Source organism: Argentina anserina, chromosome 5, assembly GCF_933775445.1.
Source record: "Argentina anserina chromosome 5, drPotAnse1.1, whole genome shotgun sequence".
NCBI classification, from domain to species: Eukaryota; Viridiplantae; Streptophyta; class Magnoliopsida; order Rosales; family Rosaceae; genus Argentina; species Argentina anserina.
Window position 1 is genome coordinate 16,183,399 of NC_065876.1, and position 71,255 is coordinate 16,254,653.

The 71,255-nt window shown below is 37.8% G+C and overlaps 7 protein-coding genes, 1 long non-coding RNA gene and 1 pseudogene across 13 annotated transcripts; 5 read left to right on the top strand and 4 right to left on the bottom strand.

Moving 5' to 3' along the window:
- The first annotated feature begins 6,876 nt into the window (after positions 1-6,876).
- LOC126794109 (uncharacterized) lies at positions 6,877-10,101 on the top strand. Of its 5 annotated transcripts, none has more exons than XM_050520758.1 (6): positions 6,877-8,747; positions 8,845-8,916; positions 9,001-9,111; positions 9,192-9,332; positions 9,419-9,598; positions 9,695-10,101. In XM_050520758.1, the coding sequence occupies exons 1-6, from the start codon at positions 8,694-8,696 to the stop codon at positions 9,875-9,877; spliced, it is 741 nt and encodes a 246-aa protein (XP_050376715.1). In that variant the 5' UTR covers positions 6,877-8,693; the 3' UTR covers positions 9,878-10,101. The 5 variants fall into 5 exon arrangements, 3 of the variants coding, with proteins under 3 accessions (XP_050376715.1, XP_050376717.1, XP_050376716.1); XM_050520760.1 differs by having other exon boundaries at positions 9,799-10,101; XM_050520759.1 differs by lacking the exon at positions 8,845-8,916.
- Positions 10,102-10,550: 449 nt separating this feature from the next.
- On the bottom strand, positions 10,551-11,774 carry LOC126795974 (uncharacterized). Its single transcript, XM_050522708.1, has 4 exons — positions 11,626-11,774; positions 11,415-11,528; positions 11,198-11,266; positions 10,551-11,006 (listed from the first exon to the last, which is right to left on the bottom strand). The coding sequence occupies exons 1-4, from the start codon at positions 11,740-11,742 to the stop codon at positions 10,653-10,655; spliced, it is 654 nt and encodes a 217-aa protein (XP_050378665.1). The 5' UTR covers positions 11,743-11,774; the 3' UTR covers positions 10,551-10,652.
- A 2,087-nt stretch (positions 11,775-13,861) lies between these two features.
- On the bottom strand, positions 13,862-16,576 carry LOC126795608 (protein FAR1-RELATED SEQUENCE 5-like). The gene is made up of 6 exons (XM_050522416.1): positions 16,284-16,576; positions 16,083-16,226; positions 15,760-15,939; positions 15,163-15,642; positions 14,242-15,083; positions 13,862-14,157 (listed from the first exon to the last, which is right to left on the bottom strand). Exons 1-6 carry the CDS (start codon positions 16,574-16,576, stop codon positions 13,862-13,864), a joined length of 2,235 nt encoding a protein of 744 aa, XP_050378373.1.
- A 2,517-nt stretch (positions 16,577-19,093) lies between these two features.
- Positions 19,094-23,614, top strand: LOC126794173 (protein PIN-LIKES 3-like). The gene is given in 11 exon segments (XM_050520831.1): positions 19,094-19,325; positions 19,444-19,491; positions 19,494-19,537; positions 19,631-19,755; positions 19,899-20,020; positions 20,100-20,216; positions 22,381-22,479; positions 22,586-22,686; positions 23,013-23,065; positions 23,178-23,363; positions 23,460-23,614. Coding segments are annotated over 11 exon segments (1,161 nt in total). The 5' UTR covers positions 19,094-19,184; the 3' UTR covers positions 23,585-23,614.
- Positions 20,762-21,756, bottom strand: LOC126794174 (uncharacterized). The gene is made up of 2 exons (XR_007672126.1): positions 21,652-21,756; positions 20,762-21,000 (listed from the first exon to the last, which is right to left on the bottom strand). It is a non-coding gene; the product is annotated as an uncharacterized LOC126794174 (long non-coding RNA).
- Positions 23,615-43,064: 19,450 nt separating the features above from the next.
- On the top strand, positions 43,065-44,634 carry LOC126794816 (uncharacterized). The gene is made up of 3 exons (XM_050521596.1): positions 43,065-43,461; positions 43,608-43,654; positions 43,987-44,634. The coding sequence occupies exons 1-3, from the start codon at positions 43,324-43,326 to the stop codon at positions 44,453-44,455; spliced, it is 654 nt and encodes a 217-aa protein (XP_050377553.1). The 5' UTR covers positions 43,065-43,323; the 3' UTR covers positions 44,456-44,634.
- Positions 44,635-49,324: 4,690 nt separating this feature from the next.
- LOC126796443 (protein PIN-LIKES 3-like) lies at positions 49,325-53,276 on the top strand. The gene is made up of 10 exons (XM_050523270.1): positions 49,325-49,783; positions 49,895-49,974; positions 51,140-51,264; positions 51,348-51,469; positions 51,558-51,773; positions 52,028-52,120; positions 52,237-52,337; positions 52,540-52,592; positions 52,667-52,852; positions 52,970-53,276. Exons 1-10 carry the CDS (start codon positions 49,649-49,651, stop codon positions 53,101-53,103), a joined length of 1,245 nt encoding a protein of 414 aa, XP_050379227.1. The 5' UTR covers positions 49,325-49,648; the 3' UTR covers positions 53,104-53,276.
- A 1,384-nt stretch (positions 53,277-54,660) lies between these two features.
- On the top strand, positions 54,661-56,766 carry LOC126796444 (protein PIN-LIKES 3-like; annotated as a pseudogene).
- A 76-nt stretch (positions 56,767-56,842) lies between these two features.
- On the bottom strand, positions 56,843-58,667 carry LOC126793763 (cyclin-dependent kinase B2-2-like). 2 transcript variants are annotated; one of them, XM_050520381.1, is made up of 9 exons: positions 58,391-58,667; positions 58,259-58,308; positions 58,167-58,198; positions 58,017-58,078; positions 57,806-57,917; positions 57,599-57,692; positions 57,430-57,499; positions 57,208-57,346; positions 56,843-57,126 (listed from the first exon to the last, which is right to left on the bottom strand). In XM_050520381.1, exons 1-9 carry the CDS (start codon positions 58,618-58,620, stop codon positions 57,034-57,036), a joined length of 882 nt encoding a protein of 293 aa, XP_050376338.1. In that variant the 5' UTR covers positions 58,621-58,667; the 3' UTR covers positions 56,843-57,033. The 2 variants fall into 2 exon arrangements, with proteins under 2 accessions (XP_050376338.1, XP_050376337.1); XM_050520380.1 differs by having other exon boundaries at positions 58,167-58,308.
- Between the last annotated feature and the right edge of the window lie 12,588 nt (positions 58,668-71,255).

The following is a 71,255-nucleotide window of genomic DNA, read 5'->3' on the forward strand; positions in this document are numbered from 1 at the left end:
ATATGAATTGCTGACACGACCTTGCTGCCTTTAAATTGCAACTGAGAATGATGTAGACCTCTAAATCCAGTTATATAAAACGATACAGAAAGTAGACTCGGAAACCGTTTTTTTCATATAAAGAACACATTCCAACTCCCTGTGAGCTGGGAGATACAGCTTGCCCAAATCGATAGACTGCTTCTGCTAGATTATGTTGAACGAAAATGTTTGGCTCCTCTTCATTTTTTTTCTCGAAAACTAACCTACACACGTACAAAAAAAAATCAAAGAGAACAAAAATAATAACCAAATAAAGAGTAAAGAGTAAAGAATCAAAATTAGGTCCCAACAATCACTTAAGTTTAAAGTCAAATAGCTTAGACCGAGTTTTCTTTTCAATCATTTTGTAGGTGACACATTATGGGTTTCTCCTCCGCCATTTTGTTGTCCAACCTTGTAGTATATTCTCGAGCTCATTACTGGTTACTTCATTATAAATTTGTAGAATCTCAATTATAATCATTAGTGATAATTAAGTGTAGGAAATCTTCTCTAGCCCACCTATTCCAAATATGCAAATACCATCAAACTAAGTAGATCCACAAACTAGAGGATTCCTGCATGGACAAAAATTGCAGAAAACTGAAAAGATTTAGACATGAGGTCAGAATCAGGAAAATTTCAGGTGTGAAGTCACTGAATTGTGATCGTGGTCTTTTGCAGCTAATTATCTAGGTTGATCTAAAAGCGGGACATAATATTATCTAGGTTGATCAAAATCAAGCAGCAGGCTGCACACATGAGTTTTGCACGAAAGGTTGTGCCTTACCTACAGAAGTTTGCACATGGAATGATGGAAGCAATTAAGGACAATTATTCAAATTTTGAAATCGCATATTCCGTAACAGTCTTATCCAAGCAAAATGCAAAGTAATTTTATTGAATCCAAAAAACACACGCATCCAAATAAATACAACGAAAATAAGGTACGTGAAAACTTCTCAGAAATTATATATTATGGTAACAGTTTCATCAATGTAAAATACAAATAAAATAATTATTTTATTGATTCCGAATAACTCTCTTATCTAAATAAATACAACTTTTGAAAAAATCCGAGTCGATATTAAAACAAAATTTTGGTAACAGTATGCATGCATTTTATCTTGGAGATAATAAAACAATTTGGCCAAAATTAAGTTGGGCCGGAAGCATTATCATAGATATGAATGAAAAAAACTCCAAAACCTTAACATATGGCCAGGAACTTGATGAGACAGTGGCATATGCATATTAAACTAATCTTATTGCCATTGCCCGGAAGAAACTGACCACTATACATGTACTATCTTCTTTCCTCTTGCGGAAACGTACTCGCTCAACTTTAATTTCGTGGTGTTTTTCTCATGTCACAAAAACCAAACACATGTATGTGTGTTTCTTTTGCCAAACTAAATCTTCCTTTTGCCCACCCCACATCATTCAATTCAAGTCGATAAAGTTGATCAGTTTTGGTTTATCATGGTCGCAGAGTGCATGTAAGTCGGGGTTGGGTGATGAGCACATGAACCACAAATAGGCCTCATCATTTAGCCTGCGGATCCGAAAAATCCGCAGAGGCCCGCAAGCCTGATGGGCTTTTATTTGGCCCAGCTCGCGAGAAAACCCGTTAAACCCCACATCCGTAGGTAAAAGGCCGGGCTTAATTTAGAGGTGTGAAACCCGGCCCGGCCCTCCAAAGCCTGTCAAATTGTGGTCGTGAGGTTTCGCTGTCCTCGAGGACGTTTCTGGTCTTGTGGAGAGTAATGAGTTACTCTATTGAGTTGGGCTCATCAATACGAGCGTTTACGTGTATAAATTGCATGTGTTGGGTTATTTCAACCATGTTAGTTGTTTTATTGTTGTATGTATGACTATGCTATACTTATGGGTTCGGTTGATGTCTTGGTGAAGTGGTTTTGAGATATTGATAGTGTTGTCACATAGTTGGTTTTAGTCGATAGTTAACGCATCTAGATTCTACGGTTTAGATGGACTTGTTATGATCGACTTACTTGCGGGGGTAGTGGAGACTCATTAGTCTCAAATGAAGTTACGTTTGTGACATAACTTTAGTTTTATTTAAATGGGAGAAGTAGGATTTTAATGGTTATTTTAGTATCTCAAGTTTTATTGTGTTGTGACATTGCTATGGGCTATGGCTAGGATGTGATGCTTGGTTTGGAGTGGATGCAGGATTAGTAAAATCCATATTGTGTGTAGAAGACGCAACGGGATATCAAGGTGAGTAAATCTCATAATGATCATCATGATCGAAGTAGTGTTAGAATTATTGATTTTAGTTGGAGTTGTCAACATAGTCCTTGCATCACTAGCTTATAAAAAAATTATTTTAAAAATATGTTTTGGTTTAAATTACGTGAACTTGATCATCTATGATTCATGGGTAAGTAAAACGGTATTTTAATAAAATGATTTTAAAAGGTTTTAGTGATTATGGACTATAATGAATGTGAGAATGAAATTAGATTATGCATGTGGATATTGATATGATATAGTCATTTATATATGGATATTAAATGGTAATAAAATATACATATATACGTTGCTATATTATATTTTTATATCCTTGAATGTGATTATATCTTAATGTGGAGGAATTGACCGGAAGAGAAGAAAATGTATCTTCCGGTAATTTAGTTTATTGAGTGATATTTGATATTGTTGGCGGATGAGACCGGAATAAAAGAAAATTTATTTTCCGGTATATTGGTTTATTATATGACTTGTTTATGTTGTGATGTTGTGAGAGTCGTTTGGTTTTGTACAATATTATCATGTGTGGATTGATTATATTGTACGTGTTGTTTTAATATTTGAGTCTTATTAAAACGTTTTCTGGTCTTCGGACCTGGTGATAGCAAATAAATCGGAACCAAACCTTTGACCGGGTGATTGGTTAAGATCAGTTAGAGCTCTAGTCTGTCTGCTCTGTCTGCTTATGCACGACATGAGGGGTAACCTAGTGGAGTTATCTGGGTCTCATGAGTGCATGTTTTTAAAAGGGAATTTAACTGTGTTATGTTTGTATTGGTTGTTAAGTTGTTAAATTTCCGAAAAATTAATTTTGGTCATGTGTTTCTTTTTTGAGAAAGGGATATTATTTTAAAATAAAAACAAAGTAAGAATTATTCTATTGGTTTTCAGGTGAATGTTCTATAGATCTAGTTGAGTTGTTAGTTTTGCTTAATTCCTTTATTTTATTACATTTTTCTGTGATTTCCTTAACTATATTTTTATGCAGGAAACATCACTATTTTATTATGCATTTTGCAAGTGTTTTGTATGGATTTTAAATGTCGTTGCTTATATCTTATAAGCATGTTTATCTTGAGTTAAGTTTACTTGTACGAGCTTTAAAAACTTACTCGGTTTGTTGTTTACAACCCGGTGCACCAATCCATGGTGCAGGGTATTCGTGCAGGTTGATTTTTTTTGTTTGTGTGAGTGTTTGAGGATCCAATGACAAGGGTAGAATGTTGTAATTTGAGAATTTTTCTTGTAACTAGTTCTTCGTAACTGCTGCAGTTACCTTATAGATCAAGTTTTGTGTAACTTGTAAATATAATTATGTTAGTTGGATTCGAGTTGTCACGTTTTTTTATATGAATTTTATTATTCAAAATTTGGGGCGTGACAACCAATAAAATTACCCATCATCGATCGAGGTCATCCTCTTCAAGTTAATTTATAGCTCGCACCAATTGCAAATCACTCTCGCATCATAACAAGGGAAACAAATCAATTAAAATAGCAAAAACAATATTAAAAAAATTGGAAACTACATTTTTAGAGTTAAAAGGTCCAGAAGCAGCTTAGGGACAATCGATAAAAGGTTTGTATGTGTTTAAGCTTAATGCAGTCGAATGGTTTGAAGCCGTTACGTTAACGAGCCAAACCCATGTAGAGTGAATCGAGTTTCAGAAGAAGTAGTGTAACACCCCATACCTATAAAATATTTTCCTTAATTTAAGGACTTTGGGCATTAATATTTTAATTCGACGTATCGTTAAATTAGTAGTTGACTTTGACTTCTCACCTTATCATTGAAAAATATTGACTTTTTAGTCATCAACGTTCCCAAAACCTTTCTTTCATTAAAGATAAAGAGGAATTTAAAGTGAGATCGCAGACACGTGACACACATAGTTTGAATATCATATGTGAAAGTTATGGTCTACGAAAGTTTAAGCGTCAAAATTGGATTACGGCTTTCGCAAGGCCAAGAACGTAATTTCACAATGGACACCCTAATTTTTCTAGTTTCTTCTCTTCCTCTCTCAGCCGCACACTTATTTTTTTTCCTTCTTTTCTTTTCTTCTTCTTCCTTATTCCTTCTTTCCCCTGAGCTCACTCGTTCCTCCTCCCCTACGAGTGTCGGAAGTCCCTGCTCCGGCCACCGATCATGCTTACCATAACCATCATTGTATTCTCCATCCAAAACCATGTCTAACCAACCCAAAATCTAAGGCTCATCGCAGATTCTATCACCTCTAACTCATCCAAAAAACCGTCCTCAATTATGGCGAGTCCTTCTCTTGCCATCACCGTCGCAAAATCCTAGGGAAGAAAGGGCTAGAACCCAGATGTTTGGGTGTCGATTGAACTCCGAGGACCCCAGTCTCGACACTGACACAGTCCGAGTCAGTGCCTCTTCGATCTCCCTCTTCAGACGGCAATCCGGCCTTGTAGATGTCCCTAATTAATCAAACCTCAATCCTTGACCTTCGATTTGTCTAGTTCCACTCGTAGCTCCGCCACCCACAATGGTATGGGTTTTCATAAACGATTTTTGATAGGTAACTCGTGCTTTCTCTTTTATTTTAGAGCCTCTGTTTTGTATTGGATTGAGTTGTAATACAATTTGTTAACACCTCCCCTGGACGAGGTAATTTCCGGAAGGATTCCGCCTTATACCGGTTGCCAGACCGACCGGAGTTAGCCCAGCACGACAGGATGTTGAGCTGGCAGGACAGGTCACACCACTTCTAACTCAGGCGCCATCACTGACATTGCCAAAGTAGCTCACCAGAGCAGTACAAACATACTGTATGAACACTCCCACATCAGGAAATGGAAGCAACACTTCCCCTACTGCGCTTATAAAAGCAGCCATAACCCTCCTAAAAAGGGTAACATATTTCTATTTTGCCCAGGTTTGCATTGCTTAGGTCGGTGCAATACTCATGTCAAGGGCATATCCACTCAGTCATCAAACACTCTTGTATATTGCTTAGTTGAGTTATAGATATATTGATGTTACATTGAATAATTGGAGAAGAGATACTTGATATATTTATTATATCATTGATGGATGTTGGAGTGGGGTTCTGGTAGAGGACAAATGGTCCTCTAGTTGGGGAAAATGATTAAGTTGTGTTGTTTTATAAGTGTATTATGTAATTTACAGATTTGGGGTAGTCAAATTTTAGGGGAAGTTATGCCGAATGTTCGACATAAATCATTCTATAATTTTGGCTACACAGGTCCATCTCAGATTTCCCTTTGAAATTTGAGAGCGGGTATGTTATATTGCACCGGAACCACCACCGTTGTACCACCCATATCTTTCCGCAGCCGCCACACTTTTCCCTGGATCGTCAACGGGAATAAAGGACCTGTAGAAAACCAGCAGCCATCTCCCTCATCCACCGCACCCATGAAACATGAGCGCTTAAATCCTAGAGAACAAGATCCACCCAAAATCCGAGAGGCAAATTCCCTCCCCCAAATCTACCATCAAACTCTCTTCCCGCCACCACAAAACAAGAAACACAGCCACTGTCACAAGTCCGATCCACCCCTGCCACCACCGACCTCCCTCCTGTACACACACCGACACAACCTTCGGACCAACCATAGCCCAATTCAGCCCCGATCTCCGATTACAAACCCAAGGCACACCATCTGCGTCCCATCCGACTACACAGGCTGCACCCCAGCGAGGCCTATACGTCGTCGCCACCGCGTAGCTGTACGAGAGACAACCCCGATCGCAACAAGCCTCTCTCTAAGAACAAGCGTGTGTAGCGCGTACCAAGAGAGAGCGAGAGATAAGATCCCCAATTCTTTGGGTTGATCTTAAAATGCATCGTTATGATTAATTTCTCACTTTTATTTAATGGCCAGCCACAAGGTAATGTTTCAGTACTACTTAGAGGTATTCGATCGAACGTTTAGGTGACTCTCTTCTCTTACTAATCTATATTATGTATATATGAAAGCTTTAATTCGCCGTTTTAATCACTTAGCTTATAATTATGAAAGTGGTTTGTTGTCTTCTCCTTTTGGTTTCCTGTATTTCTAAAATTCTAATCTTGTTTTTGCTGAAAATCATATCAATCTTCATTTTGCAACAGCTACTAGCTAGAACTGCGGCTAAATACATTAATGATCGATATTCTAGTTTATATATCAACTCCAAAATTATGTACTGGTGGGTGCACGTCTTATAGGCTTATAGCTAGGTACTGTTGTAGGGCACTACCGAGAGCTTATTGGACGCACGGGCCGTATATATGCACGGGGAAAAAAAGCTGACGTGGCCGTTGACAAGTGAGCGGAGGGCTAAATGCGACACCGTTAGTGTCACATTTATGGAAAGGGGTAAATGAGTTTTTTGGTATGGTAATTGGTATTCAATAAATAGGTCGATCTCTCATCCTTGAATCCCAAAACACTAATTTCTAGAATCAGCATCATTCAGATCCACCCTTGGATGATGGAACAATAATCTAGCGTAGCCGGGTCGATCCATAATCGAATCACAATCAAACAAATCACTGTGGTTCGATTCCTGGGAGTCGGTTGTGGTGATTAGAATACTGGGAACTTAAACTAACATGCGAAAGATTTTCAATTAGTCAGAAAAAAGCGGTGGAGGAAATGGGTTTTGGTTCATTACTGAAAATAGGATGTTTACATCTCAACCGGGACTTATGTCAAACGATTATTGATAACCTTGAAGCTGAAGGCGAAATGTTGGTTTTTAAGTTTGAAGGGAGAAGTATCCTGATAAATTGTAGTGATTTTGCCCGTGTTATGGGGCTGAAGAATGGTGGAGAATCTATTGTTAACCATACATCTGACGTGGTAGATGACCCTGAATTGGGAGGATTGAAAAAATGTCTTCAGAATGATGAGGTAGTTGGTGAGAGCTTGAAGAATGCATTATGTAAGAACCAGGTTGCAGACGATGGTTTTCGTAAATTATTTCTCTTATACTGTCTCTTTATATTGTTGTGTCCTAGTAGGCCGGACAAGGTTGAGAAGAAAATTGTAGCTGCAGTGAGCGATACCACTACAATTGGTGAAAAGAATTGGGCATGGTTTTGCTTTCAACACCTATTACAGGGCGTTGTCGATTACAAAAAGAAAAGGTGCGGTTTCATTAAGGGCTGCATGGTTTTCTTACAATTATTTATATTTGATTTAATTGTAGATGCCACTGTCATAAGAATCGTGAAAACAGTTGATCCGATTGTGTCCTGGACATCCAGAAATTGCAAGAAAATGATTAAATGGATGAGGGGAGACGTCGGAATGTGTAGTATATTGAATCCTGGAAGCAGCAATCGGGTAATGTTAAAAGGTTGTTGTAAATCGAAAGAAATTGATTTATCTGAACAAGTACGGAGGGCGATGGAGGGGGTGGAATGTATTGAAAATGAAGTATGTGCGATGAAATGTTTGGTGGATAATTTGGAGGATAAGTTCGATGAGGCGACAAAGGTTTTGTGTGAAGTGGAAAAGATAGCAGTGAATATGAGTGAAGTAGTAGTAAGGCGTGTCATACTTGAGGCAGCCGGAGTTGTTTTCGGTAAGGCGGGAAACACTGGATTGTTGTCATCCCAAATTGACAGGGAAGGGAAGGGTGAGTACCATACATCCAAAACTGACGGGGAATGGAAGGTTGAGTACCATACGGACACTGGTATGGACCACACCTTGTCCAATTATGGGGGGTGCCATTCACCCATAATTGAGGAAGTAACTGACAAAAGCTCAACAGATGCGACTGAGGAGGTGAGCACAATTATAGACCCAAGATTTATTTATTGTGAATGGGAAAAATCTTAAATGCAATATTAGAAAGTTAATTGTCGACTTAGTGTATATCTATTTTGCCGTAATTTCACGTCCAGAACCTGAAATGGTTGATGTTAAGTTTCGTATTGCATAAAATTTGAGTTAATTTGATGGCAGGGTATGCAAGATCACGATTGGGACAATCTGATTGGCAGTGAAACCCTTGATTACCCCTGTTTGACTTCCCAGACTGGGGCCGTAAATGATAACCTTGTTTTCCCATTCTCGGGGGAAATGTCTGAGACCAATTTGCAATTGATGAGATTTTTGTTTGGTCAGTGTGAAGGACGAGCCGAAGATATGAGGTTATTTGATAGTGTTTCTTTATTTTATTTGTCGTAGTCAATAAATAACACAAAAGAACACATGTCTAAATAATAATTTTCTATAGATATACGAGAATTATTGTGAGAAATGAAATTTATACACTTCATGGTCAAATGGTAGTTGGTGAAAGTGGTTTTAATTTAGCGTATATGTTCACCATTTAGGTGTTTGGTTTGGATAACCCTTTGAAATTCAGACTTTGCAGGGACATTATCATTTGGTGTGGTGAATTAGTTATGACGAAAGGTGATTTAAGCTGCTTACGACCTGGAAACCCAATAACAAGAAAGGTATTGTGCATTTGACTAGTTAGTTATAAAAATGTTGATAGGTTGAATCACTATTGATTGCATCGGCAATTGTCCCGATCTTGGTGAATAATTTCAGCTTATTGATTTATGTGCCGCATACTTGTACGAAGAAAATTCCAGCTCGTGGTTCCTCCCTACTAATTTCAGTGTACGGGTGATTTATAAGTGTTCTTGTCATGTATTAACTTAACCATCTAGGTGGGTATTTTTGAATGTATTATTCATATGTTAGGTACTAAGCAATGATGGACCAAACCAATTAGGAGGTGGCCGGACCCTGAGTCAGATCATTAGTGAGTGCAGCCTCCACCGCTTTAACAGGCGCTTGAAACTTTGTTGTAAGGTATATTTTATTGTCCACTGTATGTAATTGTCCTTTATGGCTTACACTGCATTTTAACTGACACGAGAACTGGAATCCAGATTTTTATTCCTGTACAAGACGACGTCCCGGGTCAATGGTTTTTTATTGTAATTAAATTGAAGGATAAAGTTGTTGAAATTTGGGACACCATCTCAGATCCGTTTCCAATGAGACGGAGACATGAGTTAGCCACTTCCGTGGTAAGTTACCGATTAGTTGCTTCAACTTTAGATAATAACCCGATTTTCTGTTTATCTAGTGTCACAGTATACGTTTGAATACGCAGGTCCAGTTGGTCCAGAAGGTGTTTGCTAGTGACATGAAAAAACCTGGTGACATATATTATAATATAGAAAACTTTGATTTCTGTGCTCGATCTTATGAAACAGTATTTTGTGGTGAACATGATTCAGGCGTTTGTTTGATAAGGAACATGCAGAGTTACGGTGAACCTTGGTTTGAAGGGGTATGAGCCGCTAACTGTATTTTTTTCTTATTTATATTATTGCCTTTGTTAATATGCGTTTCTCTAAACTGTGACCAATTTCAACTCTATTTACAGTTTCAGTCTAATAAGCAAAGGACTGAAATTGCACTAGGAATTGTGAGTAACCAGAAGAATGAGCAATTGAAGTCAGTTGATGTAGCTGCTGTTTTGACCCTCAGGGCTCTTGTGGCAGAGCAAGAGGGTGTTCCAGAAAATTATAATGATACAACACGTAATGAACGAAAGGGTCCTACCTGAAGGAAGTTACAGTCGCACCGCAAAAGAAAGGATCGCGCCTGATGAGGAATATTCCACATGCTTACATTGCATTCCGCGGTTATAAACTGGTTTTTGTTTGGCTGATTATTAATTTTAGGTACTCTCGATTTTCTTATGTTTGACATTCGGATTAAGTTATCGATAGAGACATCAAGTTTAAATGTGTTATGCGGAGGTTTTCGAAATTCCTGATGACAATGAAACCATTATTGGACCCAATGTTGTAAGTCATTACACTTTCATCTCTTTAACAATTACAATCTAGCACCAGCCCTTTGTTGTGGTTGGATAGGAGTGATGAATGTCTAATTTGGTGTTTCCATACCATATGCAAAATTACCAAGCTTTATCTCAAAGATATTACAAAAAGTATAATTGGTAACAAATGAGCAATTTTCTACATGAAAGTTTTAATTATATTTGACAGTTTCACTCTCCTTAAGTATAAACCAATCAACATTACCCACCATTTAGATAGTGAATTGAGGGAGCCTGGCAGATTCGATCATTATTCAGACAGTTAAATATGAATACTGAAACAATAGAATCAGATATAAATAACTAAAACCGAAACAATGTAAAAAATTGAAATTAATGAATAACATTCGGTAGGCCCAAAAATACAGAGAAGGCCTATGGCCCAAAACACAGGAAGCATCCAACCAGTTCCATCATCTAAGCGTGGTATCTTTTTTTCGTTTTTCCAGCAACCAGGCCCGAGTGCGCTAAATTGTCGTTAAAATTTAGGGGTGTTTTAACATGAACGGGTTCGATTATCCATACCATATATGATATCATCCCCTTTCTCCGAAAATGTTTTGTATCTTGTACCATGTTCCAGGACATCTGTAGAGATATATGGGAAGGGTGATCTTGTGGTAGTTTCCTCGTCAGCCTGTCCAGCGACATGCGAACTGTATCTCACATCGTCTAAGAAACTGGTGCCGCCATCAATGGAATCCTTAGAATCTGACGTGAATCCAGTCCTATTATAGGATACACTATCAGTTGAATTGTCCCACGAAATCTGATGCTGCTTGAAACCCCAACAACCCCCCATGCCAGTATTGGTTTCGGCCACCCGCCCCACTTTCGTGGTCATCGATTCCTTCATTATGAACATTAGCATCCATGTTTGGTTAAAAAAAAACTGTAAATATACTACCATTGCAGCACTAATAGTGGCGTTTCTTCCAGAAATAAACACTTATTTTATAGGAATTTACATACAACCCTTAACTTCCATTTAGTCAAGTACCAAATTATCAACCAAACATTCGTTAATTCACTTTATGATACCTTCATTTGAGATGTTAGCAGGTGTTGTAGGCGTTCTATTTCCATTTCCTTATCCAGGATATTGATTTCCTGGTCAATAAAATAAATTCAATTAACCACCTTTATCTAAGTTATGCCATGAAGCCCTTCTGCGGTTTTGAAAGCAACTAACATAATGCCATAAATGTACTGTTACCGCATCACCAATGTAACCTCATAGGATGTTGTTAAGGCTTACGTGAATCCGGGTCATGTTTAGAAGGATATCTCTAGCCTCGAGGGACCGAGTCTCCAGCAACGAGGTCAATCCAGCAATTTGGTTTAACAGAGCGCTTGTTGTCTCTCCCGACACCTGCGACATATAGAGTTTACATTATAAATAAGCCGATAATATTATGTTTAGGTTAATTGGAGACTGAAATGCCGCTTACAGGAACACCACGACTTACCGTTCTGAATGTCTTGTTTACCTCAACATATTTGCACACAACATTTTGGGGGACATCAACATTCTCAAATGTTGCCCCTTCCTTGAGGGAAACTAGTCTTATTGTATTTGGAGGCATCTAGTATGTTTGTGGCCTTGCTAACATTCCCATTCTAAGAATGTCCTCTTCTTTCTCCCTTTTTTTCACGGACAATTCCCGAGCCTTGGAACTGGTCCTCTTAACCCCCTTTAAATTTATTGTGATATTGTTTGATACCACCCTACTATGGTGCCCCAGATTTTTGTTCCAATCAATGAGCCTAAAGAGAATGGGGATCCTGGCCACTGGTACTTGCTTATTATTCATGTTAAGCAACGATATATGGAATTACTTGATAGTGCCTCGTCAGACAGTACGTTGCTTCCAAGACACCGTGCCGCAAAAGCCGTGGTAAAAATTTCAAATATATAGATACATAACTGTAAATAATAAGTGTTACTAATAACTTAAACATATGTGATCTGCATACTTCCCCACTGCTTATAATTTGTTGATGTGTTGAAGGTGGATCTTCTGGACAACATACTACTAAATGACATTGTAAACTTCATGGTGACTCTGTCGATGATGTCTGAATTTCCTTGGACATATGATCCAAAGGCAATGCTTCAGTCGAATGGTGCAGACTGTGGTGTGTTTACCATGAACAATATGGAGGATCCACAAGGACCATGGGGTGAACAGGTAATGGGTGAAGTCAAATTGATAGAATTTATACAATGTTCAATTTTCAAAGAGAAATATTGTTGTACATTTTTGAATATAAAACAATGAATGTGCATGGCAGTATAATTCAGACACGGAGCGAGCAAAGTTGATCATTAAACTGCTAATGCATCCGAAAAATGAGGTTGTTGATCTGCATGACAAGGTGGAAAGGTCACTTCTCCGATAGAAAGGAGGAAGGGACGGTGCGGTCAAAATGGCTGAAGAGAAAAAACCATAGCAAAAAAAACAAAATCTAAACCGCGAGGGAACATAACCAAGGAAAGGCGCAACATTGAAAGAGCCAATTAATATCCAGGATACATCACTTGTTAAAATTTTGTCGGACGATACGAGTTGCCTCCACACCAAAAAGAGGGGGAGGAAGAAATGATCGAATTAGTTCAATTGAAAGGTTTATGGGGAGGAGTTATACAGTTAGATGAATTACTTTTTGTTACCAGGTGAATCCAGATCAAAAAAGATGGTGCAAGTATGCGGCGCCCCCCCCCCCCCCTTTCCCCAAACAATGATAGTGTTAAATATCCTTACTTTGCAGGGATTATTATTCGATTTTGGAGATAATTTTGTTTGGGTAATCACTCTAGGCCGCCTACTGGCTATGTTCGGTAGTCAAGTTGTTGCAATGCAAAAACATTATGGTAGAGGTTTTTACAATGCAACAGGTTTGTATGCAAACTATATGCTTACTGCAAACAAGTTGTTATTTTAATATCAACCAATATTAGGCTTAATTACTATTATACCTACATTGACTTGATTCGTTACATGATAGACTACCACTGCGGGTGGAAGGGGAGCAATCCTGATATCATTAGGAAAGAAATTAAGTGTGCGTCCTCAGATAAAAATTTAAAGAAGTGAAGTTTACATCCTGATTTAAAATGGAAAGAAATGAAGCAACAATTGTAACTCATCAGCTAAGTACTCCAGATTGTCAACCAATATCATAAGTATTGGGAATTAAATGTCACACAAATAATACAGGAACCTTCAACAAAATATTCACCACCTATCACCCCCTGAGTGTCAACATATTTCAACAACATAGTTTTACAATAATAAGATTAAATAAGTTAGATCAAGATATGAGAACTTAACATGGAACATTAATCAGTACATGTCAATTTCTATGACTTTGAACGGGGGCATTCTTTCGTTACCACCAGGACCCTGCAACCATTCATCTGTCAAAATCAAAACTGTCAAAACACATAGCCTACTGAAGTAGATTAATGTACAAACTTCGTGTTGTTTTATAATAGCAAATAACAATGACGTCAAGGAAGTGGGTTATACGAGCTCGGCTAAAAATACAGAATTGGGAAAAACTTACAACAAATTCAATTATCATGACCCTGTTGGAGAGATATAAGCCATGCCAGCAACTAATCAGTTCTACAAATTTTTCACACCAACTTTCTAATATAAATGATTGAATTACCTTTTTAGTGAGTGGTACGTGCTCGTATCACGGCAGGATGTTAGGAAACGATCGGTAGAACCTCCAATAATCTCCCCCTACATCTCTGATTTCACAGCTGCTGGATCTCGAGGGTGAATTGTTGTTAACCACACCGGTTATAAAGTCAAAAGACATGGCTTCCTCTTCGTTATGAATCAGGGAATATGTATCACTGTTCAACCTGTCAGCTTCTTCAACCAACTCATCAGCCTCAGTATCAGAGCAATCTGATGAACAACTACCATCAGCCACGCTACTACAGCGCTGAGGACTATTATTCACTATAGCACCAACACTGATATCTGGTTCAGCAGTTGACAAATTCACATGGGAACCAACTCCAACACAAGTGCGACGGTCATGCCTAACCACTGCACATTTTTAACAGGTCCTTCTTTTCTTCACGTTCCCCTGCCCTTTAGTTGGTTTAGACTTTTTCCCCTTACTGCGGCAGGTCACGGGGTCCCTTATTACATTAGGATGAAGGCCGGTTGATCTGGTTGCTTCATCAACATAGACAGGAGAATCTGTCTCTCTCGGTTGAGGTAGGTCGCGCGCGTCTATGGTTAGGTCATTCAGGGCTTCCTTAATAGTGTCATAGCCTTCATCACTGTGTGAGGCAATGTGGCATATCTTGGCACATGCAGACATTAGTTCACCGTACCTGGCCAGCTGCATAACCTTCCTATCAACATTGTGGTCATTTTCCACACAATCAACGCTTTCTTTTGTCCACCTCTTCTTAACTAAGGAATGGGGAAATGTAGTCACATTCTCAGATTTCATCGCCAGGAACATGTGGCAGCATGGAATGCCATCAGACTCAAACAACTTGCACGAACATGATAAAATTGGGTTCTCTCGGCCACCCTGGAACCTGACCTCCCATGTCTTCTCCACTTTACCATATTGTGAGATGCAGATAACTGTGGTACCTGTAGCCGGTTCCGGAACCTTGCCGGTTAGTATGAACTTCGGCTCAAAATAAATCTGATCTCTTATCAGTAGGAATACATCGTGAGTAAACAAACTTCCAATCTCTTGTTCCATACCACGGAGGTGGGATTTAAAAACAGGAGAAAACTGGTGGGACAAGTAATCGTCATAGAGACTACGATTTCTTATTCGTGCAATAGTTTTATCAAGCCGGGGAAGCAACTCATACAGCCTCATACAACTGCCCAGATCAGTCTTCAGATTTCTGTGCATCCCCTCACACCTCTGTGTACTACAAATCCCCCCAAAAAAAGAGGTTCAAAAAAAAGCTTATGCCATACATTCTATTTACCCAACTATTGTCTTCTAACTTGTTCATCGCCACAAAGTACTCCCATAAAGCCTCCCACTCTGGAATACTAAGCCCTGCAAATATAAGGTGGAAGAAGTCTTTTTGCGTATCTTCTTCCTTCAAGTGAGATTTAACATTCCTCCCGACATGCCATGCGCATAGACGGTGTGTGGCCTCCGGCATGACAGTTAGAACATCGTTTCTCATTGCTTCGTCGCTGTCGGTCACAACAGATATTGGTTTCTTATCATTCATAGACTTTAAAAAAGAGGTCAGTACCCAGTTGTATGTCTCCTCAGTTTCATCAGCCAAAAGTGCACACTCGAAAATAATAGTACCCCTATGATTGTTGGTTCCCACAAAAACGGCCAGAGGCTTATCATAAATATTTGTTTTGTAAGTACTGTCAAATATCAAAATGTCCCCATAAGAACAATAATCCTCATAGGATTGTCCATCTCGCCAGAACATGTTTGCTAGCCTTCCACTTTCATCTACGCTGAAATTGCAAAAGAAATTGGGGTCCCTAATGGCTTTAGAGTTCATCCAACTAATTGAGGCTTGAGCATCACCGTCCATCATCAGCTTTGTGTGCTCCTGTTGAACCCTATTTTACAGGTCTCTTTCTGTAAACCCAACAAATTCCTGACCCCCGGCTTGATGGACAAGAAACTCATAAGCACGGGCAGTCCCAACAGATACTTGTCGTAGGGACATGACCTGAGCAATGTCATGCTCCTTAACAACACGATTGGACCTAACAAAATGCTTCTGGTTCCACCTTGTCAGTGGATGGCTGTGTTCAGTTACAAATTCGGAAACATAGAATGAAGTCCCCAATCTCTCCTTTTGAAAGGTTATCTGGGCAAGACAGTGGCACCTTGAAAGGCGTCAGGTCTTTGTTGGCCGATTTCTTCGCGGGTTCCCGGAACATAAGACCCTGTCATTTTCATCCAGGTTGGAAAGCCGCGGCCGTTTTCATTATTCCTCATCCTCTTATCAACGTAAGGGTCTTCCTCCGACTCATATTCAATATCAGGATCACTACCAAAACCATCACTGCTAACATTGCGCTCCCCTTGTCTGGAACAAACCATTACTCTTCAGATAACTGCTGACTTATTACGGTTCCACTCCAACCTGTGCTTCCTCATACTAAACCCTTTTGCCAATGAATAGTGGGCATAGAACGACTCGATTTCCTCTTGACTGGCAAACTTAACGTTCTTCATGTCATCTAGAGTCAGGTCTTCGTAAGGTTTACCGTTGAACATCAGGCATTCATAATCATAACCCAATTCCCTATCGTCGCCCTCTTGCATAAAAGGCAGTGAATCTCCATTCACACTGTCATTAACTGAAAATGTTGTGTTTGCATTATCGATAGATGGGATGTTGTTCAACTCAAATGAACTCAGTTCAGTGGACTCCATAACTATAATTCAATGCTCTGCATACACAACAGAACAAATCACCATTACAAAATCTAAATTTATGCTTCCCCTCACCGCCTAGTTCTTCCACAACAATAAAACTTCCTCACACAGCTAGACTTGGGTGATACCATATCATCAATATCTTAGACAACCAACTAACATTGCTTTGAGATATCAAAATCTCCAAAATAATGCAGAGAAAACTAACCATGTTCATATTTAAGCCTCACATTAAGACTACGATTAACCTTAAACAGGTGAGGTCACTAAATAAACCTAAAATGCGAAAAATTTCAATCCACACAGTAAGATCCTAACAAAACAACCGGATCTCTATATAATACATACACTTGCTGCAACCCATAAATTAAAATTTACATCATAACTTACGTTTCAAAGATTGCCTTCCATGATTATAACTATCCGCTGCAAGGTTGCGTTCAGTGGCGGAAAATGGTGGACACCAAATTCCTACCGCACCATTATCCAATCTCCTACAACTATATAAATATCTTCTCTAAACCTTATTCATTCTACTTTCAACTGAAGACGATTTGTCTGATGATGTATGATAAATATCTCGTCTCTCATCCTTATCCTTTTTTTATCAGATCTACCCTTTATTTGACTGATTTTACCACCACCGACACTAACTCCGTTCAATTCCATCCATAATTACTTGATATTACAGGGAAATGTTTTTTTCCACGCGGCTGATTCGACGGCTAAGATGACCCGTGTATAAGTACGGGCCGTGCACTGAATAATTCTCGGGCACTAATATTGCTTCTTCTTTTTTTATACTAAGGGGTTCTAATATTGTTATTTTCAAGTTGATGTTCATTTCAAGTACGTGTATCCCACTCTTTAATTCTATGGCAAACACACACTTGATGAAAGAGCGGAAAACTTTTAGGCTTACTTGAGGTTATGAAACCCGTGTTATATGCGCCTAAGCTTGAAAATATTCACTAAAAATCAAAAGCCATCGATGTAGTGCGTTTTACTTCGCATATAAATTTCACTTTCCAGTTCATTAGTCCATAAGTGAGCTTAGGAGAGAACATTGTTGTTTTTGTTTTTGTAAAGAATCATTAATGGAACACTCAATTAACTGAATTAAGCAACATATGGATGTATTGGTAAACTTTTTATGTTCTTACCATCATATCGAAAAATGTAAGGGTTGGTATATATATATATATATATATATATATAATTTTCTTTTAAGCTTTACACTGTCGAATACAAGAGGGAATATGAAGCTTAAATTCCTGATTACGAAGACCTGATATTATATCAAAGATCTCTACAAACAAGTATTCAATAAAGCACCAATCAACAAAGAGCACTACACAAATGACGACTCTATTTGCTTTCGATCAGCAGTGGCATGGTGGAGAGATAAGTAGATATGTAACTCTATCAACGATGATGCATCAATTACATATCCTAATGTCTAAGAAAACAGGTCCCTAACAATGTTGCCGCCGGAGTAACCCGGCAACACTTAGTATCATCTTTCCGCTAGGAGGAAGCGTCCATTTAACAAATCTACGACACCTACCTAGAGGAAGAAACGCACACAAGGTGCATTAGGGCTTGTTAATGGGTCGGGCCTTAGTAAATTTAAATAAGTGACGGGCCGAGTATTTTCACAAATATGAAGATCCAAACCCGCCCACCTAATGCGGGCCATTCCGGGTTTTTAGGGGCCGAGTCTTGATGCCTTGTATTAGAAAAAAATAACACTCTTATTTAAGGGTTTGGAACAATAAAAGAATTATTAGAAAACATTCTAAAAAAAAGTTATAAATAAATTCGAGTTTCGAAATATTGTCGATCGACACCAATATATGTGATCGATATATTTATTTAGAGACCATGTAAAAATTTCGTCCGTTTTGAACTTGGTTTGACCGTCCGTACCTATGGCCAACCAAAAAGGAGGCGTTTTGACATATAAAACCTCATTAACCGGGGCTTTAGCAAATGAGTTTCCTCGTTGCGACCGCTAACGATTGGTGAAAAAAATTAGGTGGTTTCAAATATGTAAACGGATATTGGCATTCGCATCTTGGTAATGGGTCATCCCTTAGCGTATATTAGTGGTGGTTTTGGTTAACCGGAAATTCCGACGGTCAAACGAGGTCCAAGTTAGATAAAAATTTTATACGATCACTAAATATATATATCGATTACATCGGATGATGTCGATTGATCCCGAGAAGTTTCCTTCATATAGTCGCTTCATAATGCGATAGTTTTATTATAAATCTAATATAAAGGTTATGATACATTAACTGACATTTATAGAATTGATGCAAAAATATTGCATCCACCGCAGCCAAGGATCAAGTAAGTTCGAGAACCGTGACGCCATGCAGCAGACTAGCAGTGTCCTCCATATTAAAACCATGTACGTCTCTGCGTGCGTATATATATTATATGCTCTATCGACCAAAAAAACAAAATATGCGGAACTACAAAGTAGTGGTAGTACGTAGTGTTCACTCTTTGGGTTAACAAAGTGCTCATTCTTGAATTCATATGCCTTCGGCTTTTATAATTTGCTTGGCAAGCTTACTGTTTTAGCTAGAACAAGATGAAGATGAAGCTTTTACAGCTCTTCATCACTGCATCGATTCCTGTCTTGAAAACCCTATTGATCACTGCCCTTGGTTCATATCTTGCTACTGAACGCGTCAATATTCTAGGGGAAGATACTAGGAAGCATTTAAACAGTGTACGTATACTTCTCTAGCTTTCCTCCGATCTCTCTCAACTGAATGAAGTAGTCAGATTAATGTCTTAACTAATGGTATTATAGATTGATATATATAGTGTTGATGATGAACATGCAGGTTGTATTTTTCGTGTTCAATCCAGCGCTGGTTGGTTCCAGCCTTGCCCAGACCATAACATACAGACCATAACATATGACAGTATGATTAAGTTGTGAGTCCAAAGTCTCCTTAGTTTAGCGCGCAACAAGCTAGACTACTGATGAATATATATGACTAATATATGTGCCTGGCGACTTGTATATAGGTGGTTCATGCCTTTGAACATCCTCCTGACCTTTGTTGTTGGTTCAATATTTGGATGGATACTCAACTTATTAACAAGAACTCCTCCACATCTTCGAGGCCTTATTATCGGTTTCTGTGCTGCTGGTAAATTTGAGATATTCAAATATGTTAAAAAGTGAAAGTTCCAGAGAATCGAAGATGAAGGACATAATTGTTATAATCCAAAATCAGTCGATTAGTATATATCTGCAATTTTTTCTGTAATATCTGCTTATAAATTGAAACAGGAAATTTGGGGAACTTGCTCCTCATAATAATCCCAGCTGTTTGTAAAGAAAAAGGCAGTCCATTTGGAGCTCCTGATGTTTGTTATAATTCTGGATTGGCATATGCTTCACTTTCAATGGCGGTACTTCTCAACTTTGCTTAATTTGTTTGTTTAGCTAGTCTTTTTCTTTATCAGATTTCTAATTTGTATTGTTCACCAGATATCTGCTGTTTATCTGTGGTCATATGTTTATAATATTATGAGAATATCTTCAAAGAAATGCACTCTTGATCAAGACACGATCCAATCTTTGGAGGGGATCTCCATATCAAACCAAGTAAGTTTGCACTGATCAGCCTCTGCTTAATTTCTTCCCGTAACTACTGCAATAGTGGTACTTTCGGGTATTGTTTGCATGAACCAGTGGCATCAGTCGCATGCATAGAGCATACTGTATGATCGATCTATATCACAGAAGTTCATTAAATGATATATACATATATATCTCTTTTACCCATGTCTTTCACGAGGTCAACTTTGTCGCAAACGCCTTAGCTTGCCAAGATCAAGATCACAATTCTTGTTCGTGCTCTCTAGTAGGGGTGGAATTTGGCTCAAACGGTTCTGTTTTGAACACAAACCGAAATTAAACTGAAAATAAAATTCAGTTCGGTTCAATTCTCGGTTCGCGGAGAAATTAAGCTAAAAACTGAACCGAACGGTTCGATTTTTTCATTTTTTTTTGTTCCTGAAAAAAAAAACTGAACTGAATAAAATGACCAGATTGAAGGGATTTGAGGTTTTATACCTCTTTTTGACCCTAAAAAAATTATATTACTTCTAACAATGCCAAATAACATAATTTCAAAGTCCCAAAGTGAAATCACAACACAATTCATAGTTTCATACATCATAAAACACACAAATGCAAAGTCTAAAGTAAATTAAGTTCACATAGACATGAAATTTTTCATAAAACATGAGTCATTCCCATAAACCCTCATTCATCAATCCTCAAGCTACCGATTCACCCATACTTGCACTTCCACTTGTGCTTCCCCCGTTTTTTGTCTTAGGGGTTGTAGTTGCTTTCCTCTTCATTATAGAAAATTAAGGTTCTCCTGCAGCAATAACCATACTTCATAAAAAAGGCACCACTGATTTTTTAATCAACTTTTATATACCAATTTAGCTACTAGCTAGTTCAGTTTTAAACTAAATTAGATCAATCTGTAATACTTTCATAACATGTAAATGATGTAATACGACAAAATCTCATATATAAATGAAATACAGAAAAATCATCTTTATCACATATTGATCGGATATGCAATTATGCATTTCGTTTTCACACACTGAAACCAGTGGTCAATACAATCCAATTGAATCCAATGCACACTGCACAACACCCTCAAAACCAAACAGATAAATCTAACATGAACCATAGATACAACAATTCTTTTCTATCCTCACTGTTCATACAAAATAGATTTCTTGCACTCATCAATTAACTCATCTCTGCGCATTTCCCCAATCCAATTTACATGCAGCTTTGTAAACATCAGACAAACATAAACATTCTTTCATCCAAATCAAAGAAAGAAACGAACTTTCTCGATTATTTGTATATGGGTCTTTACCAAAAATGGGAAAGCAAAAGAACCCAGTTCCCAGAAAGCTTTAGAACACAAGAACTCAAGAAGTACCCATAAAGCTAGAACAAGAAACAAGTCAAAATCAGCAGAGAAAGAGAAAAAGAGAGAGTGACTGACCTCATGAAAAAGAGAATTGCTGCTATTGTTTTTGTTGTTGGGTGAGACTGTGACGCTGAGAAGAAAGATGAAAGCAACTACAAATAGCAGATATCCAGAAGTGAGTTTTTCGGTTCGAAAGTGCTACCCCTACTCTCTGTTGTCACCCTAATGTCACTGCTGCTGTTGATTTCAACCTTTTCGGCATCGGGTGTCCTATAGAGGATCGGATGCTCGATTTGTTTAGTTTGTACTAGTCTTTTTCTTATAACAAAAAGTTTAGTGAGTGACGTGACTGTCCACATGATTGATGCCGCATAAGATTGAGATGTATGTGATACTCGATATAGTTCATATAGCATTATGGTCTGGTTGATGATCTGATATGCTCTTTTTTTTTCTCTTTAAAGTAGTTTAGACTTTAGACTACTTTTTTTTTAAGTATATGAACTGTGGTACATCTAGTTTTTGGCTTATTTATAGTGTGCATTACTATAATATCAACTTTTTGCCGGCAATCATTTTCCTTCCAGCTACAAAATAAAAGTAATTAGAGCTTATTCCAAAAAAAAAAGTAATTAAAGTTTTGAGTCCTTTTCAATCAATAGATACTAATTAATACATACATGTGTAAAAAAAAAAGATACTATAGCATATGTATATCACATGCATGGCACATATCGTTTGCTAATACTTATAAAGTCTTATATGAGTTATATCTATGAGCTTTCTACTGTCATATTTCTACAGCAGATTATGGCCCCTCCAGGGAAACTAAAGAAGCGTATAATGAAGGTGGTTAAAAAGCTCAACCTGGAAACGGTCTTTTCCCCCTCAATAGTTGCAGCGGTATAACCTTTCGACAGTGTGCAATCTACGTTCTTCTTTTACCTCCTAATCTCTCTACGTTTATTGACACATTGATAGAATTTGTACCTTTGTTTTGTTAATATAGATCATTGGCTTTGTAATCGGAGTCGTCCCACCAGTGCGAAATGTATTCATAGAAGATGGCGCTCCTCTACGGGTGATTGATGACACTGTTTCCTTGTTGGGGTACAAATAATTTCTACGCAAAATCTGAGTCCAAACTCCAAACTACATGGTTTTGCTCTTTGAGAAATATGACACTGTTTCCTTGATGTTTTATGGTAAACTAAAAACATGGCTCAACTACCAGCTAGCTCCAACTGTAAGATTGTAGAGAAAATGTTTCTTGCATTAACATCTAAATGGAAATAATCTGACTCAAATTTTAGCATATATTGTGAATATTGATGTGTATATATAGTTCATTCTCTGGTGTTAAATCTAATTGTGTTCATTTTGTAATTTTCACTGACATTTTAGTCTTTAACCTAGTGCTCTCTTAATTATTGCAGGGGCGGAGCTATCCCAACTGTGACTTTGATTATAGGAGGAAACCTCCTCAAAGGTAATAATAATAATCACTCCGATCCTTTGGCAAATTCTACCTTTCATAATTAGACACACCTAATATTTCTAGTTCAACTGAAAAGTACGTTTCACCGTGTTCGATCTTTCAGGTCTGAGAGGATCTGGAATACGTACTTCTCTGGTTATCGGCGTCATCGTTGTTCGTTATGTCGCACTGCCTCTCACAGGCATATTGATCGTTAAAGGGGCAACGAAATTTGGATTAGTACACTCCGATCCATTGTATATGTTTGTTCTCCTCCTTCAATTTTCACTCCCACCCGCAGTCAACATAGGTATCATATATACATATACTCACTGGAACTTGCAATTAATCTGTTTCTCAATGCATGCATGCTTTCTTTTAACATGTATCCTTCATGTAATGGCAGCAACCATCACCCAATTGTTCGGAGCAGGAGAGAAGGAGTGTTCAGTTATTATGCTGTGGACTTATGTTCTTGCTTCTCTAGCGCTTACGTTTTGGTCTGCCTTCTTCATGTGGCTTGTCGCCTAACTCTTCAGTGTCATATATTAATGTCATATCCACATCTAGAGGGACTTCAATTACTACCATGTAATATTATATTTTAAGGAGAATCGTAAGATAACAAGATTAACTGAACGCAAGATAAGCCCGAGTTACTAGAAAGACATCGATATGCATCAAGGTATATTGACATAATAAAAGTACGTTCAGTTTTTTTTATACAACATCGATATACATCAAGGTACATATTGTCGACGGCATGAGCATATCCATTGTTCGTAGTCGGAGAATGTTAGATCATATGATGTAATTAAATTAAAGTACGTTCAGTTATTTTGACATGGAAAATATTTGGCGCCACAATATAACACAAAATCTAGCGTCAAAATCTTATATAACATGCCACGTCACCTTGCTATTTCAGCAATTAAAATAATCATAACATGTCATTTTTGTTCCGAGAAAATTATTATTCAACATTTGTGTGTGTCTTAGCCTTATTACATTTCCTGTTAGAGATAGATTCACATCTCTGTAATAAGTTAGGACTCCGAATCCTACGAGATTGTGGTTATGTAATGCATATATTTAGGCCCCCATATCATTTAATAAATACACAATTATTATCTTGCACCACGTTACCACGTTACCATGAGTCTATCAGAAAAATAAATCTTAAACCTGAAATCTCAGTCTCCAGTATCCTTTTCTTTTTGGCATAGCCAGAAAATTCAAAGCAATACTCGACAAATTGTTGTCAGAAACCGAGAAAAATCCAAAACCGCAGCTTCTATGGGCACTCAATAATTTCATCTGGGCACCCACCTTCTTATCTGACTCACCGTCGTTCTCGCCGGCACCCAGGACTCCATCTTCTCCAGTGACTTTTGATCGTCACCCCTTTGCTCCAAGTTGGACCTACTGTCTAGCCTTGCGTGCCGCTGCAGTGTGCTCAAGATCTCTAGTGTTTCGCGTTTGTAGCTCCGACCTAGCCCGGACTCCATCCCAGCCTTCCGCTCGGCCTTCCCAACGTCGGAGGCCCCTGCTCAACGATCCTTGCTCGACCACAGTGCCGCCTCAGCATTGCGCCGCCTCTCTTTCCAAGCTGTCAAACCCGACGTCGTCCCCAACTCAGTTTTCTGCAGTTGAAGTCAACCCAGTTCTGCAGATCCAGAGCTCGACCCGGATTCTTATATACGACCCACGCGACCCAGTTTCAACATCAATCTAACCCGCCTTGGTTTTTGGCCTACGGCCTGCCGAGCCCAATAGCTCCTTGGACTTTAAACTCTTTTTCTTCTCCTTTTCTTTTTCCTATTCCATTATTTCATCATTTATTTGCACGTTTTTAGTTTCTAATTATGTTTCACATGCTCGTATAGGAAAAATGGTCAATCATCGTACTATAATGATGACATGCTTACCAAAGATGGACGTTACTCCATGGGATGCTAATGGGCAAGGTAGGGTTAGGGGATCGAAATACCATACTCATAACCAATTTCAATTATGTCCTCATACCCGCCTCAATCCCCGTTAGAAAGTAATGAGTATTCCTCGTCCCCATACTTGCTCGGGATCCGTTTCTCATACCTGCCCCAATACCCGTTAATGATATTTTGTTATATTATATAAAAATTCATATGAAGTATAGAAAAACGTAAAAATATAAAATGAAAACTATATATCATGATGAAATTAGTTTTTTTTACATTAATCCAACTTAAACCAATACAAGTCTAGTTCAAATAAAATAACAACTATAAAAAAGTTTTTATTTACATAAATATTAATTAATTAAATAATATTGAAACATATATAATATAATTAAATAATATTGAAAATATATATAATATTAATAAATATATATATATATATATATATATATATATATATATCTTATTGGGTGGGGATGGGGATGGGGATCAAAATACCATCCCCACCCGTTACTCAATTCCATATTTCAAATATAGGGGATCCACATACCAATTCCCCGTTTTTACCCATTACACAGCTCTATTATGGTCGAATACCCGTGAATACCCTACCCGATGGGTAATATTGCTATCCCTAGTTACTCCAAAGCTTTTTATGTCATCGTACGAAAATCGAAAAAGAATTCATCAAACAGCTTTTCTATATGAAGATATTTGAAGATTAGCTCATTTTAATGCGGTCTATTTAGCATACCAACAAGTATGTTTTTCTTAAAATTAATGCTTTTAAATATATATATATATATATAAATTATCGGGCGCTATTAGCCTTATTCATATCTCTTTTCTGGCCCTTCTTATAGCGCCGATGAGACCAAAAAGGGATATGATTCCCCTCTTGGTAGACGTTTTTCATGTGACGGTGCTGGGGGAGTCACGTTATTATTTAATGGGAAGAAATCGATTTTGTTTGGTTGTTTGAGTACACAACTGGTTTGGGTGCGATCATGAGAATCGCCGATATGCATCGAATATTTTGTGACCATATATACATCATAACCCTTCTAATTCTGGTCACATACTTGAATAGTTTCAATTATTCGAAACCTATACAACCCTCGTTTCTTATGGATGCGTCGCCATTGCGATTGTTATTTGAATGTTTGAATTTTCTTAAACTCATGTCTATAAACGATAATCCCAAAGTCTACGTACTTATTAATTTGAGTTGAAATTCATTACTCTGAAGCAACACTATTTGCTTACAAAAGATCTCAAAAATAGCAAATTCTATGGGACACACTTAAAGTGATTCAATACTGTCTATGACGTTGTTTTACCAGAGTTGACTTTGATGCATGTTCCACATCCAAGAAACAGAAGTCATTTTTGAACTATATCTATTATCTATTGAGGGAACATTTGAGTTGGAAACGTAACATTTTTCCAATCTCCAAATAACAGATTTTAAGCCTTAGGCTAAGGCTCCGGCCCATCTCATACGCAAGATTTGTTTGCTACGAATATTTGATTAGTAAATCTACTTGACTATGCTTTCTGCTTAATATTTTTCAAGTATGACGTTGACATTGTCATGTTTATTACTTGAATTTAACTTAGGTCGTTTATTGAAATTTGAAGTTTGATTTTAATGTATTAAAAATTTGCATATTCAATAAAATTTCTCGTATTCCTTATTTACAAAATGATTTCATGAGAATTTTATTTGCTTTAAACCTAACATGAATGGTCAACGTTTACAACTCGTTGTGGTTCTTAAATTGGCCTTTTTGGTTTACATGAGACCCCCAATAGCACTACATTTCTGAATTTGACACTTAATAAGTGGAAAATGAACATCGGTTGGAATGTCAAAATTGACATCGTTATGATCTCTGGCGTTTCCAGCACATTTTCGGAATGTTTTGTGGCCGTTTTGGCTGCCTTCCGGCCTATTGTCCGCGTTTCTGGCACAAAAGTGAGTTTCATGCTGACACTTCATGTTGGATATGAAGTCTGGCCCCCTAACCGGCCAGATTTCGGCCGCCGGCAGCAGATTTTCCAATCATTGGCGCCTCCGGTTTTTCTAGCGAGTTTTCCGGCAATTCTTCGTCGTTTTCTCGTTGTTTCTTTCAGTTTTGAGCATATTTTAGTTATCCAGTTATCTTTCCGGTTTTCTCCAAGTCGTTTCATAACTCAAACGATTTTATTATTATTGGTGACCACCAGCACCAATTGGATGATTTTTACCACCCTAATTGTTTGGTATTCAACTGCTCAAATACCATATTTTGCCAACTGTTAAGTTGAAGAATGTAGTTCTATTACCATGTGATACACTTGATGGGATTGTCATATTTTTCAATCTGCCCTCTTACAATATTCTACGGTGTATTGTCTAAAGAAGTTATCTGTGTTGTTGACTATCTTATGTGTCTTAACCTTATTAGGTTTCCTGTTAGAAATTTGATTCGCATCTCTGTAATAGATTATGACTTCGAATCCTTTGGGATTGTGGTTATGTTACGCCTATATATAGGCCCCCATATCATATTGACTAAATCACTATTTCAAGTTTTCAACAACTTATATTAGTGAAATATATTCAAAGTATTGAAAAAATGCTCATTAGTTTGACATATGTTAAATATGTTCTAATATTTTATTATTTTACTATTCTCAATAGATAAATAAAACATAATTTTCTATTTACACAAATGTTTTTTTTCCTAATTGTGCCTTATAATACAAACGGGTCGGGCCGACCCGCTTATTGGTCCCGCCCGAACTTGAATCCGGCCAAATATTGGCTCGGGTCAGGCTCAATGTTTAAATAAATAGGCCGATCCGAGCCCGGCACGATAAATAAATAGACCGATCCAAATTATGTTTTAACCTGCTTAAAATGAATCAGGGCAGCCCGGCCCGGCTCATTTTCCACCTCTATTGTTTTGTGTTCTTTCCAAGATTTTTGCCATTTACAAGTGTATGTGTGGATTTTCTAGTCACCGATCAGATCATGCAATCAGTGCAGACTGGTTAATTATATTTCTCTCGTCTGTTCTATAGTGATTAATGCTCGTCACTATCAACACTATTATGGCTTGGGGCCGGGCTAGTCTATTCAGGAAGGTAGTGATAGGAGCACAAAGTGTGACGTTCTTAATGTATATATGTCATATTCTTATACTTTGTTACTTCTTATTTAGTTGTTTTAGGTTCATATTTGTCATTTGTGTGTTTTAGTAGAGCTATGCCAAAATTGGAAGTTTTGATGATGAAATTGTGCTAAGTGTTAGAAATCATTATTGAGCTAGGATTCCTTACTCGACTAGGACTCTACTTTCCTATTTTCATTCTTTCTTATTCCTTAATCGTCGATTTCTTTTCAGGAAAGACAAATCCTATTTGGACAAGGAGTAGTGATGTCGTGATGCATTCCTAGTGAGACAAGGAAATCGTGTCCGAGTTTAAGAAGGAGAAGAAGAGGCCGGCCTAGCTATTCCTAGTTGGACAAGGAGATATGCCGTGCAGCCCATATATGTTTCCCTATTGGATTTGGTTTCCTACATCAAGTTGGATTTAGAGTACATGAATCAAAGTCCATATGAAAGAAGATTTCAGCTTCCCAATCCAATTCTACCTCCTATGAGCGACGACATGAGGGTTTATTTTCTCCTATATATAAAGGCACGGCCTCAGCATTTAATCATCATCAACCTTGCACACAAGCACAAGCCATAGCTCTGCCGAATCAGTACCTCATCCACCAAGAAATCCTAAAAACCGAAATTCATCATTTTCCATCCTTTGGATCTGAAGCAAGTAGCCTAGGATCTTCGTTGGCTTGGAATAAACCCCGTAGGATTATTTCAAAGTGTAATTCTATGATCTTCATGTTTAATTTCGGTTTTCTATGTTCTTGTTCTTGGATGATTTCTGTTTTTGTTTTGTTAAAGTTTAATTCAATCTTGTCTATGAGATAGTGGTGACTTTCGAATTGTGTAATGATATGAAGATTTCGATTTCTATTCAATGATTTTAGGTTTTATGCCGTGAGTTATTGTTTTTGTTCTTGATTAAATTTCGGTGTGTTCTTATATTACATGTGTGATAAAGACAAGTAGTTGATGTTGCATATGTTAATCATTCAAAAGTAGTAATGATTATGATACAAGTAGTGGATTAATTGTTCTTTGTTCCATCGAATTTGATCCTAAGTTCGACTTTGGATAAGTGCTTAAACATGTTGATTTCTCCAGGTGATATGTAATTGCATGATGAATTAGTATGTTAGATTTCGTAGCAAGACAAGTAGTTGAGCTCGAATGTATCCATGTATTAGGAACCAAGTAGGAACTTGATGCATGATCGAATTTAAGATGAAGCTTGATACCTACGGCATGAACATGATTGAGAATAGATTTCGATGGCTTTGTCATTACATGATTTGTTTGGTGATTGCTTATGTGTTGGTTGGTTGATCACATGTATATATTAGTTTAAGTTTTATTTTCTATTGTTATCCTTGATACTGAACCTATATCAAATCATTTAAACTCTTATGAATTCGTTGTGATTCTATGCCCTGGTTGGATCTCCGGTTTGTGAACGATACCCTCTTATTTTATACTACTAACGATGCTTACAGGGTTAAATATTGATGTCGAGTAATTGAACCGATCAGCTAGATATTATGATTTGCATAGGTCTCATCATTTAGCCCGCCGATCTGAAATGCCAGCAGAGACCCACAAGCCCTATGCGCTTTTACCCGGCCCAGCCCACGAGAAAGCCCACCAAATCCCGCTTCCATGGGTAGAGGGCCGGGTTTAGTTTAGAAGTGTGAACCCCGGTCTGGCCCGTAAAAGCCTGCTAAAAAATAAAATATTATACATGCATATAATATATTATACATATATCAATTATATGTCTTTTTTGGTAATAATTATACATAAAAGTATTATATATGTTAATAATACTAGATTTAAAATTATATATTTCTTTATCTTATAACTTTATACTAGATTTAAAATAAAATTGTAGCATTATGAAACAACTATATGACGTATATGAAGTAAACTCCTCGGGATTAATCGACAACAGCTGATGTTATCGGTACTAATATTTAGAGACACTGTTAAACACCACTAATATGCCCTAAGAGATGACCTATTGCAAATATACGAATGCCGAAAGCCGTTTGCATATCTGAAATCACCTAATTTTTGTTACCTAGCGTGCGCGGTCGAACTGAAGAAATCTAATTGGCAAAGCCCCGGTCAATGGGGTTTCAATATGTCAAACGCCTCTTTTATAATTGACCGTTGGTACGAACGGTCAAACCATGTCCAAAACTGACGAAATTTTTACGGGTTCCCTAAATATATATACTGATCACATCTACTGGTGTGAATCGACCAAATTTCAACTGGAGTTCTCGATCGTCAAAGTGTCTACTAATGTATCATAACCTTTTTATACTATGTTTAAAATAAAATATCGCATTATGAAGTGACTTTATGAATAAAACTTCTCGAGATTAATCGACACCAGCCAATGTGATCGGTACTTATATTTAGTTACCTTGTAAAATTTTCATCCAATTCGGACCTCATTTGACCGTCTGAATTTCCGGTGAACCGAAAACACAACTAATATGCCTTAAGGAAGTACCAATTACAAATATGCGAATGCCGAAAGCCGTTTGCATATTTGAAATCACCTAATTTTTGTTATCTATCGTGCGCGGTCACACTGAAGAAAACTTCTCGGGATGAATCGACACCAGCAGATGTGATTGGAATATATATTTAGTGATCATGTAAAAATTTCATCCAATTCGGACCTCGTATGACCATCAGAATTCCCGGTAAACAAAAAACATCACTAATATGCCCTAAGGGAAGACATATTACCAAGATGCGAATATCGAAAACCGTTTTCATATATGAAATTACCTATTTTTTGTCACTGATCATGCGCGGTCGCATCGAGGAAACTCATTTGGCAAAGCCCTAATCAATGAGGGTTTTAATATGTCAAAACACCTCTTTTTTGTTGACCGTAGGTACGGACGGTCAAACCATGTCCAAAACTGATGAAATTTTTATGGGTTCCCTAAATATATATACCAATCAGATCTACTGGTGTCGATCGACCATATTTCGAACTGGAATTATCGTCGTCAAAGTGTCCACTAATGTATCATAATATTTATATTAGGTTTTATAATAAAACCATCGCATTATGAAGCGACTATCTGAAGGAAACTTCTTAGAATCGATCAACACTATCTCATGTGATCGGTATATATATATTTAGTGAGCATTTTAAAATTTCATCTAATTCGGACCTCGTTTGACTGTCGGAATTTCCGGTAAACCAAAAATACCACTAATATATCATAAGGCAAGACCCATTACCAAGATTCGAATGCCGAAAGTTGTTTACATATTTGAAATCACCTAATTTTTGTCACCAATCGCGCGTGGTCGAAATAAGGAAATCTATTTGGCAAAGCCCCGATCAATGGGGTTATATTTATGTCAAAACGCCTCTTTTTGGTTGACCGTAGGTATGGACGGTCAAACCATGTTCAAAACGAACGAAATTTTTACAGGATCCCTAAATATATATATCGATCACAGCTATCGGTGTCGATCGACAATATTTCAAAATTAGAATTTATTTGTGACTTTTTTTAGAATTTTTTCTAATAATTGTTTTATTGTTCCAAACCCTTAGATAAAAATATTATGTATTTTTTAATACAAGCTTGGCTCGGCCCGCAAGACCCGTTGTAGGTGGGCGGGCTTGAATCTGCATATTTGTGAAAATACCGGCCCGTCACTTTTTAAATTTATTTAAGGCCCAGCCGGTTGATGAGCCCTACTTTTGCATGTAACTAGTGACTCGCTCTTTTTGACATGTTCTTTAAATCATGCTTGTATTTATGACTTACATGTACTAATTTCAAATATAACAGCCATTTTGACTAGTGGCGGATTCTGGAATAGATTTTCGTCTAGGCTAATAAGAGTTATAAAGGCAATATATTTTCGTCAATTTTTTTTGGCAATCAAATGATAGACATACGATTTCCTTCAAAAACATGATAAACTTACAGTTAAGGGCTTCATTATATCCTCATTAAAACCAATTTTCTTAGGATGGAGAAAACAAGGAAAGAAAATAAGAAATATTGTAGAAAATATGAACATATGGTAAGAAAACAAATTAATTTTCAGAAAAAGTAAAAGAAAGCATAAGAAATTATAAAAGAGGATGGCGGGAATTGAACCCTTGTCTTCATATTTGTTATATTAATGTTCAAAAAATAAAGATTATTGAGGCATGAGTAAATATATATATATATATATATATATATATATATATCTCAAATTTCATCCCGACCAGATAACCTACTGAGTGGATCTGACTCAGATTTTGACTAAACTGCAAAAGTGCGAAAGCTACATACATAATTACATATACTCTGAACTAAAAATATTAGTTTTAGTGTAATACAATTGTGTTTTGCTAAGGTCACGTTTACTAGCAGGGGCGAAGCCATTTGAGAGCCTAGTGGGTCCCCTGCACCACCAATATAATCTTCTGGTTTGGCATAGTGGAATATTTGCATTTGTTGTAAGCTATTCGTCACTTGTTCGATTCTTGTTGGCAACACTTTAATTCTCAATGTACTTTTTAACTTATATTTACCTATGTGTTTTAAAATTTTCATATTTCTTATTAATTTTTACTAAACATCTTTTCACAGCTTGCTCAAATATAATTTTTAAAAGTATTTTGAAATAAAATGTATAAATTTCTAGTCCTAAAATTTTATTGCCATCGCAACAAGATTGTGCACCAGCATACTCAAATTTCTGGTTCCGCCACTGTTTACTACTCTGAAGCAATAACTAGGTCGTTCATGATTTATCTAGAAACCACTGTGATTTTGTTCCCGATTCGGCTATCCAATATTCCAATTTATCGATCGAATTTGGACACTGTTCGTCATCTCATCGATTCCAGTCCTGGAATCGTTCTTGATTACTGCTCTTGGCTCCTATCTTGCACTTGATCGCGTTAACCTTCTGGGGCAAGATATCAGGAAGCCATGAAGCACTTGAACACTGTACTTTACTACTACTCTTGAGTATGATTCTCATCCGTTCTCCCTCTTTTACCTGTCTATCCTAGCCTTTCTTTTGCTTTAGTTGGAGTTTTTGTGAAGAAGACAATCTGTTCTACGTATTCATTGCCTCATTGATACCAACCTTGCAGAGACAATAGCATGGTTAAGTTGTGAGTTCAATCAGTACTTCACGCGTTACAAATTTTTTAATTAAAATTGTTTTCTAATTGAGTAATTAGGCCCTGATTATGTATCATGATTTCGGTCAATTCACCATAATCACTCCGGCCCCTCATTTCGGGACCTCAATCATTATGATCGAGCCATGAATAGTATATTCTTCCAATCTTCCTGCATGAGCCTTCTTCACTCAAACTTTCGAGAGAGGTGAGTCTTCGGAGGGCCCTGTTTAGACTTTGCTAGAGGTGGTAAACGGGCTGAGTCAGACCGGCCCGATCCATTTTAAGCAGGCTAAATTGTTCTTGTGTCGTGCTCGGGTCGGCCCATTTATTTTTTGTGCAAGCTCGGGTCTGCCCATTTGTTTAAATATTAAGCCCGGCCCACCTATGGCCCAAGCTCATGTCGAGCCAGGCCTGGGCCCGTGTCGGGCTAAAAAACAGACCGGCCCGGCCCATTAGTATTATAAGACACCATTAACATAAAAAAAATGTGTGATTAAAATATTTGTTTTATATAACTATTTAGAATAGTAAAATAAATAAAATGCTATAACACATTTGATAAATTTATTTCTAAAACGTTACATATGTTAAAACTATGACTTTTTTATCACTACTTTGATGATATTTGTAACATAATGTAATTAAAATAATGAAATAACCAAGAGATTTATATGTAGAAAGTTTAATATTCAATGCTCATTATTATAATTGTTTAAATATTTATATAAATAATATAAAATTATGTATTTAACAGACCTGCCAATGAATTTATTGTCCCCGAGTTGTGCCGGGACAAAAACGGGCTCGGGCCGGACCAGGCCCATGCACTAAAATATATAAAGCTCAGTCCAGCCCATTACAATAACGGGCTCGGACCGGACCGAACTTCTAACGGAATCAGACTGTGTCGGGTCGATTTTTAACGGGCCAGGCTCGGGCTTTTTCGGCCCACTTGCCACCTTTAGACTCTGCATACTCCTTGCATTCAGATTTTTACAATCCAAGAAGGCAAGTTATACTAAATTTGACGGGACCCCCTTTCCAGAAAACATTCCACTCCCGGGCAATGACATAAAAAGAGAAATTAATGAAGGAGAGATGGGAGATCGAAGGGTCTCCATTTCCGGCAACCGGGAATAGATGCGACATTCGCACAAAAACGTTTTGTATAAACTTAGTCACTATTCAAAGATAAAAAGAAAGAGTTTGAGTCTGGTGACCTCGTACCCAGGGATAAATTGGTCTTGTAGAGATTGCCCTCTTTCAGCATAGGGAAGATGTGTAACAGTAATTCCCGGTAAGATTGCGACATAATGATACGTCAAGTTGAATGAGACTGGGAAGACCGATAAATGACATGATCAGAGACCCTGTCGGCAGTTGATCTTCTATCCCATTTTCTGTATTTCCTTATCTGTTCCCTAATCAATTTTGGACATGTGTCATACTACCTAAGTAACCTAACAGCTAAATTTACTCCGTTAACTTATTTTCTAGTTTATATTAAATAAATCAAATTGTGCTTAAAAATTAAAAGAACTCTTATCTGCATCTCCAATTCTCCATCGTAGTTCTCCTCAGACCATATCAGATCTATATGGAATCTGACTACTCTTCTGCAACATATACAAATACATTCTTATGAATTATGACTTTCCAATTTTTAAAGCCCATAAGAGTTTTCAATTTTAGTCATGGTAGAACTGTAGCAGAGCCATGACAATTGGCGTTTGGAGTTCACAAAATTGTGTTAAGAGGGCCTGCACGATTTGTTTGCAGATTGTTTTTCATATAATCATTAGGGTTTGGAGTTCACAAAATTGTGTTTTTTCTATTGTTGTTGGAGTGTTAGGGAATGCAGAAGAATGAACTGAAGAATGGAAATCGAAATAACTCACAACCATAAGCGAAAATAAAATGAAAGAGAACACCGTGATTTAACGTGGTTCGGCAAAGTGTCTACGTCCACGGGTAACAACAATAAAGAACCTCTACTATACGAAGAAATGTTACACCGAGAGAAACACTACTTCAAGACTCACACTTGAAGGGATACACTCTCACACACTTTATTTTGTTACACACACAAAACTCTCTACTTGGAGTTTTATCTCTATCTCTCACTCTTGATCACACACAAGATGATCTCTCACTTATTGTTCTTCTATGTATATTGCACCACTTCTCATGCCTTTATATAGGTAAACATCTTTGTGCAATTCATGCATTTGCATGTAACATGCATGGAAGCAAAGTCAATCTTCTTCCTTGATTCATGCTTAATGTTGGCATGCTCATCAATGCATTCTTCTTTCTTTGTCAAACAAATCAACCACCTACCACCATAAGGTTGTAGATTTGTTTCTTACCTTCAACAAAGGTTGCTCCAAGTTTCAACAAAACCAACTCCATCAATTAATGGTCACCAAAGCAATAGGTGTGCTTGATTTACTCATGTGAACATCACATAGTTTTCACACCTTCATTAAGGAGAGATTGACCCTATCAATCTCCACCTCCCGATTTAGATGGAGGGATGCGCCATTCCAGACGCGCTTCTGCAGAACTCGAACTTCTCCTTCGGTAGAGACTTCGTCATCATATCCGAACTGTTCTTGTCTGTATGAATTTTCTTTAGCAGCATTTCCTTAGCTTCCAGCACATCATGTATCCAGTGATACCTCACATCAATGTGTTTTGACCTCGAGTGAAAACTCAAATTTTTGCTCAAGTGAATCGCGCTTTGACTGTCACAATGCAAGACAAACTCTTGTTGTGTATGACCCAATTCCTATAGGAATCTCTTCAACCACAAAATATCTTTGCACGCTTCCGTAGCTGCAATATACTCTGCTTCTGTAGTTGACAAAGCAACACATTTTTGTAGTTTTGATTGCCACGAGACAGCTCCCCCTGAAAACGTGATCATGTATCCGGATGTGGACTTTCTCGTGTCAATATCCCCGGCCATATCTGCATCTGTGTAGCCAACTAGTTCAGACTTGCCACTTCCAAAGCATAGACTCATCTTTGAGGTTCCTCACAAGTATCTCAGAATCCACTTGACAGCATTCCAGTGCTCCTTGCCTGGATTAGATAAGAATCTGCTAACAACACCAACTGCATGTGTTATGTCTGGTCTAGTACAAACCATCGCGTACATCAAGCTCCCTACTGCTGAGGCATATGGCATTGTTGCCATTTCTTCCTCCTCCTTCTGACTCGTAGGACTCTGCTTTGAGTTGAGCTTCATGTGACTAGCAAGTGGAGTATCAACTGGTTTTGCTTTCTCCATGTGGAAACGCTCTAGTACCTTCTCAATGTACTTTTCTTGTGATAACCACAATTTCTTGTTCCCACGATCACGGGCAATCTCCATGCCCAAAATCTGCTTGGCTGGTCCCAAATTCTTCATATCAAAGGACTTTGATAAATCTGCCTTTAATTGCTGAATCATAGCAGTATCTTTGCCAACAATTAACATATCATCTACATAAAGTAGTAAGATGATAAAATTACCTCCAGTGGGTTGTTGAATATAAACACACGGATTTGCTGACGTTCTTTTGCACCTATGACTCACCATGAAAGAGTCAAACTTCTTATACCATTGTCTTGGTGCTTGCTTCAATCCGTACAGGCTTTTCTTCAATTTGCAAACCATATGCTCCTTTCCATTGACTTCGAAGCCTTCTGGTTGCTCCATATATATTTCTTCATCTAAATCACCATGAAGAAATGCAGTCTTCACGTCCATCTGCTCCACCTCTAGATCCATGCTCGCAACCATGCCCAAAATGACTCTAATTGAAGTCATCTTGACAACAGGTGAGAAAATCTCATCAAAATCAATTCCTTCTTTCTGGCTAAATCCTTTGACAACTAAGCGAGCCTTGAATTTTGTCAGTTTCTCATTCTCATCTCGCTTTAACTTGAACACCCACTTGTTCTTGAGTGTTTTTCGGCCTTTAGGAAGCTTCATCAACTCATAGGTGCCGTTCTTTAGTAAAGACTCCATCTCAGACTCCATGGCTAGCCTCCATTTGTCGTGGTCTTGATGAATCTTTGCTTCCCTGTAACTTTCAGGCTCTCCGTCACTGGTCAAAAGGATGTAATTTGCATAAGGATCATCTCCATCATTAGTCACCAAAATATATTGAGATGATGGATACTTGATGGATGGAATTTGCCTCCTGGTGCTTCTACGAACAACTACTTGATTATTCACATGCTGCTCCCCCTGATCAAACTCCCCTTCATCTTCGACTTCAGCATCTCCCGTGTCAGGTACATTTTCAACTCTATCACCTTGCAGCCCAACGTTGTATTCATGCTGCAATGGTGAATCATAAATGCGACTATCACTTGTTGCATTTGGTAGTACCTCTTTGTCGAAATCTGCAATAGATTGGTCTTCATAGAACACCACATCTCTGCTTCTTATGAATTTCTTCATCTTTGGATTCCACAACCGGTAGCCAAACTCTTCTTCACCATAGCCGACAAATATGCATGGTGTCGCCTTGTCATCCAGCTTTTTCCTCTGCTCCTTGGATACAAGTGCGAATGCTTTACATCTAAATACTCTTAAATGAGAGTAGGATGCATCTTTCCCGGTCCAGACTTAATTTGGAGTCTTAAATTCCAAAGGTACACACGGTGCTCTGTTGATTAGGTAGCACGCAGTCTTCACAGCTTCTCCCCAAAATTCTTTTGATAATTTTGCCATCTTCAACATGCATCTGACTTTCTCCATAATGGTACGATTCATCCGCTCTGCTACGCCATTATGTTGAGGGGTGCCAGGAACTGTCTTCTCATGTTTGATGCCATGCTTTGCACAATAATCTCTAAATTCATGCGCTATGTACTCTCCGCCATTATCACTACGAAAGCACTTCAATTTTCTTCCAGTCTCCCTTTCCACCATTGCGTGGAAAATTGTAAACGTCTGGAACACCTGGTCTTTGGATTTCAACAAATAAACCCAAACCTTTCGTGAAGCATCATCAATATAAGTAACAAAATACTTATGCATACTTAATGATTCTTCTTCCATCGGGCCACACACATATGAATGTACAAGATCTATAATATTTTCTTTCCTAGTGAAAGTCTTTGAAAAACTAATTTTCTTATGCTTACCAAATAAACAATAATCACAACAATCTAGTGAGTTACGTTTGGCAACAGGAATCAGCGACTTCTTTGCCAACAACTGCAATCCTTTCTCACTCATGTGGCCAAGACGTCTATGCCACAAACTTGGAGAAGATTCCTCAACTGCATTCAACTCACTCTTGCATATCTTTCCATAGGTCTTGTAGAGTGTGCAACACATTTTTCCTTTGGCAACTACAAGAGATCCCTTGGTAAGCTTCCACTTTCCATCACCACCATGATGATGAAAGCCTTGTCGATCAAGTACACCAGTTGACATAAGATTGAGACGTAGACCAAGAACATGTCTCACATCTTTCAACAATAATTGACATCCCACATCTGTCTGCAAGCAAATATCTCCAATCCCAGCAATATTGGAGTAGCTGTCATTGCCCATCTTCACTTTACCAAAGTCACCTGCTTTGTATGTAGTGAAGAACTCTACGTGAGAGGTGGCATGAAACGAGGCTCCAGAATCAACGATCCATTGAACTCCAGGATTATCAACTAGTAGACATTCACCTCCAAGTGACAGGAACTCACACTCATCATGAGACACCGCAGCAGCAACATTGTTTGTGTCCTCCTTTTGTTGATGAGTAGCGTCTTCTCTAGCTTCTTTGAATTCCCGCTTCAATTTGTTACAATTTTTCTTCATGTGGCCTGGAAGACTACAATGATGACACTTTCCGTTGAACCTTGTTCTGGATTTGCTCATACTCCTTTCGTGACCTCTGGGTTCTTTGCTCTTGCTCCTTCCTCTCCTCTCCGCAACGAAGAATTGACCATTTTCTGAACTTGATGAAGAACTCCTTCTTGTTTCTTCGTTCAAGATATTATCTTTAATATTTTCCATAGATAATACATCATTTGGAGCAGAGTTACTTACAGTGACAACAAATGTCTCCGAGCTATCTGGTAACGACCCGAGCAGCAGCAACGCTTGTAACTCATCATCAATCTTCATGCTCATCGTGGCTAATTGATTGAGTACACTCTGAAAGTTGTTGAGGTGCTCGGTTACTCGAACGCCTCCTCGATACTTCATGTTGACGAGCTCTTTAATGAGAAAAGCTTTCTTGGCAGTAGTCTTTTTCTCAAATAAGGACTCTAGCTTCAACCAAAGCTCATGCGCGTTGGTTTCATTGGCAACATGGTGAAACACACTATCGTCCACCCGTTCACAAATATGACCGATGGCTTTGTGGTTCATCTTCGTCCAAATTGCTGGTGAAATCTCACTTGGCTTGGCATCGTCTCCCTCGATCGGCTCATGCAAATCTTTGCAATAGAGAATATCCTCCATTCTCGGCTTCCATGTAATCCAGTTGGAGGGGTTGAGTCTGATCATGGTACTCCGTGATCCTTCCATTCTAGCAGCTCCCAATCAGAACCAGGAGCTCTGATACCACTGTTAGGGAATGCGGAAGAATGAACTGAAGAATGGAAATCGAAATAACTCACAACCACAAGCGAAAATAAAATGAAAGAGAACACCGTGATTTAACGTGGTTCGGCAAAGTGCATACGTCCACGGGTAGCAACAATAAAGACCCTCCACTATAAGAAGAAAGGTTACACCGAGAGAAACACTACTTTAAGACTCACACTTGAAGGGATATACTCTCACACACTTTATTTTGCTACACACACAAAACTCTCTACTTGGAGTTTTATCTCTATCTCTCACTCTTGATCACACACAAGATGATCTCTCACTTATTGTTCTTCTATGTATATTGCACCACTTCTCATGCCTTTATATAGGTAAACATCTTTGTGCAATTCATGCATTTGCATGTAACATGCATGGAAGCAAAGTCAATCTTCTTCCTTGATTCATGCTTAATGTTGGCATGCTCATCAATGCATTCTTCTTTCTTTGTCAAACAAATCAACCACCTACCACCATAAGGTTGTAGATTTGTTTCTTACCTTCAACAAAGGTTGCTCCAAGTTTCAACAAAACCAACTCCATCAATTAATGGTCACCAAAGCAATAGGTGTGCTTGATTTACTCATGTGAACATCACATAGTTTTCACACCTTCATTAAGGAGGGATTGACCCTATCATGGAGTTCCATACGGGTAAGGAATTTCATGGATTGAAAATAGAAGAGTAAATAAATTATTAATTTGGGGATGGAATGAGGATCAATATCTGATTTAGGATAAAAAAAAAACCATGCATCAAAGCTCCTTAATCCCCAGAATCCCAAATTCGCCCATCACTTCTGCAAATTTAGTATCATATTAAGCTGGTGAAATTCACCTTTTTTTTTATCTATTTCAAACATCTCCTATCCTAGTATCCCTAACCAATTTACTTCTAATATGCATATAATTACTCTGTTGTGCATTTTTCCTACACCATCACACTTTTGATTCATTATTCATCGTTATGGATGATGCAGCATCATACCCACAACCTAATCCCCCACCGACTACAACACCACATCCAACACTGATACCCATCAAAGATTGCTTGTCTCACTCCATAGAAAATTGTAGACTCATGAACTAGACGGGAACCATATTTGATCTATCTCCATCGTGTGAGCAATATCTAGTTGTCGACAATGTTGTAAATTCTTGTGGATCATGGAGCAGACGAAAGGGACGACGACTTTGATGGAGGATGGGTTGAAAAAAGCCTTGATTGAGAAATTTATTTTCATAACAAATGAAAATAAGTTAACAGAGGTAGATTTAGCTGTTAGGTTCCTTAGGTGACATAACACATGTCCAGATTAATTAGGGAACAGAGAAAGGAATAGCAAAAGGGATAGAGGATCAACTGCCAACCTCGTCCGGACATCATTTGGAAAGAGGTGTAGTCTTTTGAAAACACAATCATCACATAACTACGTGACTGTTGTATAACATTCTCGAGTTTTAACTTTTGAGTTTGAGTAATAATAATGAGTTAACACAATCTAATGTGATTATTATTCTAATGCATGATAATTCAAATTAAATAACAAGTTCATGGAGCTTTGAGTCCGATAGCGACTAGGGATGACACTTCTGAAACCGAAAAACTGAGAACCAAACCGAATTGAAAAAACCGAAAACCGAAAATAATTCAGTTCAATTTCGGTTCATGGTTCGAAACGAACCGAAAATTCCCATAATTAGACCACATCGTTTGTATATGAGTAATTGAGTATATTAGAGGAAAAAACCTCGTTCAATTCCTCCTCTTCAGTCTTCACTTTGCGTCTTCGCCGAATCGACGCAGAGAAGCCTCCATATATGATTAGGCCACTGCGCCGCCATCACTCCGGCCGCACTAATCCTCTGTCTCTCTCAAGCCTCTCAGCCTCCGTCGCTCTCAAGCCGAGTCTCATTTTTAGTGCTTGCTATTGTTGAATTGCCAAGCTTGATTGTTTCTGATTTGGGTTGATCGCCAGTGATTTGTTTGTAGTGTCAGAATCATGTTTTTATGGTCTGATGGTGTTTCCTCAGTGATCAGATCATAAGTTACTGCGTTAGTGGTACATTTGGTCTATTGTTCGACAATTTCAAGTCATTGAATCACTTGTTGCAATCATAGTTTTCTTGACTGTTGTGGTGAAAAGTGAAGAGAAATCATACTGGTTCTCAACTTCATTTGCTGATTACTGATGTGCTGTGATGGTTTCGGTGGAAGCCTATTTTTTGACGTGGTCACTTTGAAAAATTGGTGTTTTTGTTTGAATTAATTTGGATTACCATCATGTTGAACTGAAATGATTCCTCTGCCAGTCAATTATAAAATTAGTGCCCCTTTTGTTGAACCAGGATATTGGAAGGTTTGGGATGAACTTTTATAACTCAATTGGTGGTACTAAAATGGATATGATCCTTTGGTCCTAACTAAGTGTAAATTTTGAACTGTAAAGACTGATGAATACTAAAATGGATTCACCTCATTCACGTACTGTTTCAATTCTATTGATTAAGTTGATGCAAATTTGTAATAATTGCTGCAACTTTTTAATTTTGTTTCAGATTAAGAAATGAAGAGGAAAGCAGTTGCAACCCCTAAGAACAAGAGTACCGGTCGTGCTACCGTTACAAAAAATAATGATATTTTGTATTGTTAGAAGTTAGAAATAAGTTTTTTAGGGTCAAAATAGAGGTATAGAACCTCAAATCCTACAATATGTCCATTTTATTTCAGTTCAGTTTTTTTTTCAGAAACAAAAAAAAAAAACCGGAAAAAAAAACCGAACCAAACTATTCGGTTCAATTTTCAATTTGACTCCTCCGCGAACCAAGAACTGAACCAAATTTGATTTTCAGTTTAGTTTTCGGTTTGGGTCTAAAATCGAACCGTTTAGGCTGAATTCCACCCTTAATAACAACGGTATGGAATAGCCATCAAATTAGGAATTTGTATACTAAATATAAACGAAACAAATCAGGGATTTGTATAATAGATCAACTGATCGGGACAAATTGGATTGAAAGTAGTCAAAGGCAAGCAAAAGGATAAAAAAAAAGGATAATCAAACAAATTAAGATTTGGTTGTGTCTACAAGAACAGCACACACTTGATGAGTGTGATAAGACTTTTTTTTCAAAATAATTATTGATTTATTTCAAAATAATGGGAGATAGTGAGTGGTTACATAATATAGAAGTTATCGGTAAAGGATGAATAATTTTTCTTTTTCTGTTTTAATTTTTACTTTTTATCCCTGAATTATTTTAATTAATTTTAAACTAATATATGTTGTAGGAACCTATACGTATTTTCACCGGATTTTTGGTTGGCAATGTTATAATAGTATAGATAATGTCACAAAGCACCGACGATCCATTTGTTTTTATTTTTAGGGAAAAAGGGTGGCATGTTCAAAGGGTTTTATTGGAATTTCTGTTTTGGGTCATTCACTCGGTCAAACAAAACCTCTCACTCCCGCACTACTGGCCCGTGGTTCTCAAATCACTATACTATGTTAGGGTCCAAAGAACATCTTCAAAGTAAGGTACGTCTGTCATCTTTACGACTTTATTTATAAAAATTTATTACTTAGTCATTTTACACTTTCTGGAAAGTGATTATGCCTGGGAATTGTCATTTTTAATTGCTCAGTTGTTCATCCTTTAATTCTTTGCTTTACCTATATTCCAGGCTGTAATATACTCACCTGCCAGAACTGTGGCTCAACAAATATCAGGGTAAGTTTGGGAGGTGGAACTCAGCTTCATGGCCCAAGATTATGTTCCTTTATCTGTTCCTTCCTCTCTTTTTTCGTTGTAATTTTGCTATTGTTTCACTTTTGGTATTGGATTTGTGAATTTGCTTCTGATTCACTTGTATTCTGTTTAGCGTTTATTAAGTTCCAATTTGGGAACTGCAGTACTTAACTTTCAGTATATGCAATGGTCTTTTTTTATCTTTCGTCAAGTAATGATAGGCTTGTAATCCTGCTTGGTAATGAGTCCCTGTTCCACAAAACCCTAAGCCATTAGAATTCCACAATATTATCAACCATAAATGTTCCCTGCAGGTCCGCATCCAGACCTGCCACATGCAGTTTTTCTCGCACCCTCTACACAGCCACTGCAGCAAGTGAGTCTCGTTCGAAGAATCATGAGCGCATTGCTGACAGCCTCTTGGATCTCACAAAGATTGAGAGGCATGACTACTCCATCCTCTTTAGGCTAAAAATAGGCCTCAACCAATATGGTCCAGCAGTCTCAGGGATAGGCCCCACATCTTCAGAATCTGAGTTTGCCTCAACAGACTCCAAGGTGGTGGAGAAGATTGCCTTTGATATAAAGCTTGAGAAGTTTGACGTGGCTGCAAAGATCAAGATCATAAAGGAGGTTAGGACTTTCACTGATTTGGGGCTAAAGGATGCCAAGGACTTGATGGAACAGGCTCCCGTTGTGCTGAAGAAGGGTGTGACCAAAGAGGACGCAGGTCCTATTGTTGACAAGCTGAAGGAGTTGGGTGCTACTGTGATATTGGAATGAAGTGTCTTTATTTGTTTTGCTTCTCGTAGAACTATGATCGATGAGTTCAATGATTGAATGATAGATGGAGGGATTTATAGAGCTTGTTGAATTGGAGCTCCTGTGTTTTCATGTCAAACAGGGAGTTGGCTATCAGATCTACAATGCATGCAGCTTACGCATTTACAGGTTAGGATTCTTCCTGTGCACTTAGAGGACTTTTTTTCTTCAGATAATTATGACAGATATCTTTTCAATTTTTCATTATCATCAAAAGATAATAATAGCTGACATGTTCCTAATAGACTACTGATTGAGATCATCAAATGGAATACGTTTGATAGTTGTCGGGTTCATAGATGTTGCCATAATTTGGCAATGTCGGGTTTATAGGTTTAATGTAACTTCAGAAGTTGTCGTTATTTGGAGCGAGGACAAAAACAAGTGATGTTTCCTTTTGAGACTTTAATGAATGGAGGATGTGATCAAGTCTCTCTTTTCCTCGTTTAGGACAAATTTGGATGAAGAAACAGAGCCACAACTCTAGACTAGTACGTCTCTTTATAGGATTGTTGTTGCTTTCATGAGCCCCTCCTGAGCTTGGCATTTTGCTTTAAACATTTCTAGCAGCTAACAAAGCAGCTAAATTCTGCTAATTCAACTTTGACTTGCTTGGTTATAGTGCAATGACAACGATGGCAATGGGGGTGTAGGGAGTGGTAGTGTTGGGATCATCCAGATATCTCCATCAAGATTATTTCTCACAATAATCTATCTAATGGTTTAGGGCATAAAAGTACGAGAGATCCTGTATTTGAATATTGTGATTTGTGAACATCCATTTGTTAGAAAAAAAAACAAAAACAAAAAAAATACAACTTGCGTTGGCACTTGTGCCTGTGACAATGAATTGGGATTCGTCGGCATGGAAGATCACATCCTGATATGGTGATACCATGATCCATTACAAAGGATAGGGCGTGAGCATATTCACAATTCACCATTATATACACGGTTATAGGGTTTGTCAACGGGCCGGCTTTAGTAAATTTAAATAAGTGGTGAGCGGAGTCGGATATTTTTATAAATCCGAAAATTCAAATCCGCCCACTTAAGGCGGGTCTTGCGGACTTGTATTAGAAAAAATATATATAATATTTTAATTTAAGAGTTTGTAATAATAAAAGAATTATTAGAAAACATCCTAAAAAAAGTCTCAAATAAATTCTAATTTCGAAATATTGTCGATCGACACCAATAGACGTGATAGATATATATACTTAAGGACCTTATAAAAAATTTATCCGTTTTGAACCATGATTTAACCGTCCGTACCTACGTTAAAAAAAGCGTTTTCACATAATAAAACCCGATTGACCGGGGCTTTGCCAAATAGATTTCTTCAGTGTGACCGCACACAATAGGTAACAAAAATTATGTGATTTCATATATGCCAAAGGCTTTCAGTGTTCGCATATTTGTAATAGGTCCTCCCTTAGGGCATATTAGTGGTGTTTTCGATTTACCAGAAATTCCGACGGTCAAACGAGGTTCAAATTGGATGAAATTTTAAAAAAAATCACTAAATATATACTGATTACATCAGATGGTGTTGATCGATTCCGAGAAGTTTCCATCATATAGTCGCTTCATAATGTGATAGTTTTATTATAAACCTAATATAAAGGTTATGATACATTAGTGGACACTTCGGCGATCGACAACTCCAGTTCGAAATATGGTCGATTGACACAGTAGATGTGATCGGTATATATATTTAGTGAACCCGTAAAAATTCGTTCTTTTTGGACATGCTTTGACCGTTGATACCAACGGTCAACAAAAAAAGAGGCGTTTTGACATATTGAAACCCCATTGACCAGGGCTTTGCCAAATAGATTTCTTCAGTGCGACCGCACACGACAGGTAACAAAAATTAGGTGATTTCAGATATGCAAACGGTTTTCGGCGTTCGCATATTTGTAATAGGTCCTCCCTTAGGGCATATTAGTAGTGTTTTCGATTTACCAAAAATTATGACGGTCAAACGAGGTCCGAATTGGATGAAATTTTAAAATGATCACTAAATATATATATTATTCACATCGCATAGTGTTGATCGATTCTGAGAAGTTTCATTCATATAGTTGCTTCATTATGTGATAGTTTTATTATAAACCTAATATAAAAGGTTATAATACATTAGTGGACACTTTGGCAATCGACAACTCTAGTTCGAAATATGGTCGATTGACACCAGTAGATGTGATCGGTATATATATTTAGGGAACCAGTAAAACTTTCGTCCGTTTTGAACATGGTTTGACCGTTCGTACCAACGGTCCACTAAAAAAGAGGCGTTTTGACATATTGAAACCCCATTGATCGGGGCTTTGCCAAAATATTTATTCAGTGCGACCGCGCACGATAGGTAACAAAAATTAGGTGATTTTAGATATGCAAATGGATTTCGGCGTTCACATATTTGTAATAAGTCCTCCCTTAGGGCATATTAGTGGTTTGTCGATTTACCAGAAATTCTGACGGTCAAACGAGGTCCCAATTGGATGAAATTTTAAAAAGATCACTAAATATATATATACTGATCACACCGAATGGTGTTGATTGATTCCGAGAAGTTTCTTTCATATAATCGCTTCATTATGTGATAGTTTTATTATAAACCTAATATAAAGGTTATAAAACATTAGTGGACACTTTGACGATCGACAACTCCAGCTCGAAATATGGTCGATCGACACTAGTAGATGTGATCGGTAGATATATTTAGGGAACCCGTAAAAATTTCGTCCGTTTTGGACATGGTTTGACCGTTCGTACCAACGGTCAACTAAAAAAGAGGCGTTTTGACATATTGAAATCCCATTGACCGGGGCTTTGTCAAATATATTTCTTCAGTTCAATCGCGCACACTAGGTAACAAAAATTAGGTGATTTCAGATATGCAAACGGCGGTGATTTCAGATATGCAAACGGCTTTCGGCATTCGTATATTTGTAATAGGTCATCTCTTAGGGCATATTAGTGGTGTTTTCGATTTACCAAAAATTTCGACGGTTAAACGAAGTCCGAATTGGATGAAAATTTTACAAGGTCACTAAATATATAGATATCGATCGATCCCGAGAAGTTTCATTCATATTGTCACTTCATAATACGATAATTTTATTATAAACCTAATATAAAAGTTATGATACATTAGTAGACACTTCGGCGATCAATAACTCCAGTTCGAAATATGGTCGTTCGATACTAGCAGATGTGATAAGTGTATATATTTAGGGAACCCGTAAAATTTCGTCAGTTTTGGATACTGTTTGACCATACGTACCTACGGTCAACAAAAAAAAGGTGTTTTGACATATCAAAATCCTCATTGACCAGGGCTTTGCCAAATGTGTTTCTTTGGTGCGACCACACATAATCGGTAAAAAAAATTAGGTGATTTCAGATATGCAAACGACTTTCGATGTTCGCACTTTGGTAATGGGTCTTCTCTTATGACATATTAGTGTTGTTTTCGGTTTACCAAAAATTCCGACAGTCAAACGAGGTCCGAATTGGATGAAATGTTTACAGGGTCACTGAATATATATACCGATCATATTGACTGGTGTCGATCGATCCCAAGAAGTTTCTTTCATATAGTTGTATCATAATGCGATATTTTTATTCTAAACCTAACAAAATATGCATGTATAATATTTTATTATTTGACGGGCCTGGCCCATGGGCCGAGCCAGGTTTCACACCTCTAATTTAAGCCCGGCCCTCTACCCACGGAAGTGGGCTTTGGCGGGCTTTCTCGCGGGTCGGTCCGGATTAAAGCCGGTCGGGCGGGCTTTGGAATCCGCAGACTAAATAATGAGGCCTACACACTTACTATTAATGTAGGGCAATATCGGTACAATGTTTGGTCTATACGCCATTCTTGTTATTGTTTAACATAAATATCAATAGCATTGAAACAAGAGAAAGATCCACGTTAGTAAATAGTAACTCCACTAGCACCTTCACTTGCGCTATCAGCCGGATCAATAATCCATGACTCCCGTAGCACATCTTCTCAATTCAATTACTTAAGGGCGAGCATATAAGCATTGGTCAATCTACGAATAAATAAATCATACCTCTGTGATAAGAATTTAAAGCACCGACGAGCACTTGATGGCGTTAGGGCTGGGAGTTGGTACAAAAAATTAGTACTGAAATCGACCATCTTGTACTGAATACCGACGAGTTGGGATGAATCGGTAATTTTTTTCCGTCCCATACTGAATCTAATACTGAAAGTTTGTAAACAGTTCAGTTCGGTACTTGTATAATTAGTACCGAATTTACCAAATTTATGCATTTTTAGTGTTTTCTTTAACTTTGTAGGTATGGACGTATGGTGTAAACTTTTGTAGGCTTATAATATTAAATTACATTAGTTAAAAGTTATAAATAGTTAGAAATACATGCAATAGTGCACATTTATGTGTATCAATTTATACTGAACCCATCTCGAATCGATATATACAGGGTCAGTTCGGTATTAATGTTTAAAATTTACAATCTCGAACCAAATTGAAACCGAATAAAATATTTATAATCGGTATTGACATAGACCTAATTCAAAACCGAACCACATACCGGTCCCAACCCTAACAATTATACTAAAACTATTTGCTAGCAATATCAAGAATTGGGATCACCTTAACAAGCGCCGAAATATGTAGGACACATACCTTGTAATTCGCCGTACCTAGGAAAGCCTCGAGTGTGGTTCACTTTCACCATGGAAAACGATTGCGGCAATGCATTCATCAACGACAAGAGTCGACAACTGCAAAAACAGAAAGAAAAATTGTACTTGTCTTCATCTGAGATTCCCAGCCATCCATAGCAAAACAACACGTGACGCGAATTATGTTATTCCATGTTAATTGATCTGCAATATTCATATTAATTGTGGCATCAATTCTATGAAGACAGACGACTTAATGAAGAGCATTTTCTCCCACTTTCTCCCTTACCTTTGCATTCTATGATTCAGAACCAATTCCAAGATTTTCATCTTCTTCTTCATCATCATATCTTCAAAGGGTTCATGTGTGTTTTTGTTTTTTCTTGATCAAGAGCACTTTCTTGAAGCTGGTCATATTGATTTCTGGGTGATCAGTGGTGAAGAGCTTGTAATTAGTTTCAACAATGGCGCTTTTGCAGCTCTTCATCACTGCCTCGATTCCGGTATTGAAAGTGCTCTTGATCACTGCACTTGGCTCTTATCTTGCACTTGAGCGCGTTAATATTCTTGGGGAACAAACCAGGAAGAACTTGAACACTGTAAGCTTTTCTTTCCTTAAGAAATAATCATACTTTTTTTTAATAGGATTATGTGGTTGATTACCATATGGTTAGATTTATACATAATACGATTCATGTGTTTATGAACAGATTGTATTCTATGTATTCAGTCCTGCCCTGGTGGGAGTTAACCTTGCGCAGACTATTACATATGACAATATGATTAAGTTGTAAGTTCAAGTCTTTTATTTAATTAAGAGTTTTTTTCACCAACAGTCCCTCAACTTTGGTGTACCTACCAATGTGATACCTCAACTCGTAATCGTACCAATGTGATACCCAGACTCTAGTATTGCTATCATTGAAGTACTTCCGTTAGTTTTTTTAAACTTTTCCGTTATCTTGGTGACGTGGCAGGTACGTGAGGCCCACAAAGAGGGTTAAAAGACAAAATTAACCTCATCTGAGATGAGCAATGTTTTTCCCGCCCTTTACCTTGAGAAAGACACCCAACAATTCCAATTTTGGCGCCAATTTTCTCTCTCTACTCCTTAATTTGTGTCTCTTATCTAAACTAAAGAACTACCGCCAACCAGTCGACCACAATCTGATAAAACCCTAGATCAATCTCATTTTCTATTTTTACCCTAGCACTTGTTAAACTAACAGAATAAATATATAAATTTATATGGAACATCTCATTTCCACAATCTCATAAGAATATAAAAACACATAACTTAACGAAATTCAAATACATGTTTAAGTACCATTAGTTGCCACCTTTTATGTTGATCTGCCATGATTTTTGCTTGTAAGAACTAATGGTACATGTAGTTGAATTTCGTTAAGTTATGTGTTTCTATATTCTTATGAGATTGTGGAAATGAGATGTTCCATATAAATTTATATATTTATTCTGTTAGTTTAACAAGTGCTAGGGTAAAAATAGAAAATGAGATTGATCTAGGTTTTATCATATTGTGGTTGACTGGTTGGCGGTAGTTCTTTAGTTTAGATATTAGACACAAATTAAGGAGTATGGAGTGAAAATTGGCGCCAAAATTGGAATTGTTGGGTGTCTTTCTCAAGGTAAAGGGCGGGAAAAACATTGCTCCTCTCAGATGAGGTTAATTTTGTCTTTTAACCCTCTTTGTGGGCCTCACGTACCTGCCACGTCACCAAGATAACGGAAAAGTTGAAAAAAACTGACGGAAGTACTTCAATGATAGCAATACTAGAGTCTGGGTATCACATTGGTACGATTAAGAGTTGAGGTATCACATTGGTAGGTACACCAGAATTGAGGGACTGTTGGTGAAAAAAACTCTTTAATTAATCTCGAAACTTTTACTGTGATGTATTAAGTATGATGCATATGACCGAAATTTTATATAGGTGGTTTATGCCTGTGAACATCATGATCACATTTATTGTTGGTTCTGTTCTTGGATGGATACTCATCCAATTAGCAAGGCCCCCTCCACATCTCAGAGGCCTCATTTTGGGTTGCTGTGCTGCTGGTAATTAAAGTTCTCTTTTGGATTTTGGAATATTAATTCATACTATTGATTTCTGAAGTTATTACCTGATTTGATGTGAACAGGAAATTTGGGGAATTTGCTCCTCATTATAATCCCAGCAGTCTGTAAAGAGAAAGGTAGCCCATTTGGGGCTCCTGATGTCTGTCACACCTATGGAATGGCTTATGCATCACTTTCGATGGCAGTAAGTATAGTACACTTCTTCTTTGTCATCTTCTTCGATATCATCAGTATGGTGGTTCTTTATCTGGGTTGTGTCTTTTGTCCTTCAGACTGGAGCCATTTATATTTGGTCATATGTATATAACATTGTGAGGATATCATCAAAGAGAATCACCCAAGATTCGTCACAGTCTTTGGAGGAAGCCTCAGAATCAGACCAAGTAAGTTACACAGAACCTCTGCTTTCTTCCAAGGAATGTGGGATAGTCGAGGACAATGCCGATCAGTATGCACTGCCCTGCACCATATCTCAACAAGATTCTAAGGTTCTAAACTTGATTATTTAGTTGCAAGATTTAATGCTCTCTAATTGTATTTATATGCTTCAAACAATTTCACATATGTTCGGTAATCTTGCATGTTATGTTACACTATACTATCAATCTAGACTTCTAAACAATCAGCTGATAAAGTTTGGTCGTAGAGTTCATATTGATAGTCTGATAGCATAACGTGTTTTCAGCAATGTGATATTTACCATATTTCTAACTCACCATATTATTCTTGTTTGTCGTGGCAGATAGAACCTCCGAGTAAATCCAAGAACTTTATAGTGAGGATTTGTGAAAAGCTCAATCTGAAAACAATATTTGCCCCTTCAACTATCGGGGCGGTATGGCTTTTCAGCACTGCCTTAACCTTTTGCTGTGTTTCAAATATTTTTCTGTTGCCAAATGAGCAGTAATTTGGTGACAAATTGACTCACTCATGCTCTTTTCTTTGGTAAAGATTGTTGGGTTTGTAATCGGAGTCATCCCTCAGATTCGTAAACTAACAATAGGAGACAGTGCTCCTCTGCGGGTGATCCAAGACACTGCTAACTTGTTGGGGTATGTTACCTATTCAGAAACTGTATCAACTCTAATTATTGATCAACACTACTGTTACCTAATTGATAATTCCAGAGGCGATGTTTGCCTCTATTTGTGTGCATCCAAATCAGACTACTTCTCAATCATTGTAACATAATGACTTTACTGAACATACAAATATGTTTTTGTAGTTTAATAACTCTTCTGTTTCTGATTGCAGAGATGGAGCTATCCCTGCTCTGACTTTGATAATTGGAGGAAACCTTCTTAAAGGTACAGTGCCAAATACTAACTACTTTTTTTTGGATGAGGTGATAGTGTTTAACTTGTTCACTTTGTTCTTTCAGGTTTGAGAGGATCAGGAATACATAAATCTATTGTTGTTGGGATCATAATAGTTCGTTACGTGTTCCTGCCTCTTACAGGCATATTGATCATTAAAGGGGCGCTAAAATTTGGTTTAGTGGACTCAGATCCATTGTATCTATTTGTTCTCCTGGTTCAGTACACACTCCCACCTGCAATGAACATAGGTAGCACAAATTAATTCCCTGGCAAGATATCTCCTATACTCGCAACTGTCTGTTGCTATGTGATCCAAACAAGTTTTTGTTATAATCTTGGCCTAACAACACTTGCGTAAACGGCAGGGACCATCACTCAATTATTCGGAGCAGGGGAAAGCGAATGTTCAGTGATAATGCTGTGGACATATGCATTTGCTTCAGTATCACTCACTTTATGGTCTGCCTTCTTCATGTGGTTTGTGGCCAGGATAGTTTGAAACAGCTGATATCGCATCTCATTCAATCACAATCATAATCATTCATCTCAGTTCTGATAGAATTGTAGGGTATATCCATTACATAAAGACATATTTTCCGAATTGTAAGCAACAAGACCAAATTGTAAGTCTTGTAATTAGGTTCAGAACTAAATGCAAAGTAGCAATTTGATTGATCAATCCAAAGACAGATTCTACATACAACTTCAAATATGATTGTCAAATGGAATGCGCTTCATGTACATTGATGTACGTCGGTGGTATATCCACTGATTCTATCTCCTGAGAAGTTGTCAGAGTTTGGAAACGAGGGCAAAAGAAAGTGTTGTTTTGAGGTTTGACTATGTTAATTCCCAGTTTTGGGTGATTGAGTACTAAACAAATGAATGGTGGAGGTGCTGAAGTGTAGACTAGTACGTGATTTTATGGGATTGTTGCTGCATCCATCTCAACTTTTGCATTTTGCTTTGAACATCTCCTGGAGCTATCTGAGCAGCTACTATTTCTTTGACTCGCTTGGTTATGAGTCCCTCATAAACATTGTTCACTTTCATGAACAACGGGGATGAGAGTGAGGGGAATGTAAGGAAATGCATATCATACAAATTATTTAGGGCTTGAGGGCAGCCGCACCAGCCTTTATTCAAAAATAAATAAATAAACTAAACTAAACGACGTAATTAACAAAGTACCAGGCTTTTGTGGTCATGATTCATAACACCGATGTGCACGTCACTGTTGGATAACAGTAATTACTCTTTTGGGAGTGTCAGAATTATTTACTAGAAGGATCAACAACCGAGATCCCTTGATAAACGCCGAGTCAACATGGATAGTGCTGCTTACGATGAGCAAACAAATTGCACTTGGATCAGTTCCGGTAACCAACTTTTTAAAGTGTCAAAAATATTTACTATAAATATCAAAACAACCGAGATCACTTGATAAGGGCCGAGTCAACACGGATAGTGCTGCTTACGACGAGCAAACACATTGCAACATCAACTACTTCCAAGTCTGGAAACAAGGACGTAATACGTAGAGCACATCTTGTACTTCCCCGGAAACCTAAGAATTACGAAGCCTCCGAGCTAGTGGAAAGCGATGCGGCATGCATGCATTAACGGAAAAACAGAAGGCAAAATTGTATTTAAATAGTACTTGTCACCTGAGATTCCCAGCTATGAGCTATCCATACCGGCCCTGATATCATCAAGACCAAAACAAAACGAATACGTGACGCAAATCATGTAATTCCATTTGGTTCATCTACAGTGTTCATATTAACTGTGTCATAAAACCTATAAAGACTGGCTACTAAGCCCTACTATGTGTAAGAAGCTTCACTTTCTCCCACGTACTCCCTTACCTTTGCATTCTATGATGCAGAACCAGTTCCCAGATTCTCAGCTTCTTCTTCATCATATCTTCAAAGGGTTCGTGTTTGTTTTTGTATCTTTTGAGGCAAAGGAGAGGAGGCAGCTACGTAATTGAAGCTGATCATATTAATATCTGAGTGATAAGTCATAAGTGGTGAAGAGCTTGTCAGTTTGAACAATGGCGCTTTTGCAGCTCTTCATCACCGCCTCAATTCCGGTTTTGAAAGTGCTCTTGATCACTGCTCTTGGATCCTATCTTGCACTTGAGCGTGTTAATATTCTTGGGGAACAAACCAGGAAGAGCTTGAACACTGTAAGCTTTTCTTTCCTTGAAAAAAAAAAACTTAAATAATGAGATTATGTGGATTTACCACGGTCAATTTGTACATAATGCAGTTGTTGTGTTTATGAACAGGTTGTATTTTATGTATTCAGTCCTGCCCTGGTGGGAGTTAACCTTGCCCAGACTATTACATATGACAGTATGATTAAACTGTGAGTTCAAATTCTCAGTAGTCGGTTTCAAATTTTACATTGATTTATGTACAGTATGAAGTATATGACTAATTTTCCACAGGTGGTTTATGCCTGTGAACATCTTGATCACATTTATTTTTGGTTCTGTACTTGGATTGGTAATCATCCACTTGGCAAGGCCTCCTCCACATTTCAAAGGCCTCATTTTGGGTTGCTGTGCTGCTGGTAATTTAAGTTCTCCTTTGGCTTTCGGAATCGTAGTTCGTACTAATGATTTCTGAAGTTATTATCTGATTTGATGTGAACAGGAAATTTGGGGAATTTACTCCTCATTATAATCCCAGCAGCCTGTAAAGAGAAGGGAAGCCCATTTGGAGCCCCTGGTGTCTGTCACACATATGGAATGGCTTATGCATCACTGTCAATGGCAGTAAGTAGTACACTTCTTTGATGTCTGCATCTTCAATCTCATTAGTATGGTGGTTCTTGATCTGGTTTTTGTCGTTTATTTTCAGGCAGGTGCCATTTATTGTTGGACCTATGTGTATAACATTGTGAGGATATCTTCAAAGTGGAGTCCCCAAGACTCCCCACAGTCTTTGGAGGAAGCCTCCCAATTAAACCAAGTAAGATTGATGCATAACATTCTTTTGGCAATGTGATATTTACCTTGTAAGTCACCAACTCACCATATTGTTGTTGTTTGTCGTGGCAGATAGAACCTCCGAGTAAATCCAAGAACAGTATAGTGAGAATGTGTGAAATGCTTAATCTCAAAACGATATTTGCCCCTTCAACTATTGGGGCGGTATGGCCTTTCAGCACTGCCTTTTGCTGAGTTTTAGTACTTTTCACTTGCTAAATGAGCAGTAATTTGGTGACAAATATGACTCACTCTTTTTATTTTGGTAAAGATTGTTGGGTTTGGAATCGGTGTCATTCCTCAGATTCGTAAGCTAATAATAGGAGATAGCGCTCCTCTGCGGGTGATCCAAGACACTACTGCCTTGTTGGGGTATATTTACTACCTATACAGAAACTGTACCAACTCTTTGATTTGAACTTAATTTTGGATTGCTTATATAGCTCCCAAGTTCTGTTACATGATTCCAGAGATTGCAGTCGAATAAGATTTCTTCTCATTGTACAGCATAATGACTTTGCTGAAATGCATTCACATCACAGGAACCTACAGATATCATTATTTGAATAAGTACTTAACTCTATGACTCCTGTTTCTGATTGCAGAGATGGAGCTATCCCCTCTCTCACTCTGATAATTGGAGGAAACCTTCTTAAAGGTATACAATGCCAATTGATAAGTCTACATTTCCTGGTTTCATGCATATGGTGATGGTTTTTAACTTGGTTAACATTGTTCTTTCAGGTTTGAGAGGGTCAGGGATACAGAAATCTGTCGTCGTTGGAATCCTAATTGTTCGTTATGTGATCCTGCCTCTTACAGGCCTAATGATCATTAAAGGGGCGCTAAAACTTGGCTTCGTTCATTCTGATCCATTGTATATATATGTTCTGTTGCTTCAGTACGCACTGCCACCAGCAATGAACATAGGTAACCCAAATTTATTCACTTGCAAGATTTCTCCAATTTAGAATTGTTCCAATTCCCTTGCAAGAAATCTGTCGTCTGCTCACAATGCTTGTTATGGCAGGAACCATCACCCAACTGTTTGGAGCAGGAGAGAACGAATGTTCAGTAATAATGCTGTGGACATATGTACTTGCTTCAGTATCACTCACCTTATGGTCTGCCTTCTTCATGTGGTTTCTGACCACGCTAGTCTGAACAGCTAAAAAACACATCTCATTCAATCACAATCTAAATCATTCATCTTAGTTCTCATAGAATCATCCATTATTTTCCAAAATAGTAAGCAACCGGGACACCTTTATGTGTTGGTAATTAGGTTTCGAAATCCTAAAATAAATTCAACCCAACTGCAATATGCTTGAGGAAAGCAAAGAAAATTCACTACATAATATCTGTTAGCTAGCAATTTGAGAATCCATCCAAATTCCACATGTTTTGTTGTAAGCTTCTTCAATTTCCTTTTTAGAGACCAGCCTTGTCCAGATCATCAAAGTAAGGGTGTTCCATAGCCTTCTTTGCTGAAATGCGTTTTCCAGGCTCATATTGCAACATTTCCTACACATGTAAACAATTCAAGCATGTATTATTTACAGTACAGAGTAACAAGAAACCAAAGAAACCAAGTGCACGACATACCGACAAAAGATGCAAACCATCAGCATCCAAATTCGGAACAGCCTTGGACAAACTCTGAGGGCTCCACTGGGGATACTCATGCCAGTTCATGAGTTTGCTTACACCAGGCCACATGGTTTCATTTGGAGTACCCAACAACCTACATCACAAAAACACAAAAATGAAGCACCATTGACAAGGAAGCAATAAGGCACATCATAACTGGAAGGTATCTTGGTCAACCTGAATATATGTAGGAGCTGCTGCAGTTCAGAATCACCAGGAAAGAGTGCTTGCTTTGTGACAAGTTCAGCTACAAGTTTGAATTAAACATACTATTGAAACCAACGGCGCAATTGCAGAACACAAATATCAAAAACCAAATACATGAACTTGAAAAATAGGTCCGTACCAAATATGCAGCCAACAGACCAGATATCAACTGCGGTTGAGTAATGGGTTGATCCGAGAAGGACTTCAGGTGCCCTATACCAAAGGGTCAATATCTGCAAGCACCAATTTCACATACAAGTAAGACTGCCCTACTACCTCACTACTGCTACGTCACAACAACACGGGATCAAATGCAATCGAAGATTACAAGAAAAGCATGCACTACCTCATGAGTATACTTCTTGATGGGCACAGTATATGCTCTAGCCAGTCCAAGATCCGCAATCTTAAGTGTCAAACTCTTGCGGTCCATCAGCAGATTGTGCGGCTTGAGATCCCTGCAAAATCGCGGTAAATGAGAGAGCCAGCCAACCAATTCCAACACTACTAACGCACAAAGCTCGAAACTAGACCAATCAAATCGTCAAAAACTTTACCTGTGTAAGATTCCATGACCATGGCAGAAGGCCACGCCTTTGCACAATTGGTACATCAGACTCTGCACCATCACAAATCCGCCATAAATTCATGTACACACACGCTAATAGCATCGAAACGAAAAACGAAGTGTAGAATTGAATTCAGACCTTAACAACAGGAGCAGGAATCAATTCACCAGATTGTCGAAAACTGCGAATGAACTTCTTGACATCAGTCTCCATGTACTCAAACACCAAGTAGAGCACCGTCTTGCCTTCCTTGTTCGTGCCTTGCTTCACATCCATCAACCTGATCCAAAATCAAAAGTCTCAAATCCCCCAATTCGAAACCCTAATTTCAAAAATCCAAAGGGTCTAATAAGCGCGTGTACCTGACGACGTGAGGGTCGCGGGAGAGCATGCGCAGGATGGAGACCTCGCGGAGAGTGGTGGGAGGGACGCCTTCTTCGTCTTCATGGAGGCGAGTCTTTTTCAGGGCGACTATTTTGCCCGTGGCCTTCTCTCTGGCTCGGTAGACCTTCCCGTAGGTCCCTTCGCCGACCTTCTCCAGTTTCTCGAACGCGTCCATTGCCGACACTGCGATCGTCGCTGGCTTCTCCATTTTCTTCTCTCTCTCTCTCTCTCTCTCTCTCTCTCTAGAAATTTCGATTTGGGTGAGTGAGGAGAGGAGAGAGGGGTTAGGAGTGATTTATATAACGGTTTTAGAGTTGGGGTGGGGGGGAGATATTATTGTGATCGTTGTGCCGCTAACGGCAACTGTTTTTGAAATTCAAATTTGTCCGAAACAGAGGCGCCTGACTCTTTGTTACCTTCTTTTCCATAAAAACCCGTTTCACTATTTGGGCCTCACACTACCCGTTTAACCATTTTTCTCTATTTTTCAGGAGATTATATTAGATTTTTTTTAAAACAAGGACGAAATTATATCAATTAATTAAATAGTACATATCACGATGCAAAAACATCGGAAAACAAAAAAATATAACAAGATGGACAATCGCATCTAAGATAACTAGATAACTAAAAGAGCAACAACTCGTAACTAGATGCACAAACGCATCAAGAAGGAAAAGTAACCGGGTAACCGTGTGAGTTGATGCACTAAGGCATCGTTGCACTGCACATCTCACAAAAGCAGTGTAAAACGGAGAGTAATCATAACTGTAACTGTAACCAAGGAGATCGAGAAACACCAAGAGTGACAACTCAAAGGTTAGCAAATGACCTATCAATAACCAAAACCAATAACAGAAAAATATGAGCAGTTGTTTCGGACGCAAGATGAGACAACAAATACGTCCCGTGTCCCATATAAGGATCCAGATCTGACCCGAAAACAAGCGAAGCACAATATGGGCCCAAGTCCAAGCAACTCCGAACCACAATATCAAGCAATTGGGCCTCCCAAAGGAAAAGGCCCAAGTCCAAACACCATCGCCGCCGCCTAGAGCATGTTTCACCACCGCACGGTGCCTCTCCACACCCCTCTGGTCACCACCATACGGCAAAGAAATCCTTTTGACCAAATTTGAAAACCACCACGGTATTTCAAGACCCCAGCCCCGCTAGATCTGCGAGATGCTGCAAATCAACACCAATGGCAATACAACGTCGACGACCTGGATCCCAAATACGGGTCCAAGCCCATCAAACTAGTGTACTTCCGATCCAGGAGTTTGACACTGCCGCCCAACGCAAGACAACCCCACCATGCTCCGTCGATTGCCCAGCCACATGCCATGCCCTCACCCATCATGACTCCAGAGATTTGAGCTGCGAGGCTAACCCTGACCGCACCCAACGCATATCAATGCGCAACTGATCTAGATCGGAAAACTTATGCTGACACCAAGCAGACTTGGAGAGAGTAGAAGAAAAGGCCAACCAAGAGAGAGCCAAAGGAGAGACCTCTCGAAAGGGATCGGAGATCCAGTGCCGCATCAAACAGAGCCCTCCCGCTAGGGTTTGAAGCCGCTGAGCGAGAGAGAATGCTCTCGTCATTATATGAAATGTTAATCCCTAGAGATTATATTAGATGGTATCCAAAAATCACCAATACATAAGAGGCCAATTTGGTATGTTTTTCTACATTTTCTCTATTATAAGTTTTCAATTTGGTCTGGTTTGGTTCGTAGAATGTATTTACAGTTAAGTTATTCATTTAGTTCATCGACCAGTCAGGAGGCCAGTGAAGGTGAGAAAATGTGAAGGTGATGAGCTAAGCAAGGGCCTCAAAGCTGAATTCATGAGTTACAGAAGAAAACATCATAGCTCACTCACTCATAACAGAATCTATATAAACAAAGTGATTGTGCAAAGGTTAATTATTATCTCCATCCTCTATTCTGTTAGCGTGAGTAAGCTGTGTAAAGCAACAAACATGTTACTCATGGTGGTAGAACAGCTAGATTCATCATTAGAGATAGTGCTAACAGCAATTCAATTGTCCTCGGGGGAAAAAACTTGCGTACAAACTAGTATGTACGCGTGCGTCCAAACTCTCGTTTATTTGCACACTTTGCGAATATAAATACATGATTTTAACCGTTCAAAAGTTTAGTTTATTACTAAAGATCATTTCTGTAAAATATCAACATAAACAAAAATCGTTTTCATAGTCGATTGCATCAAACAAATTGACGGTTGATCATGAGACTACTAACTTTTCCCATAACCGTTCATTTGTTTGATGCAATCGACTATGAAGACGATTTTTGTTTATGTTGATATTTTACAGAAATGATCTTTAGTAATAAACTAAACTTTTGAACGGTTAAAATCATGTATTTATATTCGCAAAGTGTGCAAATAAACGAGAGTTTGGATGCACGCGTACATACTAGTTTGTACGCAAGTTTTTTCCTCGGGAAAAAGAGTCGACCAGTAACCTCCTGATCTCTTATCTGATAGTCGATGACCCTTTATAGTTTATACTGTGCGACTCACTTGTTAATGTTTCTCAAAATAATGCCTAATACTGTATCTGTACGGCTCATTTGTGCACAACGTTAGTATACAAGTCTGGTAACTTTTTTAGCGACCAAAAATAGAACCAAGAGTAATTATTATCCAGACTTCCAGAGTAACCATTAACCAGAAACAAGTTCCACGAATACTGAGCATTAACTGGGATGATCATCTGACTTGCATGCTCTTTGGAGCTGAAATAATATGGTTCATAGACCACCAAGGACACGTTCACCTTAGGGGTGGGAGGAAGAGCAGCCCATTTTTTGGTGAACAATCCAAAGTAATCACGCTGATCGTCTCTGGTTGCGCAGCACAAAACCAGGGCCTTACAACCGGTGGTACAAGGCAGCATGATTCACCGTCGAATGGCCACATCATACTTTTAGAGGCTAGTCTTTTAGATCTTCTAGGTTCTCATAACATGGGAGGAAACTGAGACTGAAGTTTCTTGATATGGTTTTGAAATATGGATTCTCCGATGTTAGGAAGATATTTGAAGGTCGATAGATGTCGAAGAAAACTAGGGTTGTGGGAATGGGCGTCTGCAAATCATACTGGAGACGTAGATAACGGCCAATGAAATAACTATGAGATTGAGCCATCGCTTGTATACAGACTTGCATTGGAAAGTAAGTTCATTGGGGGCAAGTCGAGAGAGAACTTCCACCAATAAAGACTCAGGAAGGTCATCAATTTTCGTGGATGATTGACATCCTGCTCGTGTTACCCTCTTTCTACTCGTCATGGTTCCGCAGAGGGTTGGATTGGTAGACACAAATTCTTAGTCTCCTCCAAGTTATTGTTGGAAGAACAATCTTAGAACAACACAAAACACCTCTGAAATTGAGAGATTGGAGCTTATTTCAGTAAAGACAACAACAGTTGGGTTTTATATATCCTAGTAAAAGCTAACAGAAACACAAGCCATAACAACCACGTATAGTATACATAAAAACGTGGTGAGTACGTTTTTGTTTCTATGTTTTAGACTGAAGCCGGATCGGACTCGTTTACGGCTATCTACCCTCAGACAGTCAAACCCTGGGGACTGATTCCGTTTGATTTTGGCTTTAAAACCTTGATCTTCCCCCAGATGAGAGGAGATTCATACCAATTTTACCTCATGGCTTTTTCTAAGTCTTGTTTGAGATAAATCCTTCTTCAGAAACCATAAACACCCTTTCGTTGATTTCACTAGGTCCAACGGGAATCTTATCGTCCTTTTTTGCTGTATATACTTGGATTTTGTACTTACATGTCTCAAGTGATTTCGACTCTTCGTTGGCTCTGCATGTGTTTGGCGTCTGAAATTCTCTTGGGGTTCTGATTCCTATCTTTGCATTTAGTTATAGCTTTGATCAATTGGTTATAGCTAGCTTTGATCTTGTCTACCGATATCCTGATTGCCTCCAGAACCGACTCAATTCTGTTTGTTGGAATTTTATCGTTCTTTGATGTAATGTGTTAATTAGACACTATGATAGATAAGGATGCAGCTAAAATACTCATCACTAATTAAGCTACCTTTCTCTAATTTTCTCTGTATTCCTCATATTGCTTCTTTGGAATGATAGACTTTTTCATATAACGTTTTGTTGTCACATCCTCGTTATTTTATTGTCGGTTTACTCATCAGCAGACTGGTTCTAGTTGGTATATGACTTCATAAGCCTACATATATATATGGAAATTGGGAATGAGTTATTGTCCTTGAATGTTCAGCGTTCTGACCCCTCGATTCTTGTGGGAGATTTTAACTGTATCTTGAATTTAGATGAAAAATAAGGTGTAGTACTAATCGTTTCTCAATGCTACTGGTCTTGTTTCTCTGCATTTTACTGGCAATTTGTTTACTTGGTTGAATTAATAGCGGAATGATATTTGTAATTTTGTATTGAGGAGAGACTAGATCGTCCTTCTGCTTTAACTTTATTTCCCTTTATGTCGCTAAAAGATCTTCCCTGTGGCTGGTTCAGATCATGGACCTATTTATCTCAATGTTTTAAAAAGTAAAGGCGTACTCTTAAGACGTTTTCTTAAAAAATCTTGAGGCTTAAAACTTGAGGTGCATAAAGCGTAAGCCTTATGTTATAAAAAATTAGTAGTTAAAAGTGTAAATATATAATTATACAAATACAAAAAGAACAAATATACATAAGAACTTTCCAATTTATTACATTTAGATATAATGAAATTTATTATCCAAATATTTTAGATAGTTTTCATCAAATTAAACATATTATATAAATAAATATAAAAAGATATTTAAAAATATTATTTTCTAAGGCGTAATAAAATGCGTGAAAAACGTAGCATATGGTGTAAGACGTAAGCTTTTTAAGCATTGATACTCAGACCGAAAAACAGAAGCATTATGTAAGTAGCCTAGCCTTTTTAAAAACCTCAAGCGAGCCTTGAGGCGAGTTTTTTAGAACATTAATTTATTTTTATTTGATTCTAGGAATTTGTAGCAAAATAAAGCCCTTTAAACTTGAAGCAATGTGGTTACAACACACTGATTTCAAGAATATTGGGCTCACTGCTTGGAATTCTCATACTATAGCTAGGTAGTCCTTCCCAACAATTTCTTACCAAAATTCATGCGTTCCAAGCTTTAGCAGGCTCACTGGAACTTTGATGTGTTTTTTTTTTTTGAAAGGACGGAAGAGCTCCAAACTAGCTGGGAGCCTCCATATTGATAGAATTGGGAAGAAGGGGGGGGGGGGGACATCATACTTAAACCCCTACAATTTTACAATTTTGAAGAACATCTTCAAGAAGAACATCATAATAGCAGGACTCTCCTCAAACCACACTTGATCAACAAACTGACCACTAGCAAGGTGAGCAAGCCTATTGGCCACACCATTTGCTTGTCTATAGACATGTCTAAACTAAATGAAAGCAAAAGAGAAAGAGTACCTTCTACATTCATCAACAATCCGACCTATCTCCGAACAATCTTCCTTATCCTTTTGAAGGGCATTAACCAGCACAGAACAACCCATCTCAACCTCAAGCTCATTCCACCCCTGATGTGTTTGGTAATATATTTCAGAAAATGAAATATTTTTTACCGACAACTACAATCTATTCAACTGCTAGTCCCGGTGTTGCTAATGATTCTTTGCAGGAACGGAATTTGTTACAACAGCTAGATGATCTCTTTAGAGAAGAAGATACAGCTGTTTTGGGTTTAGCGGGCTAAATCACCCTAAATGTAAGTGGCTCCAACTTGAGACCTTCATTCCTCATGGATTAAACAATAACCGGTAATGTTTACAGATATTAATCATATAACATAATGGCTGAAGATTTCATTGATATATTTTCAGATGTATTCATTTCCATGTACACTTATTAAATCTGATAGTAACCAAAAGTAGAGTAAGTCCAACTTTTAGTTTTTAGTAGTAAAAAGGAAGGTAAATCCGAAACTAGCTGGAAAAATGAGAAAAATTAATTGGTTTATATCATCCATCATAGTTTCAATTGGATTCAAGTTTCAAATGACAGAAAGGTTCAAACCAATCTGTGAACTAAGCTCACGATGCACTATGGAAAGAATTAAAGACTAACAATCATACCAGCTCAAGCTCAGATTAATTTACCTTCAATCTTTGTTTCATTTGGTTTAGAGATTGAATATTACTATATATTTTATATCAAATGAATCTGTCTGTTATTAAAATCAGCCCAACATATTTATCATGGTTTAGTTGCATCTGACTATTACTAGAATCGTCCTGATATATATACATAATATGGAGCCCTAGTTAAATTTTCACATGCAAGTGATGCAACTAGCTATCCACACCACAGAGATTAACCAAGTACAAATACTATATTAATTGTCCTTTGGTTACTGAGAAAGTAGATCCACGATTTGAAGACAATGATGGTTTACATTTGGAGTTAGTACGTGTACAGTTCAGAAACTAGGAAACTACTCGCCCTCCGCCTCCTCATGGAGGCTTTCAACATTGTCACTCTACGAGCATTGTTCCATGTCCTCCGCTGTCTCCACAGCAGCAGCCTCCGACACCTTGGGATTGGCCGTCCTAATGAACGCCGCCAATGTCATCTCCATCTTTGCTGAATCTTCTAGACTAAGTTAGCGGTGAGAAGATGGCTTCTTGATGCACCTACCACGATGCCGGCCAAGCTTCGCCGGGGAGGGAGCGGCGAATACATAGCACCTATGCCGCCATGCATGGCCGTGAGCCCTAACTTCGTTGGTGAAAGGTTGACCAGTGCCATATTAAGGCCATGTCGGCCTCTCTTCTCTGATGTACCGGCTTCATCCTCGTGGCGACACTGGACTCAAATTTAATGGAGCCAGAGTCTCAGGCACATGGATTGGGCGCTTATCTTTCGAAGCAGCCAAGGTTGGCATATCCTGACCAGCTCTGATGACAGAGTTGAGATTTGGGAGATTGAAGCCCTAAACACCATATCTGGCTCAGCCATTGGTTCGGGTGGACGGAATCGCCACATGGATCAAATATCTCCCTGGAAGGTATCGAATGGAGCAGCATGCACGATGTTAAGTTTACCAACTAGGTAAAAACGGGGAGCCACACAGTGTAATGACCTGATTTTTCGGGATCAATTTATTTGATTTTGTAGGAATTGATAAACGTTGTACGAATATTAAAATGCGTTTGTTTCGCTTTGCGATGTTGAAAAATCGAAAACAGAAACGTATCGGAACTTTTAATTAGAAAACGTTACGTTTCCGCGACACGAGAATCGACTTTTACTCCGTCACTCGTTTGTGAAAACTTTATTCACAAAAGTTGTAGAGCTCGTCGATACGAGTTCGTGGACACATCACGCATTCTAATCGGACGTCGTACGTGAAAGTTATTAACGACGGAAGTTAGTTTCCGATTTTGGAAGTTGGTATAAAAAGGGAATTTTAGAGATTAGGATTTCCATTTTCGGAAACCCTTTCTCTCTCCTCACCCCGCCTCCCTCTTCTCTCTCTCTCTCTCTCCCCAATCTCTCTCCCTCCCCCTCATAAAAAGCTTACCGCCGATCTACCACCGCCTGCCGTCCGTGTCACTCACCGCCTCGCCCAAAAGCATCGCGCGGCCCTCCGCAGTCGACCCCGAGCTCGACACACCGTCCCACGCCGCGTCAGAGCTCAACCAACAACTCCAAGAATCCGCATAAACTGCCTCCGTCCAAGGCGCTCCTTCGGCGACTCTCCGGTGCATCCAAGGCACGAATTAGGTAAGGGTTTGTGTGATTGGTTGCTTTGTGTGTGATTTAGAGAGATTTGTGGAGGATTGGAGGAGATCGGAGAAGGAGGGGGCGATGAAGATACCGCCGCCTTAGGCGGCGTGTGAGGGGAGGTGAGGTAGCCTAGAGGCGGCCTGAGACCATAGGAGGGTAGAGGAGGAAGAAAGGAAGAGTTTTGGGGCGGTGGCGGCGTGCTACGCGCCGGTGTCGGAGTCGGCGCGTGGGCCCCACACGCTTCCACAGTGAGAGCCACGCGCCGCCACATGCGGCGGCACATGAATAGTGATTTTGAAACAGTAATTTGTAAAAAATATTTTTACGTATGATAAATGTAAAAAGTGATTTACGTATAGTAAATGTGAATTTATTTTACATACGGTAAATGTAAATGTAATTTACGTATAGTAATTGTAAAAGTAATTTATGAAGGGTAAATCGGTAATTATTATTTACTGAGTCAGTATATACGATTGAATAGTACTTGGATGTACAGAAATACGTAAATACTGTATATTTGTACAGAAATACGTAAATAGTATGTACTTGTACATGAATACATAATTAATATGTATTTGTACAATAATACGTGAATAGTGACTCGGTGAACTGTAATTTTCGTAAAAACCAGAAATTGCTGAACAATAAAATATTATTACTGTTCCGGCATTTAAGGTTTTACGTAACTATTCTAAATTCACTTCTTATCTTTTCTAGGTGATCGATACATCACGTAAATGATTCACTTTCGGAATCGTGGAAATTACGCTCAAGATTATAAGGAGTAAAATCTCACAATGGCGAATCTACCCTTGTGGAGATTCAAGAATATGCTAAATTTTAAAGAACGAACTATGATATGTATATGATATAGTGGATTGTGTATGTGTATAAATGGTAAATAGGTACATATATATGGTTTGCTATATTATATATTGTCGTAATTTTCGTTGCAAATAAGTTCATTTTGATGTTGAGATTTATTTATTTAGCATGTTGATTCGATTGTACAATATCATGTGATGATTGTTGGTACGTGGTTTTAACATTGATTTTGTTAAAACGTTTTGATGTCTTCGGACGTGTGTTATGACATCAGACGTGTTTTCTGTCTTCAAACGTGTGTTATGTCTTCAAATGTGTTGACATGTCGGAACCTAGCCTTGGCCGGGCGAAAGTTACAATACAGTTAGAGCTCTAGTCTGTCTGCCGGGGTACTGCATAAGAGGTAACAGATGAGTTATCAGCTTATGAGTACTCATATTTTTGATATTGGGTAGTAAGTGGTTGTCCAATGTCGGCGGCGTACTACATGAGGGGTAACAGAGGTATATCAGCGCTCATGAGTACCTGTGTTATAAATGCATTTGGGTAAACAGAGGGGTTGCCTAATTTCTCATGAACATATATATTTTCACATTATTAGACAATCAGATGGGCCGTCTAATGAGTCATGAGTGCATTTATAATTGATGTTTTGTAGATTTTCGTATATATTTTTATGCGAGTTGTATTTGTTGTTTTCTCATACGAGCTGGAAAGCTTACCGGGTTTGTGTTTATAATCTCGGTGCACCTATTCAATGGTGTAGGGGATAATCCCGTAGGTGTGGATTAGCGGAAATCGACGGACAACTCTGAAGACTTGAAGTTGTTTTATTCTATCTTGTGGTGAAGATTTGTGAGGATTTTTACATTTCCATTTGATATAATGTTGAATTATAAATTTGGTTTGTAATAATCATTTTGGCTGAGTTGTACTATGAACTCAGTGATGATCCGCCGTAACATTAAAATGATTTCGATTTATTGAGATTGTTTTAGAGTTTTTCTTGACTTCGAAATTTGAGTTTCATACTCAAAATTTTGGGGGTCGTGACACACAGTCGTCTGAATCAACAGCTCAAGTATTGATTCCTCCCAACTATGTTTGCACTTCTTTGCAAACTACTTGAGCATCATCAAAGTTTTTTGCTTCTCCTAGGTGCTTAAGTAAGTACCACAGTAAAACCAACAAGCCCTGAAAAGGTCATCTATGGAATGTATGTTGTAGTTATGAAGAACCTTGTAAAATCTGTATCCTTAACACTTTTGTGAAACAATAATAAAAAAGCCACTTGATGATGAACACAATTTAGACTATGCAACATCAATCATTGCAAGATTCAAAGTGTTATTGGCATAAGTGATACAATAAAATTAGAACCATAAGGAGATGGAATTGACACAAGCCGTTACAATGCGCGACACCCCTGCACACACATATATATATATATATACATATATGTTGAGAAATTTGAAATACACTCCTTTCATCACTTAATATACTCCTCTTATATTTTTTTTGTCTAATATTTTCATCCAACTTCCATCTGTGCCCCTTCTCAATAAATAAACAATTGAAAAGAAAATTAAAAAAACGTATGCCATAAATACTACGTACATCATCTAATTTATTATTATTTAATATACAATTAACTACTAATCAATTCCGCCACATATATAAAAGTACTAATATCTTTCTTTTTTTATAACATCAATAAGGTGAAATAACCTAGTTTTCTTATCTTTGTTGTTATCAAGTTTATGTCTCTAATATTTTAACAAATTCAACATATACCAATATCTTCACAATTCATATAATCATGGATGTGTTATAAATGATGATAATATACGCATGCATGTATGCAAGATACATATATATTTTCTTAATCTCTTTCAATATGTGTCAACAATTTAATTGCTTGCTAGTTCTTCACACAAACTAACGTTTTTTTTAAAATCATTTTATCATGAAGATGCCCATGAAGACGAGGATAAAATCTAACCTCATTTTTTAATATTTATTTATTTGTGCAATTTATTTATAAATGAAAAGGGGAATCGATAGAACTTTAATGACAAAAAAAAGCACAAGTGTGTGCATTTAGTGATTGAAAGGGTGTATATAAAATTTCTCATATATGTTAAGTGGCATTCAAACATTTGGCGTAAAAAAAATTTAATACTCTCCCGATTCATGATATGATTCTCTTCATATCTATGTCATGCATATTCCAAGTCTAATCAATTAAACATGAAAACATATTCATATCATGTATATTCCAAGTATAACCTAACATATGCAGTCCTAGCATGCATTATTTCGTTCATCATTTTCATTACGCATTAGTGCAATATATATGTGGACGCGTAACTATAATTCTTAAAGTTTAAGATATTGAATATTTGATTAAACTACCAATATCTTATCATTTATTTAAAATGGCCAATGATTCAGTAGTTCCAACTTTTGTTCTACTTGTCATTCTAGCTGTTATAATTATAACACTGCGACTGTAGTATGTCTTGATTACGATTACCTCCAACTTGTTCACCAAAACCCTAGATATTTTAATCCAAACACAGTCTGCCAAAGTTTTTACTTAGGGCTATGGCATACAAATAAGACCTAATATCAATATGCTGAATATTGTAATCCAAGACACTTTGTTTTTAAGCCGCTAACACAAGTAATCAACATCTCATGATTTTAATTGAAATGGTCAGCGATTCGATAGTTCCAACTTTTGTTCTACCAATCATCATCGTTGTTATAATTACAACTGCGACTGCATCATATTCTGATTACGATTACCTCCAATATGTTCAGCAAAACACTAGTTATTTAAATCCAAACACAGCCCACCAAAGTTTTGGCACTCATTGGCTATGGCCTACCAATATCACCCGATATCAATATGTTGAATATTGTAATCCAAAGAACTTTTTTTTAGCTAGTACTACTTCAACTAACTTTATTTTGTTATCTAATTTAATCAATTACGTGTTTTATATTTATATATGTTAATTGTTACAAACATTTCTAATTTAACCCAATATTTTCCTTTTATTTATTATTAGCTAGATAAAATGGTTGCGGAGCAGTCTTGATAATTCTTGGCTTGATCTCGTGTCTAGTGCAACTACCATGCTTGTTGCATTTTGGAAACGACAATACAACAAACATGGTATCTGAACAGAGTCATCTATACACCACAACAATACTTTCGCTTAGCTAGTAATATGTATCACTCGTTGAATGCATATTATAATTGAAAATTATAACATGTATCCCGAACAACTATATCCCATAAGCCGATATATCGGAACCCTCTAACTTGTAACTACTGGATTTCTACCACAATTGCTATGTGATAATCAAATGATAATGGAGGTCGTGTTTTGTTATACTAAGATTGGAGCATCAAGAGTTAGTTGTCCTAAAGGGTCGACTTGCGTTGGCGATATATACTATTGAAAACACATAACCATTTTACGTTACCTTCTTCAACAAGTGGTGAAGTCAAAATGGTGCTTTTAATCGTAAAGGTAGCTCATTTTATCACATAAAGTATTGTGATTTTTCATTCCTTGTGGTAGCTTCATGTTGTTGTTCAAATTTTGCTTGAATATTGATACACCAAAACTCCAAAAAAAAAATTATCAAAATTTTGAATATATCAAAATTGCTTGAATGTTGAATACACGGCACTTTGATTTTAAGCCGAAAAAACACGTATAAATTCAATTGTTTTAATTTCTTTTCTACTTTAATCATCAACAATTATGTTATATATATATATGTTAATTGATACATATATAAGTAACCCAATTGTTTACTTTTTTTTTATCTGCTAAATAAACGACTATGGCGCAGTCTCAATGATACTTGGCCGAACCTCATGTGTGGTAGCAATATTGGCTTTTGGAGAAAACAATACAACAACCAAATAGCTGGACTATACTCATTTTTGTTTTTGATGATAAAAAAATACACATCAATAATATATCACTCCATGAATGTATATTATGAGTTTCAGATTAATAACATGTATCTCGAACAATTATTTCTAGTAGGCCTACATGTGAGTCTTTTAACTTACAATTATCTGATTATTGCATGACTGCTATGTGATAGATATATGATAAATGAGGTGTTTTTTTGTTACACCAAGCTGGAACTTCAAGGATTAGTTGTCTT

Coding starts and splice junctions, on each gene's coding strand:
- LOC126794109 (XM_050520758.1), top strand. CDS start 8,694: ATGACGAAAGGTGATTTAAGCTGCTTACGACCTGGAAACCCAATAACA. Junction 8,748..8,844: donor GAAACCCAATAACAAGAAAG/GTATTGTGCATT, acceptor GAATAATTTCAG/CTTATTGATTTATGTGCCGC. Junction 8,917..9,000: donor TCCTCCCTACTAATTTCAGT/GTACGGGTGATT, acceptor TTCATATGTTAG/GTACTAAGCAATGATGGACC.
- LOC126795974 (XM_050522708.1), bottom strand. CDS start 11,742: ATGCCTCCAAATACAATAAGACTAGTTTCCCTCAAGGAAGGGGCAACA. Junction 11,529..11,625: donor TAAACAAGACATTCAGAACG/GTAAGTCGTGGT, acceptor TATATGTCGCAG/GTGTCGGGAGAGACAACAAG. Junction 11,267..11,414: donor TAAACATGACCCGGATTCAC/GTAAGCCTTAAC, acceptor TTTATTGACCAG/GAAATCAATATCCTGGATAA.
- LOC126795608 (XM_050522416.1), bottom strand. CDS start 16,576: ATGGAGTCCACTGAACTGAGTTCATTTGAGTTGAACAACATCCCATCT. Junction 16,227..16,283: donor TTTAGTATGAGGAAGCACAG/GTTGGAGTGGAA, acceptor GGTTTGTTCCAG/ACAAGGGGAGCGCAATGTTA. Junction 15,084..15,162: donor TACTTTGTGGCGATGAACAA/GTTAGAAGACAA, acceptor GGGGATTTGTAG/TACACAGAGGTGTGAGGGGA.
- LOC126794816 (XM_050521596.1), top strand. CDS start 43,324: ATGTTCAAAGGGTTTTATTGGAATTTCTGTTTTGGGTCATTCACTCGG. Junction 43,462..43,607: donor AAGAACATCTTCAAAGTAAG/GTACGTCTGTCA, acceptor CCTATATTCCAG/GCTGTAATATACTCACCTGC. Junction 43,655..43,986: donor GTGGCTCAACAAATATCAGG/GTAAGTTTGGGA, acceptor TGTTCCCTGCAG/GTCCGCATCCAGACCTGCCA.
- LOC126796443 (XM_050523270.1), top strand. CDS start 49,649: ATGGCGCTTTTGCAGCTCTTCATCACTGCCTCGATTCCGGTATTGAAA. Junction 49,784..49,894: donor CCAGGAAGAACTTGAACACT/GTAAGCTTTTCT, acceptor GTTTATGAACAG/ATTGTATTCTATGTATTCAG. Junction 49,975..51,139: donor TATGACAATATGATTAAGTT/GTAAGTTCAAGT, acceptor AATTTTATATAG/GTGGTTTATGCCTGTGAACA.
- LOC126793763 (XM_050520380.1), bottom strand. CDS start 58,620: ATGGAGAAGCCAGCGACGATCGCAGTGTCGGCAATGGACGCGTTCGAG. Junction 58,309..58,390: donor CGCGACCCTCACGTCGTCAG/GTACACGCGCTT, acceptor ATTTTGGATCAG/GTTGATGGATGTGAAGCAAG. Junction 57,347..57,429: donor CAGCTCCTACATATATTCAG/GTTGACCAAGAT, acceptor TTTGTGATGTAG/GTTGTTGGGTACTCCAAATG.